At 47.9% G+C, this 72,089-nt stretch overlaps 1 pseudogene; it reads left to right on the forward strand.

Moving 5' to 3' along the window:
• Positions 1-24,333: 24,333 nt before the first annotated feature.
• LOC109744882 (cold-regulated protein 27-like) lies at positions 24,334-39,740 on the forward strand (annotated as a pseudogene).
• The last annotated feature ends 32,349 nt before the right edge of the window (positions 39,741-72,089 follow it).

The following is a 72,089-nucleotide window of genomic DNA, read 5'->3' on the forward strand; positions in this document are numbered from 1 at the left end:
AGATGACGCAACCGAGCTCAAGTGGGAGTTCGATGAGGAACGTCGTCGTTACTATGTTTCTTTTCCTGATGATCAGTAGTGGAGCCCAGTTGGGACGATTGGGGATCTCGCATTTGGGGTTATCTTATTTTCATTTGGATTTTGACCGTAGTCGGTCTATGTGTGGATTTTGGATGATGTATGATTTATATTTATGTATTGTGTGAAGTGGCGATTGTAAGCCAGCTCTCGTTATCTCATTCTTGTTCATTACATGGGATTGTGTGAAGATGACCCTTCTTGCGACAAAACCACAATGCGGTTATGCCTCTAAGTCATGCCTCGACACGTGGGAGATATAGCCGCATCGTGGGCGTTACAAGTTGGTAATCAGAGCCATCCCCGACTTAGGAGCCCCCTGCTTGATCGAATCGCTGGCGTTGTTGAGTCTAGATCAAAAATGTTTTGAGTCTTAGGATTATATATATCGGAGAGTAGGATTCTTTTTACTCCTCAGTCCCTTCGTCGCTCTGGTGAGGCCTCCTGACGTAGAAGTTTTGACTCTTCTCTCCTCAAATTTCACTAAAAAAAATTAGGATCACGCGGGTATCTTAGAATCGTTCCGATGGTTTTGTGACGAGAACATTGTTCTTGGTGCCTCCTGACATTTAGGGGTTGTGGCAGTGTCCCGGGGAGTTGAGCTCCGAGGTGTTGTCGTCACAATTTTATCGTTGCAGTTCTGGAATACCTGAGTTTCGCCGACATCGAAATCTCTTTTATGCAGTTGTTGGTGAGATCACCTCGACGCCACCCAGTACTGGGGCGGGAGTTCGGGAGTATTGCCATAACTCGTATAACGGATGCTTTTTGAAGGTTGAGGTACATGATTTCCGAAGGTTTCTTGGTTATGTGTTGACGGATGGATACAGCTGGATCTAGGGATTGCGATTTTGGGTGATATATTTTCTGTCCCCTGTATCCCCAACACCAGATTGCATAACCAGAAAGTTTCGGGAGTTTATAAGTGGGAATTCAAGTAGCTCCTAGGATATCTTTCCGACAGACGCATGATATGAGATTGGGGTTCGACGTCTAGTGGTCCACCTTTCCACGGTTGGTTTTACAGTGGTCTCGTAGTGTCTTAAAGAGTCCTTGGCTATGCCGACTCGGGGACGCTTCGTATCTCATGTGCACTGCCTTGTACATGATGGTGCTGTACGATTGAGCCTGTGTGGGCCCCACCATGAAAACTTCGGACGAAATCTCTATCATATGTTTGTTCCGGCTTATTCTGCAAGTCAATACTTTGTTTTGTTTTGAATTGTGGTATTCGAGTTGCTTCGAAGTCAAATGTTGATTCCATACCTTTTTCTAAGTGGCTTCTCAACTTATGGAAGTGTGATGATTTACTATGGAATTCATTCGTTCATCCTCGTTCGAATGTTTATTGTGAAGACTATATGTTGCAATTTCTATCCGTTGATGCAATTTTCCTATATGTCTATCAAGATGCTAACGGATGTCACCCTCTTCAGGATGGCTCCGCCAACGCGTCAGAATCCGGAACCGAATGAAGGGAGTCAGGCGAACCCTCCGCCACCACCTCCGCCTCCGGAGGCATGGCAAGCTATCATGGCAGCCACCAACGCCAATGCTCAGATGATTCTGCAACTCTTGCAAGAACGCACCCAAGGGTAAGGCAATCAAGGAAATCAAGGCCAAGGCAACAATCAGTCTCACTTCGCTACCCTCAACCAGTTTCTCGCAAATCAGCCCAAGTCTTTCAGCTACTGTGCCGAGGCCACAGATGCCGATGATTGGCTCGTGGACATCAACAAGCATTTTGAATGTAGCAATGTCAGGCCTGAGGACTTTGTCAAGTTCGCTTCTTTTCAGCTCAAGGACCAAGCTGCTGATTGGTATCAACAATACAAAGATTCCAGAGGAGGTCGTGCGATCACTTGGACTGACTTCTGTCGGGACTTCAAAGCGCACCACATTCCACAAAGTGTTGTTGAGAGCAAGCGTGAGGAGTTCCGCAATCTCAAGCAAGGCACCTTGTCCGTGTATCAATACAATACTCAGTTTCAAAAACTCGCTCGCTTCGCTAAGCAAGACGTTCCTGATGAAAAGAGCATGATCTATCAATTCAGAGGTGGCCTCAGAGAAGATCTGCAATTACCTCTCGTGCTTTTTGAGCCGACCAAGTATGATGATTTCTACAATATGGCACTGAAGCAAGAGGCTGCTCAGCTCAAGTGTGAGGCTTCTAAGAAGAGAGTCAGGGACGTAGTTCAGTCTTCTTCTTCCTCACTAGTGGCTGCTAAGCAACAGAAGTTCTGGTTGCCTCCTCCTCCTCCGTTTCGTCAGCCTTACCAGCAGAAGAACAAAGGTGGCCATGGATCTTCCCACTCTTCCAACCCTGGCTATCAGAACAAGTCTCAGAATCAAGCTCCAAAGTCGAATGCTCCTTATCATCGTCCACTCTCAGAGGTGACTTGCAACAAGTGTCAGCAGAAAGGTCACTATGCTAACAAATGCTTCAATCAAAGGCGTCTTCCGCCTCCTCCTCCTGTGAGATCTTCCAGCAATGCAGTGGTCAAGCATAATCCCAAGTCTGCTAAGGTGAACATGATGAATGCAGCTCAAGCGGAGGAATCTACTGATGTGATAATGGGTAATCTTCCTGTTAGTGATTTTCCTGCAAAAGTCTTATTTGATACTGGTGCATCGCGTTGTTTCATGTCAAGATCGTTCTTTGCAAAGAATGATTTTACTTGGTCTTACCTGGATAAACCATTGGGTGTTGTTTCTCCGGGGAAGTCAATGAGAGCCAACTAAATAGTTCCTGATGTCTCTATCAAGATGGGCAACTATAAATTTCTGTCTTCTCCAATGGTTCTTGGTGACTCGGATATTGATCTTATTCTCGGGATGGACTGGCTTTCTAAACACAAGGCTCAACTTGATTGTGCTGCCAGGGAAATTCAATTGACACACTCTTCTGAGGATGTTATCATCTATGCTGCTCGTGATGAAACCATTCGGTTATTTTCTCTCAATGAGAAGGGCGAATTGAATGCCATCTCTCAAATTCCAATCGTTTGTGAGTACCAAGATGTCTTTCCAGAAGAGCTTCCGGGTATGCCTCCTCACCGGCCAGTTGAGTTCGTTATCGATCTTGAGCTGGGCACTGAACCCGTTTGCAAGCGTTCTTACAAGCTTGGACCCAAGGAGCTGAAGGAATTGAAGAAACAGCTCGATGAACAAGAGCGTCTGGGTTTGATCAGACCGAGTTCATCTCCATGGGGTTGTGGTGTTCTTTTTGTGCAGAAGAAGGATGTGAAGGAAATATGCCCTAGAGGCAATAATAGAGTATTATATATTTCCTTATATCATGATAAATGTTTATTATTCATGCTAGAATTGTATTAACCGGAAACATAATACATGTGTGAATACATAGACAAACAGAGTGTCACTAGTATGCCTCTACTTGACTAGCTCGTTAATCAAAGATGGTTATGTTTCCTAGCCATAGACATGAGTTGTCATTTGATTAACGAGATCACCTCATTAGGAGAATGACGTGATTGACTTGACCCATTCCGTTAGCTTAGCACTCGATCGTTTAGTATGTTGCTATTGCTTTCTTCATAACTTATACATGTTCCTATGACTATGAGATTATGCAACTCCCGTTTACCGGAGGAACACTTTGTGTGCTACCAAACGTCACAACGTAAATGGGTGATTATAAAGGTGCTCTACAGGTGTCTCCAAAGGTACTTGTTGGGTTGGCGTAGTTCGAGATTAGGATTTGTCACTCCAATTGTCGGAGAGGTATCTCTGGGCCCACTCGGTAATGCACATCACTATAAGCCTTGCAAGCATTGTGACTAATGAGTTAGTTGCAGGATGATGTGTTACGGAACGAGTAAAGAGACTTGCCGGTAACGAGATTGAACTAGGTATCGAGATACCGACGATCAAATCTCGGGCATGTAACATACCGGTGACAAAGGGAACAACGTATGTTGTTATGCGGTCTGACCGATAAAGATCTTCGTAGAATATGTGGGAGCCAATATGGGCATGCAGGTCCCGCTATTGGTTATTGACCGGAGACGTGTCTCGGTCATGTCTACATAGTTCTCGAACCCGTATGGTCCGCACGCTTAACGTTACGATGACAGTTTTATTGAGTTTTGATGTACCGAAGGAGTTCGGAGTCCCGGATGAGATCGGGGATATGACGTGGAGTCTCGAAATGGTCGAGACGTAAAAATCGATATATTGGACGACTATATTCGGACTTCAAAAGGTTCCGAGTGATTCCGGTATTTTTCGGAGTACCGGAGAGTTACGGGAATTCGTATTGGGCCCTAATGGGCCATATGGGAAAGGAGAGAAAGGCCTCAAAAGGTGGCCGCACCCCTCCCCATGGTCTGGTCCGAATTGGACTAGGGAAGGGGGGAGCACCCTTCCTTCTTCCTCCTTCCCCCTTCCCTTCTCCTACTCCCACAAGGAAAGGAGGAGTCCTACTCCCGGTGGGAGTAGGACGCCCCCTATGGCGCGCCTCTCCCCTTGGCCGGCTGCCTCCCCCTTGCTCCTTTATATACGGGGGCAGGGGGGCACCCCAGAGACACAACAATTGATCCTTGAGATCTCTTAGCCGTGTGCGGTGCCCCCCTCCACCATATTACACCTCGATAATACCGTTGCGGAGCTTAGGCGAAGCCCTGCGTCGGTGGAACATCATCATCTTCACCACGCCGTCGTGCTGACGAAACTCTCCCTCAACACTCGGCTGGATCGGAGTTCGAGGGACGTCATCGAGCTGAATGTGTGTAGAACTCGGAGGTGCCGTACGTTCGGTACTTGATCGGTCGGATCGTGAAGACGTACGACTACATCAACCGCGTTGTGATAACGCTTCCGCTGTCGGTCTACGAGGGTACGTGGACAACACTCTCCCCTCTCGTTGCTATGCATCACCATGATCTTGCGTGTGCGTAGGAAGTTTTTTGAAATTACTACGTTCCCAACAGGATGGCACGGAACGACTTTGTGTCGACTACCGTCCATTGAACAAGAAGACAATCAAGAACAAGTATCCACTTCCCAACATCAATGAGCTATTCGAGCAACTCAAAGGTGCTAAAGTATTCTCCAAGCTTGACCTTCGAATGGGTTATCATCAGATTCGCATTCGTGAAGAAGATCTTCCCAAGACAGCATTCAGAACAAGCTTTGGTTCTTATGAATATACTGTCATGTCTTTTGGCCTTGTCAATGCTCCTCCAACCTTCTCTCCGATGATGAATTTCATCTTCAACCCCTATACCAATGAATTCGTCCTGGTGTATCTCGATGATATTTTGGTCTTCTCCAAGAATAAGAAGGATCATGCCAAATATTTGCGATTGGTGCTCGACAAGCTCAGAGAGTATCAATTTTATGCGAAGTTTTCAAAATGTGAGTTTTGGCTTGATGAAGTTTTTTACCTTGGTCATATCATCTCTGCCAAGGGCATCGCTGTTAATCCCGAGAAGGTGTCCGCAATTGTGAATTGGGAACCTCCTGAGAATGTCAAGCAGCTCCGCAGTTTTCTTGGTCTTGCAAGCTATTGCCGAAGATTCGTTGAAAATTTCTCTAAGATTGCAAAGCCTCTTTCCAACCTCCTCCAGAAGCATGTGAAGTATGTCTGGTCTCCTGAGTGTGACGTTGCTTTCAACACTCTCAAAGAGAAACTCGTCACAGCTCCTGTCTTGACTCCTCCTGACGAATCCAAGCCATTCGAAGTTTTCTGTGATGCTTCTCTTCAAGGTCTCGGTGTTGTGTTAATGCAAGAGAAGAAAGTTGTGGCCTATACCTCTCGTCAGTTGAAGCCCAACGAAAAGAACTACCCTACTCACGATCTTGAGTTGGCGGCAGTTGTCCATGCATTAATAATGTGAGACATCTCTGGTTGGGAAGAAAAGTGGACATATTCACCGATCACAAGAGTCTCAAGTACATCTTCACTCAGCCCTACCTCAACCTCAGGCAAACTCGATGGGTCGAAATGATTCAAGAGTACAATCTGAGTATTGAATATACTCCAGGCAAAGCCAATCACTACTGGAATCAGCTAATTTGCCATCTGCCAGCTCTTTGCCGTCTGCTAGCTGACGGCAAAGAAGCTCTTTGCCATCAGCTACCCAAAAGCAGACGGCAAAGAAAGGGCAGACGGCAAAGAAGCTCTTTGCCATCTGCCAGCTCTTTGCCGTCCGCTGGCGGACGGCAAAGAGTGAGGTGGCCCCCACCCCCCGCCCGTTTGGGAAAAACTTAACGGGCCACCTCTTTGCCGTCCGCTAGCAGACGGCAAAGAGGCAAAAAAGCGGACGGCAAAGAGGGGCGGACGGCAAAGAGCTCACTACCTAACGGCCCATACCCCCCGCCCGTTACTCACTTCTTCTCTCCCTCGCTGTTTCTCTCCTCCCACCCCGCCGCCGCCGCCGCCGCGCGCCGCGCGCCGCCGCCGCCCCGTCGTCCCCACCGCCCCGTCGCCCCCCCGCCCCGGCCCCCCGCCGCCCCGTCGTCCCCACCGTCCCGTCGCCCCCCCCGCCCCGGCCCCCCGCCGCCCCGCGCCCCACCGCCCGGGCCCGGCCCCCCGCCGCCCCGTCGCCCCGGCTCGCCGCCGCCCCGGGGCCCCGTCGCCACCACCGCCCCGTCGCCCCCCCCCGCCCCGGCCCCCCGCCGCCCCGTCGCCTCGGCTCGCCGCCGCCCCGGGGCCCCGTCGCCACCACCGCCCCGTCGCCCCCCCCCCGCCCCGGCCCCCCGCCGCCCCGGCCCCCCGCCGCCCCGCGCCCCACCGCCAGGGCCCGGCCCCCCGCCGCCCCAGGCCGCCTCCTCCACCGCCCCGCCCCCCTCCTTCACCGGCCTCCTCCACCCCCCAGGTGAGCCCCCCTTTTTTCTGTTTTTTTCTGTTTTTTTTCTGTTTTTTTCCTTTTTAGTTTTAGTTTTAGTTTAGATTTAGTTTTAGTTGTAGTTTTAGGTTTAGTTTTAGTTTTAGGTTTAGTTTTAGGTTTAGTTTAGTTTGAGGAAAGAAGAAGAAGAAGAAAAAAGAGGAGAGGAGGAGAAGAAGAAGTGGAAAAAGGAAAGGAAGAAGAAGAAGAGGAGGAGGAGAAGGAAAAAGAAGAAGAGGAAGAAGAAGAAGAAAAAAGAGGAGAGGAGGAGAAGAAGAAGAGGAAAAAGGAAAGGAAGAAGAAGAAGAGGAGGAGGAGAAGAAAAAAGAAAAGAGGAAGAAAAGGAAGAATAGGAAGAAGAAGAAAAGGAAAAAAGAGGAAAAAACCCCGACCCGACACGACACCCCGACCCCGACCCGGCACCCCGACACGACACCCCGACCCCTAGACCCCGACCCCGACACCCCGACCCCAACCCGGACCCCGACACCCCAACCCCGACCCGGCCCCTAACTCATTTCTGTTTTTAAAATTTATTTTCATTCTATTTTGCTAATATTATTTAGCTGTCCTCTTTTTTTCTTTTTTATTTTCTATCCTAATTTTCAAACTTTTTTTGCAAACATAATAGTATTAATTCGAAAATTCAATTTGCAAACAATAATTTAAAACCACGCAAACTCACTCGATATTTCATCATAGTTTTCATAAATATTTTACATAATACTAGAAATTAAACTTGACTAAACTAAACAACATTAGGAAAATAATTAAACATTACTAAACGTTATTTCGAAAATAACCTAAACTAAACTACTCGTCCTCGACGCCGCCAAAGTCCATCTCGTCGTAGAGCCCGTCGCTGTCGTCGCCGTTGTCGCTGCTGCTATCGTCCAGGTCCACCACCGGCGCAGCCATCGAGTCGGCCACAGCGGCGTGGTAGCCGGGGAAGTCCGGCGGGTCCTCTAGGTGGACGGCGACCGGGGTGAGCTGCATGTACTCCTGCACGAGGGGTGGCGGCATCGGCGCGTTTTCCGACTCCCGGATCGCCGTCAGGTAGCCCGGCATGTCCTCCGGGTCGCCGGCCTCCGCCGCCAGCCGCCTGTACTCGGCCAGCAACGGCGGCTCAGGTTGCGGCGCCGGCTCTGGCGGAGGGGCGCAGCTGGACGACCCGGCGCCGTCCCGCGCGCGTGTGCGACGGTCGCCGCTGCCGAGGCGGTCAGCGCCGCGGTCACCGTCGAGGGGCCAGCGCGGCGCCGGCGGCCGCCTGCACGCGGTACGGTGCGACGCCGGCGGAGCGGGCACGGCGCCGGCGGCCGCCTGCACGCGGTACGGCGCGACGACCTCCTCGAAGGTGCGCCCGTCCCAGAGCTGATGCCGCCGCGCGCGGTTGTGTTTCGTCGGCGGGCGCGGGCCGGCGTACACGTGGAGGCGGCGCAGGTGGTCGTCGGCGAGGCGGTCCGCCCAGCCGGGGTTGTTGGGGGCGTACTGGGGGTCGGCGAGTTCCTCCGGCGACAGGCGTGCCCTGTACAGGCCGACGGCGTGGGCGAAGAGGTGGGTGCCGACCTCGGGCACCGGCGCCACCGGCACGCCGTCGACGCTCAGGCGCCACCTCGCCGGGAAGCGCACGTCGGTAGCAGCGGGGATGACGAAGTGGGCGAGCTCCTCCGCCTCCTCGAGGGTCAAGGTGGAGCGGGGCCATCGCCGGCGAGAGGGAGAGGTAGGGCGCAAGAGGGGCGATGCCGGCGGCTGGGGGAGAAGGAGAGCCAAGGCGAGGGGCGGTGTGAGAGCCACGGCGGGGCGAGGCGCTTTTTATAGGCGTGGTGGGCGGGGTGGGTGCCGGTGATCAATGCCGGGCCAGCCGGCGCAGAAGGCCAGGTGGCGGCGTGTGAATCGGCGCCGGCGATTAATGCCGGGCCAGCCGAGCGGTCAAGGGCGCAGAAGGCCAGGCGGCGGCATGCGAATCGGCGCCGGCGATTAATGCCGAGCTGTCAAGGGCGCAGGAGGCCAGGCGTCGGCGTGCGCGGGCGGACCGCCGCCGCCGACGGGACGTCTCACTGCGCCGGCGCCGATTCACACGCCACCGCCCGACGCCCGCCTGCGCACGCCACCGCTTGACCGCCCGCGGGCGCTGACGCATTGCTGACGTCAACAGGCGGACGACAAAGAGGCGCTCAAATTTGCCGTCCGCTGGCGGACGGCAAAGGCCGCCGTTAGCCGCCTAACGGACTAACGCTGGCGGACGTCCAGTATTTTTGCCGTCCCTCCTCTTTGCCGTCCGCCGCTGTAGGCAAAGGACTCTTTGCCGTCCGCCATAAAAAGCAGACGGCAAAGGACCTGTTTACCGTAGCCTACTTTGCCGGAGCCTTTTGCCGTCCGCGGCTGACGGCAAAGGCCTTTGCCGTCCGCCGTTCGAGCCTTTGCCGTCCCCCGTGGCAGACGGCAAAATAGTTGTTTCCTGTAGTGAATGTCATTGCAGATGCTTTGAGCAGGAAGGCTTATTGCAACAGCTTAATTCTCAAGCCATTCCAACCGGATCTTTGTGAAGCTTTCCGCAAGCTGAATCTCCAAGTTGTTCCTCAAGGCTTTCTTGCCAACCTCATAGTCTCTCCTACTTTGGAAGATCAAATTCGGGAGGCACAACTTCGCGATGCCATGGTGAAGAAGGTGAAACATGGTATCGACAAGGGTCTTTCCAAATACAAGTGCTATCGCATTGATGACAGAGACACTTTATTCTTCGAGGACCGGATTGTGGTTCCTAAAGGTGATCTAAGGAAAGTCATAATGAACGAGGCGCACAATTCTCTTCTTCCCATTCATCCTGGAAGTATGAAGATGTACCATGACCTCAAGCAGTCGTATTGGTGGACTCGAATGAAGCGAGAAATCGCTCAATTCGTGAATGAATGTGATGTCTGTCGAAGAGTGAAAGCAGAACACCAACGACCAGCTGGTCTCCTCCAACCTCTTGCTATCCCAGAGTGGAAGTTTGATCATATCAAAATGGACTTCGTGACTAGATTTCCAAAGTCCAAGCGCGGAAATGATGCTATCTTCGTTGTCATCGACAAGCTTTCTAAAGTGGCTCATTTCCTTCCAATCAAAGAATCCATCACAGCAGCTCAGTTGGCAGAGCTATACACCTCTAGAATTGTCTCCTTGCACGGCATTCCATAATTGATTTCTTCAGATCGTGGAAGCATCTTAGCATCTAAGTTCTGGGACTCCTTCCAGAAGGCCATGGGTACCAACATTCGCTTCAGCACAGCTTTCCATCCTCAAACTAGTGGCCAAGTCGAGCGAGTAAATCAAATTCTTGAAGATATGCTCAGGTCTTGTCTCATTTCCTTTGGCATGAAATGGGAAGATTGTCTTCCATATGCCGAATTCTCCTACAACAACAGCTTCCAAGCGAGCTCGGGCAAGGCCCCATTCGAGATTCTATATGGCAGAAAGTGTCGTACTCCTCTCAATTGGTCAGAGACTGGTGAACGCAAACTTCTTGGCAATGACTTAATCACAGAGGATGAAGAAATGTGTAAAGTCATCCGTGAAAATCTCAAAGCCGCGCAATCGCGCCAGAAGAGTTACTATGATAGTAAGCACCGTGATCTGGCTTGCGAGATCGGAGACCATGTCTACCTCCGCGTCTCTCCAATGAAAGGCACTCGTCGCTTCGGTATCAAAGGGAAGCTTTCCCCTAGATACGTGGGTCCTTTGAAGATCATTGGCAAAAGAGGCGACCTCGCCTATCAGCTTGAGCTTCCTTCCAACTTCGCGAACGTGCACGATGTGTTCCACGTGTCACAGCTTCGCAAGTGCTTCAAGACGCCTGAGCGCACCATCAACTTCGAAGAGATTGACCTCCAAGAAGATCTGTCTTATCATGAGCACCCCGTTGCTATTCTTGAAGAAACTGAGCGCAAGACTCGCAACAAGTCAATCAAATTCCTGAAAGTGAAGTGGTCGCACCATTCCGACCGAGAAGCCACCTGGGAACGCGGGGACCACCTCCGTTCCGAATATCCGGAGTTCTTTCAGTCCTAGATCTCGGGACGAGATCCTCTCGTAGTGGTGGAGTGTTGTAACACCCCGGATGTAACTTTCCATTTTTGTAACTCCAACTCTTGCCATTTTCGGCTATGTGCTATGATATTCCCTTCGTGGTCGGGTTTTGTTTTCAGTTTTGCATTTTGTTCATGTCATGCATTTCATATCATGTCATCATGTGCATCTTATTTTGCATACGTGTTCGTCCCATGCATCCGAGCATTTTCCCCGTTGTCAGTTTTGCAATCCGGCACTCCCACCTCCTCCGGCGCACCCTTCTTGTTTCTTTTCGTGAGCGGGTGTTGAACGTTCTCGGAATGGACCGAGGCTTGCCAAGTGGCCTTGGTATACCACCGGTAGACCACCTGTCAAGTTTCGTGCCATTTGGAGGTCGTTTGGTACTCCAACGATTAACCGGATAACCGCAAAGTCCTTTTGTGTGTTGCAGCAAACCCCCTCCAAACAGCCCAAAACCCCTCTAAGTCACTTCCATGCTCTAGGTCGTTCGATCACGATCGTGTGGGCGAAAACCGCACTCCATTTGGAGTCACCTAGCTCCCTCTACCTATATATACACCTCCCCCTCCGAAATATTCGCGGTGCAAAAACCCTAGCAAATCTCCCTCCGCGCGCCGGACGTGTCTGCCCGAGCCGGACGAACTACGCCGCCGCCCCCGCCCACTCACGGCGTGCCACGTGGCGCCCGTACGCCGCGCCGCCGCCGAGCCCGCGAAGCCCGCGTTCGGCCCCCGCCGGGCCCGTGCCTCCTCGCCTCCATCGCCGCGCGCCGCCGCCCGCTCCCGCGGAGCCGCCGTCCCTGCCGCCCTTCACCGCCCTCGCCGGCCGTCGCGCCCGAGCCGGCGAGCTCCGCCGACGCCGCCGCCGTCCGCCGCCGCGGCCCGCTCCTCCTCGCCGCGTTCCCCGCCGCCGGCGCCTCCTCCCTGCACCTCCTCGCCGCCCTCCTCTTCCCCTCCGTCTCCGGCGACGAGCTCAGCCTGAGCCCGAGTCCGGCGAGCTCGGCCCGATCCAGATCCGTCGGAGGTTGACTTCTTCCCTTCCCCGATTTCTTCCAAGTCCCGTAATTTTTTACAATATATGCTCATGTTCATTGCATCATAACTCTATGCATATAGATCCATTTCGTGCGTGTAATATATCGAAATGTTCGTTACGAGATGCTCTTCATTTTGTTCCAATGCACCATATTCATTTGAGTCCATATTGATGCCCAAATCTCTGGTGCAAGAGTGCTATTTGCTGTTGTCTGCTTGGACTTATCAGAACTTGAGGATTTGTTATTTTTGTTGCATTTATTCTGTGCATCTTATGGGCTTGAGATCTACATGTGTTTTGATGTATGCAATGCCATATTTACAGAGGTGTATGCCATGTATTTTTGTGATCTCTGTGGTGACTAGCACGAGCATGCAAACTAGGCTTCGTAATGTTTCTGATTTCAGGGACTTATTCAGTAAGGATGTTTTGTAGATATTGTTGTAATTGGTTTATCCATGCCCTTGTTTGCAATTATGGAGTGCCATAGCATGACTCAATCTTGCTCTACTTTTGCTATAAAATATTTCTGGCAGATTGTTAACATGATATTCAACTTTGCCAAGGTTGTTGTAGTTGTTTCATACATGCTATGTATTTTCTCTTGCCATGTATAGCTTCATAAACATGCCATCTTGCTGTAGGTATGCTTGTTTTGTCATGTATTGCTTTGTGGTGAGTGAATCAAGCTCAACAAGATGCCTTCATAATGTCTGTTTCTGCCATGCTCTGTTTTCTGCTAAGTCTGAAACCTCTTAACGAAACTTGCTATGTTTACATGTTTGCCATCATATCTTCTGGTCCTTTTTGGCTTATGGTCAGTAAGGGACTTTTGGCATATGCATTTAGTAGGATACTACCATGCCTTGTTTTGCTATGTTAAGTTCCTGTAGCATGTGTTTAGCCTGCTCTGAACATTGCTACCTGATGCTGTTTCAGGCATGTCCAGTAATTTTCACCGTCTGTGAACCTGTTATCTTTTGCACTTTTGCCATGCTTGTTTGAACCTACTGTGTTGTGATCTAGCCGTAGATCAGTGTTCATATTTTATCAAGCATCTCCTGTAGATTACTGCCATATGCTTTGTTGCTATGTTTGGGTGCTGTAGCATTGTTACTTGTTGCATTTTAAGTGCTATCATGTTGTTAATCACAGAATCTGTCATTCTTGTTTTGCTTGCCATTTGCGAACCGTGCATCCGTTTTCGGTGATCTATATATCGATTTCGACCGAAATCATCTCATCTTTCCAGTGGCAAGCTTGGGTTGCCAAGTTACTGCCTTGTTCATCATTTTTCTTCCGGAGCACGCATATGCATCGCATATCATATCTTGCATATCATTCATGTTTTGCATCATGTTGCTTGTGCATTTCCCGTGTTTGATTGTGGTTCCGTTGCTTGTGTTCTTGTTGTGGGTAGAGCCGGGAGACGAGTTCGTGAACGAGGAACCTGTTGAGTACGTTTACGAGGATCAAGCTTTCGACAACTCTGAGAACCTTGCAGGCAAGATGACCATGCCCTCGAAATCACTTCTATCTTTACTTTGCTAGTTGTTCGCTCTATTGCCATGCAGCGCTACCTACCACTTGCTATATCATGCCTCCCATATTGCCATGTCAGCCCCTAACCATCCTTTCCTAGCAAACCGTTGTTGGGCTAAGTTACCGCTTTTGCTCAGCCCTTCTTATAGCGTTGCTAGTTGCAGATGAAGTTGAAGTTGGTTCCATGTTGGAACATGGATATGTTGGGATATCACAATATCTCTTATTTAATTAATGCATCTATATATTTGCTAAAGGGTGGAAGGCTCGGCCTTATGCCTGGTGTTTTGTTCCACTCTTGCCGCCCTAGTTTTCGTCATACCGGTATTATGTTCCTTGAGTTTGCGTTCCTTATGCGGTTGGGTGATTTATGGGACCCCCTTGACAGTTCGCCTTGAATAAAACTCCTCCAACAAGGCCCAACCTTGGTTTTACCATTTGCCACCTAAGCCTTTTCCCTTGGGTTTTCGCGAGCCCGAGGGTCATCTTTATTTAAACCCCCAGGCCAGTGTTCCTCTGAGTGCTGGTCCAAACTAGAGCACCGTGCGGGACCGTCCCTTGGCAACTTGGGTTACGTTGGTACCTGTACACTTCGCTTATGCGGTGTGCCCTGAGAACGAGATATGTGCAGCTCCTATCGGGATTTATCGGCACAGCGGGTGGTCTTGCTGGTCTTGTTTTACCATTGTCGAAATGTCTTGTAAACCGGGATTCCGAGACTGATCGGGTCTTTCCGGGAGAAGGTTTATCCTTCGTTGACCGTGAGAGCTTATGATGGGCTAAGTTGGGACACCCCTGCAGGGTATTATCTTTCAAAAGCCGTGCCCGCGGTTATGAGGCAGATGGGAATTTGTTAATGTCCGGTTGTAGAGAACTTGTCACTTGACTTAATTAAAATACATCAACTGTGCGTGTAGCCGTGATGGTCTCTTCTCGGCGGAGTCCGGGAAGTGAACACGGTTTGAGTTATGCATGAACGTAAGTAGTTATAGGATCACTTCTTGATCATTTCTAGCTTCGCGACCGTTGCGTTGCTTCTCTTCTCGCTCTCATTTGCGTATGTTAGCCACCATATATGCTTACTGTCTGCTGCAGCTCCACCTCTTTACACCATCCTTTCCTATAAGCTTAAATAGTCTTGATCTCGCGGGTGTGAGATTGCTGAGTCCTCGTGACTCACAGATTCTACCAAAACAGTTGCAGGTGCCGACGATGCCAGTGCAGATGACGCAACCGAGCTCAAGTGGGAGTTCGATGAGGAACGTCGTCGTTACTATGTTTCTTTTCCTGATGATCAGTAGTGGAGCCCAGTTGGGACGATCGGGGATCTCGCATTTGGGGTTATCTTATTTTCATTTGGATTTTGACCGTAGTCGGTCTATGTGTGGATTTTGGATGATGTATGACTTATATTTATGTATTGTGTGAAGTGGGGATTGTAAGCCAACTCTCGTTATCCCATTCTTGTTCATTACATGGGATTGTGTGAAGATGACCCTTCTTGCGACAAAACCACAATGCGGTTATGCCTCTAAGTCGTGCCTCGACACGTGGGAGATATAGCCGCATCGTGGGCGTTACAGCGACGGCGTTTGGGGCCACGTCGGGAATGGGCTAGGGTGCACGAGAGGGCGAGAGGAAGGGCTCGTCGGGCTCCTGGGAACACCAGGAGCACGACGGAGGGCTCGGACGGGGGCCATGGCAGCGGTGGCCACGGCGGTGACGCAGCAGGGCAGCGGAAGGGTGAGGACGACGGGGGAGCGAGCTATGGGATGCGGTGAGCTAGGAGGGGAGGAGGAGGAGGTGGAGCTCACTGTGAGAGCGTAGGGTCTTGGCAGCGGGCACGGGAAGGACCGGTGGAGCAGGTCGACAGCGAGGTCGCGCGGTGGCCGTAGATGAGGAAGAGGAAGAATGCGACGGCGGTGGCGCTCCCGGTCCCGATCCAGTGTCGAGGAAGAAGAGGCGGACCACGATGGAGCTCCCGGACTTGTCGGAGCGGCAAACGATGGTCGGTGGCCGCGGGAACGACGGCGGCAAGTCGGCGACCGCGCTCGGGCGGTGGGGAAGGAGGCGGCAGCGTGGATCTCGGGGGAGAGGGAGAGGCGCAGAGGCCGAGAGGGTGAGCGGGGGCGAGTGGGAGAGGGGCCCGAGGAGGCGGGGGCGCTGGCGTCCTTATCCTCGACGCCGGCGAGGGGGGTCCGGCGGGGACACGCCTGTTGCGACCCCGGTCGGGGGAATAGGGGGGAAGGCGACCCGGGGAGGGGCTGAGCCGGCGGTTGGCTAGCTGGGCCAGGTGGGCCGGTCTGGCCTGCGAGCAAGGGCCGCCTGGTCTAGTGAGGGAGGGGGATCCTTTTCTTTTCTTTATTTTTCTTTTTTGTTTTATTTCACTTTAAAATACTTAGGCACTTTCCAAAAAATGTTTTCTCCACAATAATTACCAGTGCAATATTTGGCACCCACCGAACATTTTTGTTTTGACTTTTGAAAACTTTGGGTGTTTGTCACTAATTCATTTTTTTGAATTTGAAATGTTTTGAACTAACAGTTGATTAGCAACAGTAACAGAGATGACATGGCATCATCAGGAGAGTTTTACTGTAGCCTAATTATCCGGGCATTACAAATCTCCTCCACTACAAGAAATCTCGTCCCGAGATTTAGGAGGTAGAAGGAAACAGTGCGGGGTATTCATCACGCAGGCGATCCTCGCGTTCCCAAGTGGCTTCATCTTCAGAATGGTGCGACCACTGGACTTTGAGGAACTTGATCGCCTTCTGACGTGTGCGGCGTTCAGCTTCGTCGAGAATGCGGACCGGATGCTCTTTATAGGAGAGGTCCTGCTGCAATTCGAGCACTTCATGATCCATTGCTCGGATTGGGTCCTTGAAGCAATGGCGGAGCTGTGACACATGGAACACATCGTGAACCTGAGAAAGGTTCGGCGGAAGCTCCAGTTGGTATGCCACTTTTCCACGCCTTTCAAGAATAGTGAATGGGCCAATATAGCGAGGAGCTAGTTTGCCCTTGATCCCGAAGCGGTGAGCACCCTTCATTGGTGTGACTCGAAGATAAGCCTTTTCGCCAGGTTGATAGACCATGTCTTTATGATGACGGTCATACTGACTCTTCTGACGTGACTGAGCAGTCTTGAGATTCTCACGAATAATGCGGACTTGTTCTTCGGCATGTTGGATAATATCCGGACCAAAGAGTGGACGTTCGCCAGTTTCTGACCAGTTCAGAGGGGTTCGTCACTTTCGTCCATATAACACTTCGAAGGGGGCCATCTTCAGAATAGCTTGATAGCTATTATTATAAGAGAACTCAGCATACAGGAGAGATTCCTCCCATTTCTTGCCGAAGGAAATAACACAAGCTCGAAGCATGTCTTCGAGAACTTGGTTGACGCGTTCAACTTGCCCTTGCGACTGAGGATGAAAGGCAGTGCTGAAAGACAGATGAGTTCCCATAGCTTCTTGGAAACTTGCCCAGAATCTTGAAGTGAATAAGCTGCCACGGTCTGAGCTGATAACCAATGGAATACCGTGGAGTGAAACAATCCTGGACATATAGAGCGTTGCCAGATGACTAGCAGTGATCGTTTCTTTGACCGCCAGAAAATGTGCAACTTTAGAAAGCCGGTCAATGACGACAAGAATAGCATCATTACCTTTCTGTGATTTGGGAAATCCAGTGACGAAGTCCATCTCAACATGGTCCCATTTCCATTCAGGAATAGAGATAGGTTGCAGAGTTCCAGCAGGTCTTTGATGTTCTGCTTTGATACGACGGCAAACGTCACACTCAGCAACATAACGAGCAATGTCTTGCTTCATATTAGACCACCAGAATCTCTGACGTATGTCTTGGTACATCTTTGTACTACCAGGATGGATACATAGAGGCGTATCATGAGGTCCATCCATCCATCTCTGCTGACGGAGGTTCGGGTCTGGCTGAGTAAACAAATACTTCAGACTTTGGTGGTCAGTGAAGATCTTGCAACGATTACCGAGAAGGTAATGTCACCACTGCTTCAGCGCATGAATGACAGCATCAAGTTCGAGGTCGTGAACTGGGTAGTTCTCTTCGTGAGGGCGCAATTGCCGAGAGGCATAAGCAATCACTTTGCGGTCTTGCATAAGGACACAGCCTAATCCTTGACGGGAAGCGTCGCAGTAAATGACGAAGTCCTTCTTAGTATCAGGTGGAGCTAGAACTGGGGCAGAAGTCAACTTGTCTTTGAGTGCCTGGAAACTTTCCTGACATTTGTCTGTCCATTGGAACTTGACGCCCTTATGCAACAGGCTAGTCAGAGGCCTGGCGATCTTGGAGAAGTTCTCAACGAATCGACGGCAATAGCTGGCGAGACCGAGAAAACTTCTGACTTGCTTAACGTTCTTGGGAGGAGTCCAATCAAGGATAGCCTGGACTCGTTCAGGGTTGACGGCAATACCATCCTTAGAGATGACATGCCCAACATAGGTTACTTCGGGTAGCCAGAATTCACATTTGGAGAACTTGGCATATAGTTGATGCTCTCGTAGCTTTTCCAGCACAAGACGAAGATGTTCAGCATGTTCTTCTTCGTTCTTGGAAAATACCAGGATATCATCCATATAAACCACGACGAACTTGTCGAGGTAATCCATGAATATATAGTTCATCAGACGAGAGAAGGTGGCTGGAGCATTGGTCAAACCGAAAGACATGACGGTGTACTCGTATGAACCATATCGAGTCACGAAGGCGGTCTTTGGGATATCCTCTTCGCGAACACGGATCTGGTGGTAACCCAACCTCAAGTCGAGTGTAGAGAACACTGATGAACCCGCCAGTTGATCATATAGATCATTGATCCGAGGAAGAGGGTATTTATTCTGAATGGTAGCTTGGTTTATAGGACGGTAGTCTTGAACTAATCGGTTTGTCCCATCCTTCTTCTTGACAAAGAGAGAAGGTGCTCCCCAAGGAGAGCAACTTCGGCGAATGAATCCTTTGCGAAGAGATTTGTCGATTTCCTCCTTAAGCTCAAGGAGTTCATGCGGCGGCATCTTGTAGGGTCGTTTGGCTATAGGAGTGGTGGCTGGTTTTAAGTCGATGATGAATTCAACAGCTCTAGTAGGGGGAATCCCTGGAAGTTCTTCAGGAAAGACGTCGAGGAATTCACGCACGACGGGAATGTTTTCAATGCCCTCGAGTGGTGCAGCGTTCAATGCATTCAATGCATAGAGCCTTGCCTCGGCATTTTGCACCAGAAGAGCTTGGTAAGTAACTATTTCGTCTGAAGGGTGTAGCAGATGGACGGTCTTAGTGGCGCAAACGATTGAAGCAGTATACGCTTTTAACCAATTCATTCCCAGAATGAGATCAATGCTACAGGACTTCAGTACGATGGGAGAGACAAGAAATTCCAGTCCTTCAATTTCAACAGGAACGTCGTGACTAACCATAGAGGTTTGACATTGGCCCGCAGGGGTGTGTACCACTAGCGGAGTTTTCATCTCTTCATATTTAATGCCATGCAGGAATGCAAATTCTGATGATATGAATGAATGGGATGCTCCTGTATGAAATAAAATGGATGCTGGTACTGAATTTACGAGGAGTGTACCCATCACAGTAGCAGGCTGGTCTTGAGCTTCATTGAGATCAACGTGGTTGGCATGAACACGACCATAAGACTTGGCCTTGTTGCTGCGGGGCTGGTTGCTTCCATGGCCAGTTGCTGGAAGGGCCAGTTGATTCTGGTTCTGGTTGCATTCTCTAGCACGGTGTCCTGGTTGACCACACCTGAAGCACAAACCATTATTGGGAGTGGGAACAGGAGCTTGGGGTGGTGGAGCTGGAAGTCTTGACTGCCTAGATGGTGGTGGAGGCAGACGAGGTGCAGCATAGATCTGCCTTGGGGAAGATGCATTTGGACGGTACATGCTGTTCGGGATCCATATCTTACGCTTCTGTGAGGGCGGGCCCGAAGATGAGCCCGTGTCACGGTTGCATCTGTGAGAGCTCTGGTATTGCTGCAGACCAGTTTCGACATTGATGGCCTTGTTCACCAAGGTGGCGAAATCAGCAAAGTCATGCACTAGAAGTGCAAGCTTGATGTCAGCTTGAAGGCCGTCACGGAACTTCTCCTGTCTACGGGCATCAGTTGCAATGTCCTCTTCAGCATAGCGGGACAAGTCCAGAAACTCCCGCTGATAAGCTTCAACAGTTTTGTTGCCTTGGGTGAGGTTGCGGAACTCACGCTTCTTCCGGTCCATGACCCCCTGAGGAATGAAGCGGGCACGGAAAGCAGCTTGGAAGTCAGCCCAGGTGATGATTGTTCCAGCTGGCAGAGTACGCCTGTGGCTGTCCCACCAATGAGCTGCGGGTCCCTTCAGGAAGAAGGAAGCAAAGGTGACATAGCTGGCAGAGGCTACATCGGCAGACTCCATCTCATAGGTGATGTCACGGAGCCAGTCATCAGCATCCAGAGGCTGAGTTGAGCTGCGGTACACAGTTGGGTTGAGGCGCATGAAATCCTGCAGAGTTACTGGGGTTGGCTGCTGGTCCATATTGGGGCGAGGAAACTGAGCCTTCATATTTTCCATGAATTGGCGGTTCAGTTCGAACTGTTGGATCATACCAGCCATGTACTCAGGTGGTGGTGGGGCATTGCCACCACTACCACGACCACCTGGTCTAACCATCCTGCTAATATATAACAGGGGTAGTTCAGCATTGAGAAATTTGCAAAGACAAGAATCATTCATGATGAACCATGCATAATGAAAGGAGCACGATAGCTACTACATAGTAGTCGGCATAACTTACAAAAGGGGTCATGCATAGAGTTCAGTACACAGAGTTCAGTACATAGACTAAAACAACATAGGCGGCACACAGGCTCGCGGTGAATGCATCTAACACTAACAAGCAAGCCTAGATCAGTCCCAAGAGGTACTGTGGAGGTAGGTGTAGCCTGAAAGCTGGTAGTGTCGCATCGGGAACTCCACGTCAGCAACCTGGGGTCCGTGAATACTCTGGTGCAGAACCTGACGCTCAGGTGGCAGAAGAGGTCCAAGTGCGGGAGAGTGGCCTCCCACATCTGGCCAGCCGACACCCTGGGGCATCACAGTCCTGGCTGGGTAGATCGCAGAACGGGGCAGCTCCCTAGATCGGACAAAGGGGTGCAACAGCGTCAGAGCACGGTAAAGGTGCTGACGGGTGGTGTACAACTCGTGGCGAAGAGCTCGGTTAGCTCGATCCAGCCCATCAGCATGCAGAACCAGGTTCTGATGGTAGAAGGGCTCTCGGGTGACAGTGGAGTAGGCAGCAGTATAGTATCCCTCCGCACCAACATCAGATGCGATAGCAATGTGCCTGAAAGGGGAGGTGTCCAACTCCCGATACTCTCCACGAAGACGTGTCAGAGCAGCATAAGCAGCATCGTGGACAGCCATATCGATGGTCACTCCAACACCATGAGCGGTGTGCAGCACAGTAGTGGAGTCATACTCCCGCGAGTAGAGGTGGACGATGGCACGGTACTGCTCCTGGTTAAAGTCCTGGTACTCCTCGTAGATGGTGTACTCAGGGTGCCAGCGATAACCCAGATAGGTCATCATCTCAGCTAGCACAGCAGGTGATCCCGAGGCACCAATGGCCGTCGTGTGGCGCACGACCTGCCTCGTGGGTTCCATCTGAAATCAAAGATGTTTCAAAGGAGTCAAATGACAGTGTGTGAATTGTTCAAAATACTATTCTAAGAAATAACTATGGCTTATCCAACTTTGGGGTGAATTGGGTCACGGGATCCTAGTGTTAGAGTTAGTAAATTCGTTTAACCCGAGTAGAAGAGAGTTCAGAGTCCCAGAGTAAAGGTCGAGGAGTAAAATATCCTAGTACCACCCAATGGCGACGTGGGCCCGTAAGACACACAGCCATGTTAGTAAAAGTTTTGTAATGTCTAGACTCGACTTCGGCCAAGGAGTGTGGAAAGGGGGATTCCTACAGGCAGTCGGCTCTGATACCAACTTGTGACGCCCCCGATTTGACCGTACACTAATCATGCACGCAAATGTGTATGATCAAGATCAGGGACTCACGGGAAGATATCACAACACAAATCTACAACATAAATAAGTCATACAAGCATCATAATACAAGCCAGGGGCCTCGAGGGCTCGAATACAAGTGCTCGATCATAGACGAGTCAGCGGAACCAACAATATCTGAGTACAGACATAAGTTAAACAAGTTTGCCTTAAGATGGCTAGCACAAACTGGGATACAGATCGAAAGAGGCGCAGGCCTCCTGCCTGGGATCCTCCTAACTACTCCTGGTCGTCGTCAGCGGGCTGCACGTAGTAGTAGGCACCTCCAGTGTAGTAGGAGTCATCGTCGACGGTGGCGTCTGGCTCCTGGGCTCCAGCATCTGGTTGCGACAACCAGGTAGAAAGGAAAGGGGGGAAAGGGGAAGGAAAGCAACCGTGAGTACTCATCCAAAGTACTCGCAAGCAAGGAGCTACACTACATATGCATGGGTATATGTGTAAAGGGCCATCTCAGTGGACTGAACTGCAGAATGCCAGAATAAGAGGGGGATAGCTAATCCTGTCGAAGACTACGCTTCTGGCAGCCTCCATCTTGCAGCATGTAGAAGAGAGTAGATTGAAGTCCTCCAAGTAGCATCGCATAGCATAATCCTACCCGGCGATCCCCTCCTCCTTGCCCTGTTAGAGAGCGATCACCGGGTTGTATCTGGCACTTGGAAGGGTGTGTTTTATTAAGTATCCAGTTCTAGTTGTCATAAGGTCAAGGTACAACTCCGGGTCGTCCTTTTACCGAGGGACACGGCTATTCGAATAGATAAACTTCCCTGCAGGGATGCACCACATAACCCAACACGCTCGATCCCATTTGGCCGGACACACTTTTCTGGGTCATGCCCGGCCGCGGAAGATCAACACGTCGCAGCCCCACCTAGGCACAACAGAGAGGTCAGCACGCCGGTCTAAATCCTATGGCGCAGGGGTCTGGGCCCATCGCCCATTGCACACCTGCACGTTGCGAACGCGTTCAAAAGCAGACCTAGCCTAGTAGGCGTTCCAGTCCAATCTGGCGCGCGCCACTCAGTCGCTGACGTCACGAAGGCTTCGGCTGATACCACGACGTCGAGTGCCCATAACTATTCCCGCATAGTTGGTTAGTGTGTATAGACCAAATGGCCAGACTCGGATCAAATACCAAGATCTCGTTAAGCGTGTTAAGTATCCGCGAACGCCGACCAGGGCCAGGCCCACCTCTCATCTAGGCGGTCTCAACCTGCCCTGTCGCTCCGCCACAAAGATCCACTCGCGGATAGTCCTACGAGCCGACCCGACTTTAGGCACCACAGGTATCATGTATAGAGTATATAAGTATATACCCGTGATCACCGCCCAAGTGATCACGACCCGATAGTATAGCACCGCAGACGGACAAGAATGTAGGGCCACTGATGGAAAACTAGCATCCTATACTAAGCATGTAGGATTGCAGGTAAAGGTAACAACAGTAGTAGCAAGGACAGGCTATGCATCAGGATAGGATTAACGGAAAGCAGTAACATGCTACACTACTCTAATGCAAGCAGTATAGAGAAGAATAGGCGATATCTGGTGATCAAGGGGGGGCTTGCATGATTGCTCTGGCAAGAAGGAGGGGTCATCAACAGCGTAGTCGGTCGGGGCACCAGCAGCGGCGTCGGTCTCGTAGTCTACCGGAAAGAATAGGGGGAAGAAACAATGAATACAATGCAAACAGATGCATGACGATGCATGACATGACAAAGCGTGATGCTAGGTGTGCCCTAACGCGGTAGTAGGTGATACCGGCGAAGGGGGGGGACATCCGGGAAAGTATTCCCGATGTTTCGCGTTTTCGGACAGATGGACCGGAGGTGAAATGTTGCAGGTTCACTATGCTAGGGACGTGTGGTGAACGAATGGGCTGCATATTCGGATTCGTCTCGTCGTTCTGAGCAACTTTCATGTAGAAAGTATTTTCATCCGAGTTACGGATTATTTTATATGATTTTTCAAAGATTAAACCATTTTCTGGAATTATTTTTATTAACAGAAATCTATTAATGCGTCAGCAATGCATCAGCATGACGTTAGCAGTCAGCTGACCCGTTTGACTAGTCAAACTGACCAATGGGTCCCACCTGTCATAGAAAGTGCCCTTAACAGAGTTTAATTTCAATTAATCTAACAAATTAGATAACATGGGCCCACTGTCAGTGAGTAATCAATTTAAATTTAATTAAATTAAGTAATTTAATTAGTGTTAGGGGCGGGGCCCACCAGTCAGTGGCACTAGGCTGCCTGGTCAGCAGTTGACTGGGTCAACCCAGTCAACTGGGACCCACGGGGCCCATTGGCAGTGGCTGTGGGGTGGCCCCAGGCCAGCCACGTCGGCGGCCGGCGGCGGAGTTGGCTCCGGTGAGCCAAAACGCGGCGGAGGCGCTCGGGACCTCGCCGGAGTCGTGCTAGGGGCGGCCGTTTCGCGTGCGGTTGGCACCGTTCGAACACGCGCACGGCGCCGTGTCGGGTGGTGGTGGTGGCTCGCCCGGGGACGGCCGGAATACCCATCGGCGGCGAGCATGGGCAGCGACGGCGTTCGGGGCCACGTCGGGAATGGGCTAGGGGGCATGAGAGGGCGAGAGGAAGGGCTCGCCGGGCTCCTGGGAACACCAGGAACACGACGGAGGGCTCGGACGGGGGCCATGGCAGCGGTGGCCACGGCGGTGATGCAGCAGGGCGGCGGAAGGGTGAGCGCGACGGGGGAGCGAGCTACGGGATGCGGTGAGCTAGGAGGGGAGGAGGAGGAGGTGGAGCTCACTGTGAGAGCGTAGGGTCTTGGCAGCGGGCGCGGGGAGGACCGGTGGAGCAGGTCGACGGCGAGGTCGCGCGGTGGCCGTAGATGAGGAAGAGGAAGAATGCGACGGCGGTGGCGCTCCCGGTCCCGATCCAGTGTCGAGGAAGAAGAGGCGGACCACGACGGAGCTCCCGGACTTGTCGGAGCGGCGAACGATGGTCGGTGGCCGCGGGAACGACGGCGGCACGTCGGCGACCGCGCTCGGGCGGTGGGGAAGGAGGGGGCGGCGTGGATCTGGGGGGAGAGGGAGAGGCGCAGAGGCCGAGAGGGTGAGCGGGGGCGAGTGGGAGAGGGGCCCGAGAAGGCGGGGGCGCTGGCGTCCTTATCCTCGACGCCGGCGAGGGGGGTCCGGCGGGGACGCGCCTGTTGCGACCCTAGTCGGGGGAACAGGGGGAAGGCGACCCGGGGAGGGGCTGGGCCGGCGGTTGCCCAGCTGGGCCAGGTGGGCCGGTCTAGCCTGCGAGCAAGGCCCGCCTGGTCCAGTGAGGGAGGGGGATCTTTTTCTTTTCTTTTCTTTATTTTTCTTTTCTGTTTGATTTCACTTTAAAATACTTAGGCACTTTCTAAAAAAATGTTTTCTCCAGAATAATTACGAGTGCAATATTTGGCATCCACCGAACATTTTTGTTTTGACTTTTGAATACTTTGGGTGTTTGTCACTAATTCATTTTTTTGAATTTGAAATGTTTTGAACTAACAGTTGATTAGCAACAGTAATAGAGATGACATGGCATCATCAGGAGAGTTTTACTGTAGCCTAATTATCCGGGCGTTACAACAGTTCCTGCAGCCACGCTGCAGCACGCCGGTTGCCGGAGCCATCACCACCGTAGCCACGGCCGCCAAGCCTCACCACCAGGGAGCAGCTCCGTCGCGCCCCGACCCACAGGCCCACCCAAGCCCAGATGGGACCCGAAAGGGCCCAGATCTGGGGCGAGCGGGCACCGCCGGCCAGCCGCCCACCGCGCCGCCCCGCAGCCTACGGCCACGCCGCCGCATCGAGAGCACCCGAGGCCCGCAGAGCTCCGCCGCTGGGCCCCACCGCCGCCAGCCGAGCAGCACCGCCGCCGGGCAGGAGGGAGCCCCGACTCCCCCTTCAGGCGCGCGGGGAAGGAACATCCGCCGTCGCCGGCGCCACCCGGGCACGCCGGAGGCCGCTGCCGGCGGCGACGAAGGGTAGAAGGAGAGGAGGGGGTCGAGACGGGGAGGAGGCCAGGGGCGCTCCGCCGCCTCGGGGGGCGACGGGAGCGCAGGGGGAGGGGGAGGAGGAGGGGGAGAGGGAGGTAGGCTGGGGAATGCGCGCTCCGGTGGCCGGCGCCGGCGGAAGGAGCGAGGGAGGCCGCCGGCGGCAGGGAGGAACCCTAGCGCGGGGAGCTCGGGGACCAGCAATAGCCTTTCAAGTTTCAACCAGACGTCCTGGTTGAGGGGTGCGCCGGACCGGTGGGTGCCCCATACCCGGCAGACGTCCTGATTGGGACCTCAGGTCTAAGATGTTAGGTTTGGCTGCGAGGTCTGTTTGGTATTAGGCCCAGATTATCAGCATCCTTATATCAACTGGATAGGAGTAGCGACAGATGTTGCCTAGACGGTGGTTTTAGTCTTACTGTTCTATGACTTTGTAAGGTCTTGTGTAAATAATTAATAAAGTGGCTGTATGCATCATCCAGATGTAGAGGCCGGGGGTCCTCCTTCTTTTCTTAAAAATATTTCTATCCCACTCCCGACCGAATCCCAGATCCTTCTCTTCAGACACAAGGGTCAAGTATACCAGGATCCACCGGTCAAGGCAGCCGTCGGCATTGTCGAGGTAACAACTAACCCGCCACCTTCTCTTGTTACCCATTTTATTTTGTGTAGCTAGTTCTGTGTTTCCATTTTTTTATGTTTCACAGCTCCGTGCGATGTTTGATTGTTCTTTATTTCACAGGGTAACCAGATTACAGACTTGATGTCGGCCGGCTGGACGAATGAGGGGCACGTGATGTATGTAAGGTCCCTGGAAGCTTCTTCCGTCTGTGATCAACTCTACAAACACTTGGCTTCATCGATCAATGCAATGGAGCCGGGGCCTTCAAGCCCTTCTGCTCTGAAAAATGATGAACTCTGCAACCACGATCTTGTTGCCAACCAGAAAGATTCAGGTGGTACCGGTGGGTTCAAGGTTCTCCAAGGTGGAGTGTGGACGAAACACAAATTTGAGAGCAGGACCAATGCTTCTGCTCAAGTCCTACCCAAATGACGCCTGCCTGAAAGCCCCTGGATTCAACATTTTATACCGCATGGCTACAGCAACAGTGCAGGAGGTGATGGGGCTGAAACTTCGGTAGTTGACCGAGAATCGGGTATCCGTGGTTTTGGTTACCGCTCGAAATTTCGAGGTTTACCATGCACTGGTAGAAAAAAGCCCTTTAGTTCCGGTTCGCAACAGCCTTTAGTCCCGGCTGTGCAACCGGGACTAAATATGCGCGACTAAAGACCCCCCCTAGTCGCGCCTCTTACGGACCGCGACTAAAGGCTTTAGTCCCGGTTCTTGTGGCTGACCGGGACTAAAGGCCCGTCCACATGGGCGCCAGTGGTCCGTCAGGGCGGAGGACCTTTAGTCCCGGTTCTCGTGGCCAACCGGGACTAAAGGCCTCCTCCGCAGGTTTAGGGTTTTAGCCCCCCTAAACCTGGTTTCTTTTTAGTTTGGAGTGTTTTATTTCTTTTATATTTTATTTTGTGTTTTATTTTAATTTTGATGAAGTTTCAGTACACATATTCTACGCTACTATATACATGCATATGAAATTTCAAACAAGAAGAATTCAAGAGGAATATATAATATATATTCAATCTCGGGTGACCATATACAACTACGAACAAGTTTCCATACACAATTAGGATGGATGACCATATACAACTTCGAACAAGTTTCAATCTCGGGTATGCATATAAATTTTTTCGTCCTCGGTATAGTGTTCTCCTTTAGGATTGATGACTTCCCTCATGAAAAATCCTGCTAATTCTTCTTGAATTGGTCGGAAGCGAGCTTCTGGACTAAGCCTCCTCCGCAAGTTATCCGTCTCGTTCCGCACGCTATCCGATGCCTTCCGCTCAGAGGTGTGTCTCCGGATGTTCTCACAAACATAGTATCCACATAGATTGGTCCCCGGTGGCTGCTTATCCACATTAACTAACCTTCTGAATCTAGCTCATGTTTGAATTCACCGACAATTTCTTCTGAGAACCGTCTCCAAACCCTACAGGGCAAAGAAAATTAAATGAACAAGGGAGTTATTAGTTACTTGATATTAGAAAATGAACGAAAGAGACCGATCGATATAGAGCTCAAATGATTGAAAATAATTACTTTTGCAGCATTTTTCTCATGTCGGCCCAACGCTTTGGATCCGAATCCATAGAGTCCATGATTAGAACTTTGGAGGTGTGAAGTTCAATATTTAGCAGAATCCAGTGAAACCTGCGGACACGTTACATGCACAGTCATGCATAAGTCATCGATTAGACATACCATGCATGGAGTAAACAAAAGAGAATGGGCACAAGAGAGAAACACTCACCCAAAATGGTAAGGAAATAGAATATGACTTTTGAGTTGATGCTTTTTAAGAAACTTGTACAAGTCTTTCTCCACGTCTTCGGGGTGATGTGTAACACATGTCCATTAACGATATGTGGGTCAATGAACCCAACATCATGGATGTTTCTTATTTTGCATTCCCAAATCTTCAATCTGCATAATAGCGTACGCAACAATATAGTTAGGACAATATATATATATATATATATATATATATATATATATATATATAGTGCAGGCAATGAAGAACGAGATGAGGTAGAAATAAATCACTTACAGAACGTAGCAACTCAGCATAGATTTGTCGAGGTCGCGCAGATTGAACAGCTGGAACAATTCACTCATATGAACTTGTACAGAGTACCGTTGGTGTGATGCTCATCTGTAACATCCGCATAAACATATTCTTTGTCGGCCCATGTTATGAATTGCTTGTACCAACGTAGCAGATTTCGCATTTGTGGTGGTAGACTCTTTTCCCGCGCAGGCTCGACGAGAGGCCCATTCCGCACATATTGTAATGCTATCTCACATACTGGCGCATCCTCAAGGCCTAAGAAGGCACGAAGAGTCAAACCCATCTCGGACGCTTGTTTCATGGCACTCGCTACAGTCAATCCAAGTGCTGCCGCAGCTGCTATGATCTCGGGGTCCTCTTCCGGACCGGCTTTCACTATGAGCGGGGGGATCGATTGTTTCTTCTGCATCCCGAGCTGGTCAACTTGTTTCCCACTTTTTTTACTTTTTTCTTTCTCCTCCTTCAATATTTTTGCTTGCCTACGAAGTTCATGTCCATAGTCGCCAGGCATATTCAGCTCGGCTTGGGACGGTGTCGTCAAAAAATCCTTAGCCCACTTCTTTTGCTTCTCAGTGAATACTTGCTTGGGCTCAGGCTCTTTTATCGCCTTCATATCCGCCTTCCATTTCTCATAATCAGCAGACGCGGCCAATTTGGTTTCAGCTTCACTAAGTTCCCCAGGCCTTGGGAGGAGAGGCTTCAGTGATGGCTTCGGTACCCTTGTGGTCTTAGGTACATAAGGGTCCGGGTTAATAGTCCAGGAGCGGGTTTCCTTGTTGTCCGCCTGCTTCTGCTTCTTCGCCGGAGGTGGATTGGGGGGCGTCGTACCCGCCGGAGGAGGATTGGGGGGCGTCGTACCCGCCAGAGGTTGTGGATCGGGGGACGGCGTCGAATGGCGTGAAGGAGGTGTAGGTGAACCACCACGACCACCACCACCACCACCACCACCACCATCGGAGGGGGGTGGACTTGCTAGCCTTGGCGCCTCGCCTGGAAACACTATGTACTTCTTTTTCCATAGAATGATCTGGCGCTTGACATCTCCAAGTCTTCTCTCCCCTTCGGGTGTAGGTTTGTCAATCTCCAGGTCCTCAAACCCTTGGACTATGTCTTCCACCGTGACACGAGCATAGCCATATGCAATGGGGTTGTTGTGGTGGAGTGCTCCAGGTGTACAGGGTAAAGCACTGCCGCTAGCTACCTTCGTGGAAACGTTCCCCACGGGATAATGCAGATCACATTCTTTCATCTCCTTTACATCATCCACGGGGTAGTGAGGCTCCGGTGCACGAATCTCGATCATCGGTGCACTAGCACCAGGCGGGGCATCCGTGGAAGCCACGCTGCTTCTCCGCTGCTGGCTTCCGCGATCCGCTTCATGATCTTCATGCGGCCCTGCAGCCGATTTTTCTTTTACTAGTTCATGCACGGTCTGCTTCAACTCATGGAGTTCCGATGCAAACTTCGTCATAAGATCTGCATCCCGGTCCGTCTTTCTCTTACGGCTTCTATAACAGTACGGGTCATTGTCCTGGGAAAACCCTACTTTCCACGGAACCTTGCCTTTGCCTCGTACACGTCCTCCGTGTTCATCATTCCCGAGGGCTGTTGTCAGTGCGTCTTTCTCTCTGTTGAACTTGATCAAGCCCTCTTGAGCTTGGGTCATTGCGTCAATAAGGGCTTGGGTGGGAGCAAACTGTCTCTGCCGGTGAACACACACCCCTGTCTCCGGGTCTAGCGATCCCCCATGCCCGTACCACCAGCTTTTGGCCCTTGGGTCCCATCCCTCTGTACCTAGAGGGATTCCTCGCACCCTCAGGTCCTCCTCCATCTTCTGCCACCTAGGCTCCGAAAGGCGGTATCCTCCTGGCCCCATAATATGATGGAACTTTTTCTTACTCGCATTATCCTTATTTTTTTTTATATTTCCTTGAAATGCTCCGATTGCTTTTGCCTCACAAATTCTGGCCAATCATCTTTCAGTTTCATCGCCTGGGAGAACCCTACCACCAACGCCACCTTGTCCTGGGAAAACCCTACCACCACCGCCACCACCGCCACCACCACCACCATCGGAGGGGGGTGGACTTGCTAGCCTTGGCGCCTCGCCTGGAAACACTATGTACTTCTTTTTCCATAGAATGATCTGGCGCTTGACATATCCAAGTCTTCTCTCCCCTTCGGGTGTAGGTTTGTCAATCTCCAGGTCCTCAAACCCTTGGACTATGTCTTCCACCGTGACACGAGCATAGCCATATGCAATGGGGTTGTTGTGGTGGAGTGCTCCAGGTGTACAGGGTAAAGCACTGCCGCTAGCTACCTTCGTGGAAACGTTCCCCACGGGATAATGCAGATCACATTCTTTCATCTCCTTTACATCATCCACGGGGTAGTGAGGCTCCGGTGCACGAATCTCGATCATCGGTGCACTAGCACCAGGCGGGGCATCCGTGGAAGCCACGCTGCTTCTCCGCTGCTGGCTTCCGCGATCCGCTTCATGATCTTCATGCGGCCCTGCAGCCGATTTTTCTTTTACTAGTTCATGCACGGTCTGCTTCAACTCATGGAGTTCCGATGCAAACTTCGTCATAAGATCTGCATCCCGGTCCGTCTTTCTCTTACGGCTTCTGTAACAGTACGGGTCATTGTCCTGGGAAAACCCTACTTTCCACGAAACTTTGCCTTTGCCTCGTACACGTCCTCCGTGTTCATCATTCCCGAGGGCTGTTGTCAGTGCGTCTTTCTCTCTGTTGAACTTGATCAAGCCCTCTTGAGCTTGGGTCATTGCGTCAATAAGGGCTTGGGTGGGAGCAAACTGTCTCTGCCGGTGAACACACACCCCTGTCTCCGGGTCTAGCGATCCCCCATGCCCGTACCACCAGCTTTTGGCCCTTGGGTCCCATCCCTCTGTACCTAGAGGGATTCCTCGTACCCTCAGGTCCTCCTCCATCTTCTGCCACCTAGGCTCCGAAAGGCGGTATCCTCCTGGCCCCATAATATGATGGAACTTTTTCTTACTCGCATTATCCTTATTTTTTTTCGATATTTCCTTGAAATGCTCCGATTGCTTTTGCCTCACAAATTCTGGCCAATCATCTTTCAGTTTCTCATGTTGTCCCTTGAAATCCGGAGTCTTGCCCTTGTTGACATAGTCACGGGTTAAATTTTTCTTGAAGTTCCGGAATGCTTCGCCCATCTTCTGAAGAGCGAACTCTTTAACTAGCCTCCTCCTCTGACGTCCACCCGGAACCTCGTTACCGAATTCATCGACTTTGTTGTATTCCGGAGGTAGAATGAAATGTTCCATAAGCTTTCTCCAGCAATCCTTTTTCGTTCTCTTGTCGACAAAACTGAAACCAAGACGTGCCTTCTTTGGCTCCTTCCATTCCTGGACGGTGATCGGGACGTTGTCTCTAACAACGACTCCGCATTGGTTGATAAACTTTGAGGTGTGCTGTAGGGGCTTGCCGGTTTCACTGACAAACTCAATGGCATATGTTTCTCCTGTTTTCATCGCCTTGGATTTGCCACGCTTTGTCGTACTCGATCCGAAGGGCTAAAAAAAGAAAGAGAGTCGCGCACGTTAATACATATGTATTCACATTTCAGTAAGTTTGTATCACGAGAGGCTCAATGTATATATATACCTCGCCGGAGGTGGTTGCTACATGCAATTCGAGATCGTCATTTGTTGACGGTTGACCTCCGTCGACAATGTCCGTTCCTTCACCTTCTTGATCATCGACAATCTCTGTTCCACCGTCAAGGTTCAGAAAAGAAGAGACTACATCCTCTTCTTGCTCATATTCTGAGCCCGGCACATAAGGAATCTCGTTGTTGATGATGCCCATTAAATAACGTTCAGCTTCCGGATCCCTAAGCGGCTCGGCTCTATCGTCCGCCATATGTCACTCCTGCATGTAGTAAAAATTCTTTAAGTATAAAGGAATTAAAAAATAAGATTAAGGGGACATAGAGGAGGAGGAATTAAAAAATAAGATTATTGAGCACTGCCAAGTATTTTGTTTTGTTTTCTTTGTTTTTCTTTTTGGTTTTCATTTGGTTTCTTTCTTCTTCCTTTTTTCTTCTTTTTTTCTTCTTCTTCCTTTCTTCTTCCTCTTTCTTCTTTCTTTCTTCTACTTCCTTTTTCTTTCTTCTTTCTTTCTTCTTCTTCCTTTCTTCTTCTTTTTTTCTTCTTCCTTTTTTTCTTCTTCCTTTTGTCTTCTTCCTTTTTTTCTTCTTACTTTTTTTTTCTTCTTTCTTTTGGTTTTCATTTGGTTTTCTTTCTTCTTTCTTTTTTGTTTTCATTTGGTTTCTTTTGTTTTCTTTTCTTTTTTTTTCTTCTTCCTTTTTCTTTCTTCTTCCTTTTTTCTTCTTCCTTTTTCTTTCTTCTTTCTTTCTTCTTTCTTTTCTTCTTTTTTCATTTGGTTTCTTTCTTCTTTCTTTCTTCTTCTTCCTTTTTCTTTCTTCTTTCTTTCTTCTTCTTCCTTTCTTCTTCCTTTCTTCTTCTTTTTTTCTTCTTCCTTTTTCTTTCTTCTTTCTTTTGGTTTTCATTTTTTTCTTCTTCCTTTTTCTTTCTTCTTTTTTTCTTCTTCCTTTTTCTTCTTCCTTTTTTCTTCTTCCTTTTTTTTCTTCTTCCTTTTTTTTCTTCTTTCTTTTGGTTTTGTTTTGTTTTCATTTTTTTCTTCTTCCTTTTTCTTTCTTCTTTTTTTCTTCTTCCTTTTTCTTTCTTCTTTCTTTCTTCTTTCTTTTTTTCTTCTTCCTTTTTTTCTTCTTCCTTTTTTCTTCTTCCTTTTTTTTTCTTCTTTCTTTTAGTTTTGTTTTGTTTTCATTTTTTTCTTCTTCCTTTTTCTTTCTTCTTTCTTTCTTCTTTCTTTTTTTCTTCTTTCTTTTTTTCTTCTTCCTTTTTTCTTCTTCCTTTTTTTTCTTCTTTCTTTTGGTTTTGTTTTCTTTTCTTTTTTTCTTCTTCCTTTTTCTTTCTTCTTCCTTTTTTCTTCTTCCTTTTTCTTTCTTCTTTCTTTCTTCTTTCTTTTTGGTTTCTTTTGGCAGGGCAGCGGGCGACGGGCGGCGGGCAGGGGCAGCGGGCGGGCGGCGGCGGGCGGCAGGGCACGGACGGCGGCGGCGCTCACTGGGGACGAGGGCGGCGGCGCGCAGGGCGTCGGGCGGAGGGCGGCGGGCGGCGGGCAAGGGCAGGGGCTGCGGCGGGCAAGGGCAGGGGCACGCTGCGGCGGCGGCGGAGCGCTAAGGGCAGGGCACGGGCGGCGGCGTCGCTCACTAGGGACGGGGGCGGCGGCGCGCAGGGCGTCGGCGTCGGCGTCGAGGCAGGGCTTCGGCGTCGGCGTCGGCATTGGGGCAGGGCTTCGGCGTCGATCGGCGTCGGGGCAGGGCTTCGGCGTCGAGAGAGGAGAATGGGAAGTGGCGGAAACTGCTAAGTGCAGTATATATACACATACCTTTAGTCCCGGTTGGGGAGGCGGACCGCGACTAAAGGTACCCTTTAGTCGCGGTTGGCCCTTTAGTCGCGGTCCGCCTCCCCAACCGGGACTAAAGGGTTTTGGCGCCGCTTTCGTTCCCGCGCAGAAAGAGCCTTTAGTCGCGGTTGGGGACAACAACCGCGACTAAAGGGTACCCTTTAGTCCCGGTCCGCCTCCCCAACCGGGACTAAAGGCATTGTGCTGCTACGCCCGCGTCGAAAGTTTAGTCCCACCTCGCTAGTTGAGAGGGGCGCGCAGTGGTTTATAAGCCCCACTGCCGCTCCCCTCTTGAGCTCCTCTCCATTGCAGGCTTACGGGCCTAATTGTCACTGCTATGCCTGATGGGCCTACTAGGCCTTCTCCGGGCCTGAATCCTGGCCCGTCGATGGGTTTCTAGTCGTATTCAGGCCGTGGTCGCCCAGTAGGTGGCATATTTTTTATTTTTTGCCTGTTTTTTTTTCTTTTTTGCTTTATTTATTTTGTTTTGTTTCTACTTACAACAAAAAACTTATTTATTTTATTTTTTTGTTTCTAATTACTTATTTATTTTACTTTATGATAATTATTTTTGCTATTAAAGTTTCTAACAAAAAAGTTCTTTATGAAAATTCTTTTAGCTTTCAATGATTTTGAACAGAAAATACTTCGATAATTTTAGTTGAATCAATTTTATATAATTTTAGTTTCAAAAATACTAGAGGTTGCTTATAATGTTTTGAACAGAAAATACTTTCATAATTTTAGTTTCATAAATTTTATTTATGTTATTAAAATTTATTTTATTTTGTTTGTACTTATATATTTTATTAAAGTTTATATTATTATTTTTCTAATTCATTTTAAAATCTTAAAAATACAATTATATATCAAAAAAATCAGAAAATAAAACTAATTCATTTTAAAATCTTAAAAATACAAATAATATATCAAAAAATCAGAAAAATAAAACTAATTCATTTTAAAATCTTAAAAATACAATTATATATCAAAAAATCAGAAAAATAAAACTAATTCATTTTAAAATCCCTTGAAGGTTTGACAAAAGGTTTGATACATCATTCAGTTCATCGACCAAATACAAAGTTTGGTACAATAAATTATTACACATCAATTCTTCCCTTGTGTCCCTGCTTGCTTACGATTGTGCCGTATCCATGGAGCATCCTCATCATTTAACTTAATGCTTGGGTCAGTGTTCACTTTGAAGGGCGGAATTTCACCAAACATATTATAATCTTCTGACATGTCTGTCTTGTCCTCCACTCCCACGATGTTTCTTTTCCCTGAAAGAACAATGTGGCGCTTTGGATCATCGCATGATGTACTGATCGTTTTCTTATCTTTCCGTTTCCTCGGTTTGCTACTCATGTCCTTCAAATAAAAAACCTGAGCGACATCTTTGGCAAGGACGAATGGTTCGTCAAGGTAACCAAGATTGTTGAAATCCACCATTGTCATTCCGTATTGCTCGTCCACCTTTACCCCACCTCCTGTTAGCTTGAACCATTTGCACCGGAACAAAGGGACCTTAAAGGAGGGTCCATAGTCAAGTTCCCATATCTCCTCTATGTAACCATAATATGTGACCTTTCGCCCATTCTCGGTTGCTGCATCAAAGCGGACACCACTGTTTTGGTTGGTGCTCCTTTTATCTTGGGCGATGGTGTAAAATGTATTCCCATTTATCTCGTACCCTTCGAAAATCGTTATAGTCGAAGATGGTTTCTTGGCCAACATGTACAGCTGATCTCCAACATCATTGTCATTCATTAAATGTTTTCGCAACCAACTGCCGAAAGTCTCCATGTGGGCCTTTCTAATCCAGGATTCAGGCTTCCCCGGGTTGTCCGAGCGTAAAATATTCTTGTGTTGCTCGAAGTACGGAGCCACAAAGCTGGAATTTTGCAGAACTGTGTGGTGTGCTTCAGTCTTAGAATGACCGTCCATACATATCGTGGATTTCCTTCCGATCTTGCCTTTTCCACTTAGTCTCCCCTCGTGCCGCGATTCAGGAATACCAATCGGCTTAAGGTCAGGAACATAGTCAATACAGAACTCAATTACCTCCTCATTTCCATAGCCCTTGACGATGCTTCCTTCTGGCCTAGCATGGTTATGAACATATTTCTTTAATACTCCCATGAACCTCTCAAAGGGGAACATATTGTGTAGAAATACAGGACCGAGAATGGAAATCTCTTCGACTAGGTGGAGCAGGAGGTGCGTCATAATATCGAAGAAGGATGGTGGGAACACCAACTCGAAACTGACAAGGCATTGGACCACATCGTTCTGTAACCGTGGTAGATCTTCTGGATTGATTACCTTCTGAGAGATTGCATTGAGGAATGCACATAGCTTCACAATGGCTACTCGAACATTTTCCGGTAGGAGCCCCCTCAAAGCAATCGGAAGCAATTGCGTCATAATCACGTGGCAGTCATGAGACTTCAGGTTTTGGAACTTTTTCTCCGCCATGTTTATTATTCCCTTTATATTCGACGAGAAGCCAGACGGGACCTTCATACTGCTCAGGCATTCAAAAAAATGACCTTCTCTTCTTTGGTAAGAGCGTAGCTGGCACGACCTTGAAACCATTCCGGATGCCGGTCATCTGGGTCTTTCAAAAGTTGCTGGTCCTGCCGTGCTTCCTTTGTATCATTTGTCTTCCCATACACGCCCAAGAAGCTTAGCAGGTTCACGCAAATATTCTTCGTAACATGCATCACGTCGATTGCAGAGCGGACATCAAGGACTTTCCAATATTCTAGCTCCCAAAATATAGATTTCTTCTTCCACATGGGTGCGTGCCCGTCAACTCCCCGCGGAACTGATTGTCCGCCAGGACCCTTTCCAAAGATGACTTTCAAATCCTTGACCATATCAAATATCTCAGCACCAGTACGTTCCGCAGGCTTCGGCCGGTGATCTGCCTTGCCGTTGAAATGCTTGCCTTTCTTTCTTACGTTATGATTTCGGGGAAGAAATCGACGATGACCCAGGTACACGTTCTTCTTACAATTAACCAAACATACACTTTCAGTCTCATGTAAGCAGTGCGTGCATGCATTGTATCCCTTATTTGTCTGTCCTGAAAGGTTACTGAGAGCAGGCCAATCGTTGATGGTTACAAAAAGCAACGCTCGTAGGTCAAATTCCTCTCCTTTGTGCTCATCCCAGACACGTACACCAGGTCTGGCCCACAACTGTAAAAGTTCATCAACTAATGGCCTTAGGTACACATCGATGTCGTTCCCGGGTTGCTTTGGACCTTGGATGAGCACTGGCATCATAATGAACTTCCGCTTCATGCACAACCAAGGAGGAAGGTTGTAGATGCATAGAGTCACGGGCCAGGTGCTATGGCTGGAGCTCTGCTCGCCAAAAGGATTCATGCCATCAGTACTTAGACCAAATCTTATGTTCCTTGCGTCAGCTGCAAAATCTTTGAACACTCTGTCGATCTTTCTCCATTGCGTTCCATCAGCGGGGTGTCTCAACTCCCCGTCGGACTTACGGTCCTCTTTGTGCCATCGCAACGACTTGGCATGCTTTTTGTTCATGAACAGACGTTTCAACCGTGGTATTATAGGAGCATACCACATCACCTTGGCGGGAACCCTCTTCCTGGGTTTCTCGCCCTCAACATCGTCACCAGGGTCATCGCCTCTGATCTTATAACGCAATGCAGTGCATACAGGGCATTCATTCAAATTCTCTTATTCACCGCGGTAGAGGATGAAGTCGTTAATGCATGCATGTATCTTCAGAACCTCTAAACCTAGAGGGCAGACAACCTTCTTTGCTTCGTACGTACTGGCGGGCAACTCGTTATTCTTCAGAAACATATTCTTCAACATTTTCAGCAAATTTTCAAATGATGAGTCACCTACACCTTCCTGTGCCTTCCATTTTAGCAAATCCAGTGTGCAGCCCAGCTTTTTCAGACTATTATCACATCCTGGATACAACGACTTTTTGTGATCCTCTAACATGCGATCCAAATTCTCCCTATCCTTGTCAGTTTCGCAGCGTCTCCGTGCATCAGCAATGGTCCGACCAAGATCATCAGCGGGCTCATCATGTGCCTCTTCTTCACCTTCACCTAACCCTTCCCCACCTTCAGCATCATCCTCCATGAAAGTATCACCGAAATGATCATAATAGTTGTCATCGATATCATCCCCTTCTTCATCTTCTTCCATTCTAACCCCTCTTTCTCCATGCTTGGTCCAACAATTATAGCTTGGCATGAAACCGTGCCGAAGCAGGTGCATGTGAACGTCTCTTGAGGAGGAGTAACCCTTCTGATTCTTGCAGACAGCACATGGATAGATAATAAAACCTTGCTGCTTGTTCGCATTTGCCACTACGAGGAAATCTTTCAAACCCGTAGTGAACTCGCCGGAGAGTCGGGGACCGTACATCCATTGCCGATTCATCTGCATTATTATTATATAAAGTATATAATTAACCATCATGCATTTGTTAAACTAACTAGCTAGAAATAATACAAATTAAACAATGAACTACACACATGCGTGTTTTATCAATGACACATGAAAGGTTCAAGTTGCTAACCACGATCGCGGAGGAAAAATAAATGAGAAAGCTCAAGTGTGGCTCGGACACTTCATATCATGTTTGTTTCAGGCTCTCGGGCATTTCATCGAACACCTTGTGTGCATAGGAGGAACCAAAAGCAAACCCACCACCCCCTTCTGAAAATTGTGAAGTGAGCTGAGTGAAGTGAAGTGAGCTGAGTCCTATATATAGGGATGGGCCTTTAGTCCCAGTTGGCCTGGCCAACCGCGACTAAAGGCCTTCGGGGACCTTTAGTCCCGGTTGGCCAGGCCAACCGGGACTAAAGCCCCTCCCGTCCGCCAGCTGGATGGGCCTTTAGTCCCGGTTGGCCTGGCCAACCGCGACTAAAGGCCTTCGGGGACCTTTAGTCCCGGTTGGCCAGGCCAACCGGGACTAAAGCCCCTCCCGTCCGCCAGCTGTCGACCGAGCGCGCTGGGCCCAGATAGTTGGTCGCGGGTCTCCTCCCGAACCGCGACTAAAGGCCCCTTTTGTCGCGGTTCGATTGTTTTGGGGACTAATGGGGGCGTATGGAAGCCTCTTTTTCTACTAGTGATGGTTACCGCATATTTCGGTCCCCCTCGGTAAATGGGCATTTCGACCAAAAAAATTTGAAATTTTGAAATTTCTGATTTTAAACGCTCAATGTATAGTAAAGTATGGCAACACTTGACAGCACACATGTAGACAACGTTCCACTGAGCTAGTAGCTCTTTTATGATAAATATAAGTTCAAGTGCTATCTATATCTATTTTGAAAGAATTTGAATCCAAAATTTAATCTATACCATGGTAACCACGTTTACCGGTCCCCCTGGGTAAAAATACACCATTCGGTAACCAAAACCTTGATCCGAACTATCCCTGGGAGGACCCCGTTGTCCCATGAAAGGGAACTGGGAGCTCACAAGGGAGAAAACCACCTCGATAAAAATGCAGGTAATTAGCTCAATTACCTCATGTAGCGTTTTGTGCATCATCATACACACTGGCGCACATATGTTTTTGTAGCATTAGCTGATTTTATGGAAGAAGCATCAACGTAGAAAAGTCGGTTGTGCTTAAGCTCCAAGATATTGTATGGTTCTTTTCTGACTAAATTAAATTTACCTATGTTATCCGTAAGTTAATACAAGATGGTTATGAACGATGTTGAATTCTGGTAGTAACCATGCTCTCAAGCAGCATCCTCTGGCGAACTAAATTTCCGATGACATGTTTCTCTCTGTAGAGGTCTGTGAGCAGAACTTTGCTGATGACGAGGCACAAGTCGAGTAAAATCAAGAAAAGCATGCAAGAAGAGGAGATTAAGCACTTATTGACGAGTAAATAGCATAAAACTACTAGTTTACAGGTTAGGGTTTCAAAAAACTACCACTTCTTAATTTTTCTTAGAAACTACCAAACGAGCGGTCGGCTGTTTCAAAAAACCCAAACCCGCAGTGACTAGCGATTTCACCATTTTCCTGACGTGCTGGGCCCACCTGTCAGCCCACCTGGCCATGCGCGCTCACGACGCAGCCGTTGACGGTCGTTAGTCCGACCGGTCCAGTCGGAACCAAAGTAGGCGGTCGGGCCGCACTCTCTCTCAGTCTCCCCCTCCTCTCCCCCGCAGGGACCTAGGTGGACGATGGCAGCGGCGGCGCAGCCAAATGCCGTCGGCGGCGAGCTATTGAGCCAAGGCGTCACCGGCCAGGAGGGCGGTGGACATTCAGAGGTGGACAAATGGCTAGGCAGCTCGAGCTTCCCGGCGCAGCGGTCGCTGATACGTCTCCAACGTATCTATAATTTTTGATTGTTCCATGCTATATTATATTCTGTTTTGGATGTTTATTGGGATTTATTATACAGTTTTATATTATTTTTGGGACTAACCTATTAACCGGAGGCCCAGCCTAAATTGCTGTTTTTTGCCTGTTTCAGTGTTTCGAAGGAAAAGGGTATCAAACGGAGTCCAAACAGAATGAAACCTTCGGGAACGTGATTTTCAGAACAAACGTGATCCAACGGACTTGGAGTCTACGTAAAGTAATCAACGAGGAGAGCACGAGGCAGGGGGGCGCGCCCACCTCCCCCAGGCGCGCCCTCCACCCTCGTGGGCCCCTCGTTGCTCCATCGACGTACTTCTTCCTCCTATATATACCCATATACCCTGGAATGGGAGAAGTGCTTAGCTTTGGGTTCAATCTTGCGGTGTCCTTTCCTAGTGACAGCAGGGGCAGCAAGGCACGTATTGTATTGTTGCCATCGAGGATAAAAAGATGGGGTTTATATCATATTAAATGAGTTTATCCCTCTACATCATGTCATCTTGCTTAAAGCATTACTCTGTTCTTATGAACTTAATACTCTAGATGCATGCTGGATAGCGGTCGATGTGTGGAGTAATAGTAGCAGATGCAGAATCGTTTTGGTCTACTTGTCACGAACGTGATGCCTATATACATGATCATACCTAGATATTTTCATAATTATGCTCAATTCTATCAATTGCTCGATAGTAATTCATTTACCCACCGTAATACTTATGCTCTTGAGAGAAGCCACTAGTGAAACCTATGGGCCCCGGGTCTATTTTCCATCATATTAATCTCCCGTCAATAAGCTATTTCTGGCGCCGTTTATTTTGCTTTCTTTACTTTTAGTCTTTATCATAAAAATACCAAAAATATTATCTTATCATCTCTATCAGATCTCACTCTCGTAAGTGACCGTGAAGGGATTGACAACCCATTTATCGCGTTGGTTGCGAGGTTCTTATTTGTTTGTGTAGGTGCGTGGGACTCGAGCATGGTCTCCTACTGGATTGATACCTTGGTTCTCAAAAACTGAGGGAAATACTTACGCTACTTTACTGCATCACCCTTTCCTCTTCAAGGGAATACCAACGCAGTGCTCAAGAGGTAGCAAGAAGGATTTCTGGCGCCGTTGTTGGGGAGTCTACGCACAAGTCAAGACATACCAAGTACCCATCACAAACTCTTATCCCTCGCATTACATTATTTGCCATTTGCCTCTCGTTTTCCTCTCCCCCACTTCACCCTTGCCATTTTATTCACCCTTCTTCTGTTCGTCTTTTCGTTTGCTTTGATGTCTTACTTGGCTCGTTTGCTCGTTTGGTTGGAATAGTTGCTTATTTATTGCTAAACAGAGAACCTAAGATTTATGGATCCTCATCCGCTTGCTAATCTTTTTAAGAGATCCAATTATGATGAACCAATTCCTAGTGATTTGGGTGCATTAGATTATCTTTATAAGGTTTTGCTTGAAATCCGTGAATCTAAAAATCATGATGAAGTGCTTTATGAAGTGATTCACGATAGATCTTTGAATAAAAAGCATGATTGCAATGATGTTATTATAAATTCTATTAATGTCAATTGTGTTAATGATATGCAAAATCCTAAGCTTTGGGATGCTAAGTTTGCTATGTCTACTACTTGTTGCAATGATCATGATTGGGGTGATTCTTCTCATGATCTAAAAAAATTATTTAAGCCCCATGATGAATATGAGATTGATAATAATGTTTGCAATAGTATTGAAAGTGGGTTTGGAAGAGTGTCAACTTTAGATCCCACATATTTGGATAATGTTCAATCTTATGAAGTTTTTGATAAAAGTGGGTTTGGAGAGGTCATGACTTTAGTTTATGTTAATCTCACTATTTTGGAAGAGTGTCAACTTTGCATGCATGTGGATCGTGTTAAGATTATGTTATGTGATAGCTATTTTGTTGAATTTGCCTATGATCCTACATGTAATTATTATGAGATAGGAAAATATGGTTGTAGAAATTTTTATCTTACTGAATTACCTCTCGTCATGTAGAGATTGCTTTTGTTTCTTTCTTCTTCCTTGCATATGCTAGATCTTGCTCGCCTTGATAACTTATTTGCTTATAAAATACCTATGCATAGGAAGTATGTTAGACTTAAGTGTGTTTTTCATATGTTTTATGATGCTCTCTTTGTGCTTCAATTCTTGTCTTTCATGTGAGCATCATTAAAATTATCAATGCCTAGTTAGGGGCGTTAAACGATAGCGCTTGTTGGGAGGCAACCCAATTTTATTTTAGTTTTTTGCTTTTTATTTCTGCCTAGTAATAAATCTTTGATCTAGCCTCTGGTTAGATGTGTTTTTATGTTTTAATTAGTGTTTGTGCCAAGTGAAACTTATAGGATCTTCTTGGATGATAGTTATTTGATCTTGCTGAAAATTCCAAAAACTTTCTGTTCATGAAAATAATTGTTAAAAATCACCAGAACGTGATAAAATACTGATTTCAATTGCAGTAGATCAATTAACAAATTTTCCAGGTCGTACTATTTTGGTAGAATTTTTGGAGTTCCAGAAGTTTGCGTTAGTTACAGATTACTACAGACTATTCTGTTTTTGACAGATTCTCTTTTTCGTGTGTTGTTTGCTTATTTTGATGAATCTATGGCTAGTAAAATAGTTTATAAACCATAGAGAAGTTGGAATACAGTAAGTTTAACACCAATATAAATAAAGAATGAGTTCAATACAGTACCTTGAAGTGGTGTTTTGTTTTCTTTCGCTAACGGAGCTCACGAGATTTTCTATTGAGTTTTGTGTTGTGAAGTTTTCAAGTTTTGGGTAAAGATTTGATGGATTATGGAACAAGGAGTGGCAAGAGCCTAAGCTTGGGGATGCCCATGGCACGCCAAGATAATCTAAGGACACCAAAAATCCAAAGCTTGGGGATGCCCCGGAAGGCATCCCCTCTTTCGTCTTCGTCCATCGGTAACTTTACTTGGAGCTATATTTTTATTCACCACATGATATGTGTTTTGCTTGGAGCGTCTTGTATGATTTGAGTCTTTGATTTTTAGTTTACCACAACCATCCTTGCTGTACACACCTTTTTGAGAGATACACACATGATTCAGCATTTATTAGAATACTCTATGTGCTTCACTTATATCTTTTGAACTATATAGTTTTTGCTCTAGTGCTTCACTTATATCTTTTAGAGCACGGAGGTGGTTTTGTTTTATAGAAATTATTTTTCTCTCATGCTTCACTTATATTATTTTGAGAGTCCTACAAAACAGCATGGTAATTTGCTTTAATTGTGAAATTAGTCCTAATATGCAAGGTATTCAAGATTAGTAAAAAAACTTTCTTATGAGTGTGTTGAATACTAAGAGAAGTTTGATGCTTGATGATTGTTTTGAGATATGGAGGTAGTGATATTAAAGTTGTGCTAGTTGAGTAGTTGTGAATTTGAGAAATACTTGTGTTGAAGTTTGCAAATCCCGTAGCATGCACGTATGGTAAACATTGTGTAACAAATTTGAAACATGAGGTGTTCTTTGATTGTCCTCCTTATGAGTGGCGGTCGGGGACGAGCGATGGTCTTTTCCTACCAATCCATCCCCCTAGGAGCATGCGTGTAGTGCTTGATTTTTGATGGCTTGTAGATTTTTGCAATAAGTATGTGAGTTCTTTATGACTAATGTTGAGTCCATGGTTTATACACACTCTTACCTTTCCATCATTGCTAGCCTCTTCGGTACCATGCATTGCCCATTCTCACCTTGAGAGTTGGTGCAAACTTCCCCGGTGCATCCAAACCCCGTGATACGATACGCTCTATCACACATAAACCTCCTTATATCTTCCTCAAAACAGCCACCATACCTACCTATTATGGCATTTCCATAGCCATTCCGAGATATATTGCCATGCAATTTTCCACCGTTCCGTTTATCATGACACGTTCATCATTGTCATATTGCCTTGCAGGATCATGTAGTTGACATCGTATTTGTGGCAAAGCCACCATGCATATTATTTCATACATGTCACTCTTGATTCATTTCCCAGTACACCGCCGGAGGCATTCATATAGAGTCATACCTTGTTCTAGTATCGAGTTGTAATCATTGAGTTGTAAATAAATAGAAGTGTGATGATCATCATTCATAGAGCATTGTCCCAAAAAAAGAGAAAGGCCAAAAGAAAAAAAAGAAAGGCCCAAAAAAGGGGCAATGCTACTATCTTTTTCCATACTTGTGCTTCAAAGTAGCACCATGATCCTTGTGATAGATAGTCTCTTGTTTTGTCACTTTCATATACTAGTGGGAATTTTTCGTTATAGAACTTGGCTTGTATATTCCAACAATGGGCTTCCTCAAATGCCCTAGGTCTTCGTGAGCAAGCAAGTTGGATGCACACCCACTTAGTTTCTTTTGTTGAGCTTCCATACATTTATAGCTCTAGTGCATCCGTTGCATGGCAATCCCTACTCCTCACATTAACATCAATTGATGGGCATCTCCATAGCCCGTTGATTAGCCGCGTTGATGTGAGACTTTCTTCTTTTTTGTCTTCTCCACATAACCCCCATCATTATATTCTATTCCACCCATAGTGCTATATCCATGGCTCACGCTCATGTATTGCGTGAAAGTTGAAAAAAGTTTGAGATTACTAAAGTATGAAACAATTGCTTGGCTTGTCATCGGGGTTGTGCATGATGAGAGCATTCTTGTGTAACGAAAATGGAGCATGACCAAACTATATGATTTTGTAGGGATGAACTTTCTTTGGCCATGTTATTTTGAGAAGACATAATTGCTTAGTTAGTATGCTTGAAGTATTATTACTTTTATGTCAATATTAAAATTTTATCTTGAATCTTTCGGATCTGAATATTCATACCAAAATTAAGAGGGTTACATTGAATATTATGCTAAGTAGCATTCCACATCAAAAATTCTGTTTTTATCATTTACCTACTCGAGGACGAGCAGGAATTAAGCTTGGGGATGCTTGATACGTCTTCAACGTATCTATAATTTTTTATTGTTCCACGCTATATTATATTCTGTTTTGGATGTTTATTGGGATTTATTATACACTTTTATATTATTTTTGGGACTAACCTATTAACCGGAGGCCCAGCCCAAATTGCTGTTTTTTGCCTGTTTCAGTGTTTCGAAGGAAAAGGATATCAAACGGAGTCCAAACAGAATGAAACCTTCGGGAACGTGATTTTCGGAACAAACGTGATCCAGAGGACTTGGAGTCTACGTAAAGTAATCAACAAGGAGAGCATGAGGCAGGGGGCGCGCCCACCTCCCCCAGGCGCGCCCTCCACCCTCATGGACCCCTCGTTGCTCCACCGACGTACTTCTTCCTCCTATATATACCCATATACCCTGGAAACATCATATACGGAGCCAAACCCCTATTTCCACCACCGCAACCTTGTGTACCCGTGAGATCCCATCTTGGGGCCCTTTCCGGCGCTCCGCCGGAGGGGGCATTGATCACGGAGGGCTTCTACATCAACACCATAGCCTCTCCGATGATGTGTGAGTAGTTTACCTCAGACCTTCGGGTCCATAGTTATTAGTTGGATGGCTTCTTCTCTCTCTTTGGATCTCAATACAAAGTTCTCCTCGATCTTCTTGCAGATCTATTCGATGTAATTTTATTTTGCGGTGTGTTTGTCGAGATCCGATGAATTGTGGGTTTATGATCAAGTTTATCTATGAACAATATTTGAATCTCCTCCGAATTCTTTTATGTATGATTGGTTACCTTTGCAAGTCTCTTCTAATTATCAGTTTGGTTTGGCCTACTAGATTGATCTTTCTTGCAATGGGAGAAGTGCTTAGCTTTGGGTTCAATCTTGCGGTGTCCTTTCCCAGTGACAGCAGGGGCAACAAGGCACGTATTGTATTGTTGCCATCGAGGATAAAAAGATGGGGTTTGTATCATATTGCATGAGTTTATCCCTCTACATCATGTCATCTTGCTTAAAGCATTACTCTGTTCTTATGAACTTAATAATCTAGATGCATGCTGGATAGCGGTCGATGTGTGGAGTAATAGTAGTAGATGCAGAATCGTTTCGGTCTACTTGTCACGGACGTGATGCCTATATACATGATCATACCTAGATATTCTCATAACTATGCTCAATTCTATCAATTGCTGGACAGTAATTCGTTTACCCACCGTAATACTTATGCTCTTGAGAGAAGCCACTAGTGAAACCTATGGCCCCCGGGTCTGTTTTCCATCATATTAATCTCCCGTCAACAAGCTATTTCTGGCGCCGTTTATTTTGCTTTCTTTACTTTTAGTCTTTATCATAAAAATACCAAAAATATTGTCTTATCATCTCTATCAGATCTCACTCTCGTAAGTGACTGTGAAGGGATTGACAACCCCTTTATCGTGTTGGTTGCGAGGTTCTTATTTGTTTGTGTAGGTGCGTGGGACTCGAGCGTGGTCTCCTACTAGATTGATACCTTGGTTCTCAAAAACTGAGGGAAATACTTACGCTACTTTACTGCATCACCCTTTCCTCTTCAAGGGAAAACCAACGCAGTGGTCAAGAGGTAGCAGTCGCAGCAGCCATCACCGCCCGCGGCTCAGGTAGATCCGGCAAGCTCAGGTCAGGCAGTCCGCGCGGCTAGGGCAGTGGCGAAGTGCATCCACGTGGATCTAGATGGCGGCCACAGTTGGGCGTCGTCCTTTGGTGGAGTGAGGTAAGAAATTTCTGGGCCCTTCATATGTTTAGTTCAAATTACAACTAGGGTTAGTACTTGTTTGTTCTTGGCAGGGTACTGTATTTTATTGGTTATGTCACTGTAGAAGATAGTGCATTTGGTTAGTTCATTTGGTCAGTGCATTCACTGTAATTAGAACAAAGTTCAGTAATCTTCAGTGTTTTAAGTTTAAGTGATTTAAAATAATTGTTTGTCAATTTAATCCTACAGCTTAGATGATGAGATTTGGGACATGAGGCTACATTTTCAAGGAACAGATAATATGGAGAGAAAGTATTCAGTTTCTTCAGATATCAGTTATTTGAGCATATTAGCATTGGTTGAGTTGGAGGGCTATGTAATGGATGCTTTTCTGGCTTATGTAAAGGAAGAAGAAAAGGGGCTGGAGGGGTGTCGGTGTCAAAACCAGCGGATCTCAGGTAGGGGGTCCCGAACTGTGCGTCTAGGATCGATGGTAACAGGAGACGGGGGACACAATGTTTACCCAGGTTCGGGCCCTCTCTATGGAGGTAATACCCTACTTCCTGCTTGATTGATCTTGATGAATATGAGTGTTACAAGAGTTGATCTACCACGAGATCGTAATGGCTAAACCCTAGAAGTCTAGCCTATGTGAATATGGTAATGAATCTGTCCCATCCGGACTATGCTCTCCGGTTTATATAGACACCGGAGAGATCTAGGGTTACATGAGGTCGGTTACATAGGAGGAATCTTCATAATAGGTCGCCTAGCTTGCCTTCCATGCCAAGTAGAGTCCAATCCGGACACGGGTGCAGTCTTCGGTCTTCATGTTTTCACAGCCCATCAGTCTGGCCCAGTAGATAACAGGCCGGACGCCTGAGGACCCCTTAGTCCAGGACTCCCTCAGTAGCCCCCGAACCAGGCTTCAATGACGAGGTGTTCGGCGTGTAGATAGTCTTCGGCGTTGCAAGGCGGGTTCCCTCTCCAAGTAATATATTCGGCCGTTGATCCAATGTCGCCTCCTTGGCTTCTGTACGTTAAATAATCTCTACCCTCCACGTGTCGAGCGAATGTGGAAAGTCAGGGTATTTTGCGAATAACACCTCGTCCATGCGGGGAAGTGCACCTATTTAAAGAGATTGGATCCTAGATCCATTCAGCACCGCGCAGAAGAAATCCCCAGAGACTGCTTAGGAGAAACCATTCCAGCATGGCTAGTGTTCCCAGCTCCTCCGCTCATCCCTGCCTAGAGAAAGGCGAGTGGGAGAGGTGTTCTGTGTCTCATAGCCAATTGATAAAGTTCTAAACGCAGGGATTCCTAGTCCCTGTTCGAACGGGGCTAGCTTCCTTCAATGAGGGGACTCAGGCAGAGGACTTCCCCAATCCGTCTGGGGGGAGAGCGAGTGTGTTTTGTCCCCTTCCTGCTAAGAGGCGTTGGATTTCCAATCCATCCGTTCCTCCGAGGGCTTCTGGAGTATTACGGCCTCCAGCTGCACAACTTCACTCCGGCCTCTATTCTGCACATTGCGGGTTACGTTGCTTTATGCAAATTATTTTTGGGCATCGAGGCTCATTTCGAGTTGTGGAGGAAGTTGTTCTGTCTCGTCCCGCGCAATCACGAAGGGTCGATATTTGAAGTAGGCGGAACCGAAGTATGGCGTGTCGCCAATACCGGATATCTATCCGGCACTCCAAGGAAGGCGCCTGATGAATGGCCCTCTGAATGGTTCTATATTGAGGACGTCGCGCTTCTTGACCCGGTTCGAAAGGGTCTTCCTGAATTTGCGTGCGTCCCGCTGAAGAAACGCCACAGTTGGCGTCCCCGTAGCTTTGAAGAGGAGGACGGCGCGGAGGTTCGTCAGCTGATGAGCAAGATAAAAGAGCTCGCTCAGTCCAGGCTCACAGTTATTGAGGTTATGCTGATCTCCATAGCGCGAGGGGTCCAACCGCTCCAATACAGAGGGCTTCCAATGTGGCACTACAATGGGGAGGATGACGCCTCTCGCTGCGGCCGGAAAGGTCCGGACACCCCTGCCGCTTTGGCTAAGATATTAGCCGAACTGTTCAAAGGGGAGGAAAAGGAATTTCTTCGCATCAAACTCAGAGACGGGTACTCTATGTATAATCCTCCCAGTTGGGTAAGGCCCAACCCCTCCGTTTTTTCTCCTTCCATCTCCGAATTGTCTTCGATAAATTTCTAGCTTGTTTGCTTATGACAGCACTGGCGAAAGGTCACCGAGGGATTTCATAGTCCCGCCCCACAGCCGGAGGATCACAACCGGGAGCTTGATCACGGGTTTGAAGAGGATCCGGATATATTTGTGGTGCTCGCGGAGGGGTGTTTTACCAGACGAGATATGATGGCACAGAAGTGGCCATCATCGCCAACTACCCTGGTCTTCTTCCTGCTTCACAAGTAAGTAATCAAGAAACACCTTTTCTGAAAGGGTGCTCTTACACTGCCTCACCCACCACATTGTCGCGCGTTCTACAGGGGAGGCGTTCGGTGATACCGAGGAAATCGGTTCCTTCGCCGAAAAAATCTTTGAAGAGGAGGGCCATTGAAGGCGCCGCCCGGCCTTCATCGAGGAGGTACGGATAAATATATTTTTCAGTGGCCGTATCCAGCTGTGACCTATGCGCCTGTTTGATTACAGGAAAAAAGGTTCGTCGAACTATGTCTGGGGGTCCGGCCAACCGCGTTCCCAACAACCAAGATTTAGATCCGGTCGGGGAGACGGGGGCCGATATAGGAACAAAGCCGGTCTGCCCTTCGGCCGAGGGTTCAGACAATATGTCTGTTACCAACTCGTTAGTAGAGAGCGCCATGAATCATCGGCGCTGCAGGGCTGTTTTACGAGACCCGAAGTTCTCGGACGAGGCATTTAATGCCTTTAGCTCAGGTGACGCATACATCCGAGCTGCTCGAGACGGGCTTAGAAAAGCCACGGGGCAATATCTAACAGATGTGCAGGTAAGTTTACTTTGTCAAAAAAGGATAGCCTATGCCAGTAGCCCCCGGGACTGAAAGCAGTTGGTACAACTGATTTAAGGACCGTTGTATGACCATGTTCTTACAGAGAAGAACAACCTGCTATCCCAAGAGCTGGAACAATGTCGGACGCAGCTAAATGCTGCTACCGCCGAACTAAAAGAGTTCAAGAAGGCGTCACCTGGTAATATTCCCCTCCAACAAGAAAATACACTTATATGCCCAGAATACTAACAGTCTTGCTTATACCATGACATAATGTTCAAGAAGGCGTTGGAAGTCGCGCAAGCGAATGAGCAAGAAGCCAAAAGGCTACAAGCTACAGGCAATCGTGTGCTGAAGCAGGCCATTATTGAGAAAAACCAGCTCCAGGATTGCAAGACCCAGCTAGGCAAAGAGCTGAAAGATGTGCGGGCCCAGCTAGCCGATTCCGTGAAGGAGAACAAGAAGCTGCGGGGCGGCATATTCAGTACGTATCTGAACTATTTTGAAAGTAGTTCGGAAGTGGATGAAACTGAGATAGTTGTGATCGAAGGTATATTGACGGGCCGTCCTGAAGAGGAGGTGTCCGGATCATCGAGTGATCTGCTGCAAGGGTTATCGCGAGTGCACGAACAGGCTCGGCTGGCGATGCGGAGTGTTGCCAAGGCTCTATGGCCATCCGCCTCCCCTCCAGGAAGTATGGAGGAGCTTGTAGAGCTGTTTAAAGGAGCGCGGCGACGTATCCGGCTATGGAAGATATCAGCCTGCCGAGAGGGTGCGCGAGAGGCTTGGGCCATGGTGAAAACTCGGTACACCATGCTTGATCCTAATCACATGGCGCGGGTCGGACCGGTAGGGTCGAATGGGGAAGAAATTCCCGTTAGTTTAGTATATGACCAAGTAGAGGTGGCCGCCAAATATTCCCAACAGGATTGTAAATTAGACTGCCTGTTAGATGGTATAGAGGCGGAAGTGTTTGAGTCCAAATGACTATGTACTTTCCTCACCATGTGGAATTTCTAGCCGAATTGTATATCATTTGTCATGGCAGACCTTTTCGCTTCGACCTCCGGACCCGAAGGTGCGGAGTGTTTCCGAATACCGTCACGGCCGAATAGGCGGGGTATGCATGGAAAACTAAGCGTAGGGGTCATAGTTGCTTGAACAGACAAGTTGTATCCGGCTAGTTATGTTATATTACATTGAGATTGTAAGAAAGATCTTCCAGGGAGAATAGTTCCGTTAAGGGTTCCTTTCCCTGGGTGTGCATGCATTAGTAGACATGTCCGAATTGTGATGTGAAAATCACAGTGTGTATGACTTCTGGGGATTCACAATAGAGTGAGTGCAAAAAATAGTTTTCATCGACCGACCGAATATTCCCTTAAGAACGCTCGCTTTTGGCTTCACCCAGTCTGAGGTAACCATCCGGATGACCCCGCAGTAACAATCGCAGAGGTGCTCCCTTTACCACCTAGCCGAACAATCGGGAACGTAGGGGTAAGCACAGGAGCCAGGCAACCCAGCTTGGCCAAAACTTAAGTCATATCGATGCATATAATGGTGAAGAAAAGACATACGGGAAAGACGCGTATGTGTGATGAGCTTAATGCTCTGCAAGTAATATTAACAAGCTTCTGTTAAAAGAAGCCCCCACGTATAATGGGCGTACGTTTGTGAAAATGTGTACGTCAGCAGTATTCGGTCAAGCCGAATGAGAGCTTTAAAGCGAAAAAAATTGTGTAAAAAAAAGGGGGAAAGAGTTATGGAAATTGTAGGGGAGAAGGAGACTAACAAAGGGTTCGGTGCTAGGCATAGAACCTTCGGAGTCTGGCCGCATTCCAGGGGTTCGGCTCTAGGTGATTGTCTGGTGCGTCACGAAGACGGTACGCTCCTCCGGTAAGAACTTCATCAATTATGAAGGGACCCTCCCATTTGGGCTTGAGTTTGTCCTTTTTCTTCTCCGGCAAGCGTAGAATGAGTTCGCCAACGTTGTAGGTCTTTACCCGTACTTCTCTGCTTTGATATCTTTGAGCCTGCAATTGATAAAATGTTGAACGGGCTTTGGCGACGTCGCGCTCCTCCTCCAGGGCATCTAGGCTGTCCTGCTGATCCAACTCGGCCTCTTTCTCTTCGTACATACGCACTCGGGGCGAGTCGTGTATAATATCGCAGGGCAATACAGCCTCTGCACCGTACACCATGAAGAAAGGTGTGTATCCGGTAGTACAGTTGGGCGTGGTCCGCAGCCCCCAGAGTACGGAGTCGAGCTCCTCGACCCAGTGTTTGTCTGATTCTTTCAAAGACCGCACTAGTCTGGGTTTGATGCCCCTCATAATAAGACCATTAGCTCGCTCGACTTGACCGTTTGTTTGCGGGTGGTAGACAGAGGCGTAATCGAGCTTAATGCCCAGATTAGCACACCAGGTTTTCACCTCCTCAGCTGTGAAATTCGAACCATTATCGGTGATGATGTTGTGCGGTACACCGTAACGGTGTACCACATCGGATATAAATGCAATCACCGGTCCGGACTCGGCCGTTTTAACTGGTCTAGCCTCTATCCACTTGGTGAATTTGTCCACCATGACCAACAGATATTTTTTCTTATGGCTTCACCCCTTTAAGGGGTCCGACCATGTCCAAGCCCCAGACCGCAAAGGGCCATGTAATGGGGATTGTGTGTAGAGCGGTTGGGGGCATATGGCTTTGGGTTGGCGAAGAGTTGGCATCCGACATAGCACTGGACGAGGTCCTGTGCGTCTGCCCGGGCTGTAGGCCAGTAAAATCCTGTACGGAAGGCCTTGCTGACAAGTGCCCGGGCTGCGACGTGGTGCCCACCGAGACCGGCGTGAATTTCTGCCAATAGTTGCCTCCCCTCCTCCTCGGAGATACACCTTTGAAGGACTCCGGTAGTGCTTTTCTTGTAGAGCTCTCCTTCGTGAACTTTATAGGCCTTCGAACGCCGGACTATGCGGCGAGCCTCGTTCTGATCTTCTGGGAGCCCTTCCTATTAAAGTAGGCCAAGAATGGTTTGGTCCACGGGGCAATTACGGCCATGCATGATGAGGTGGGCCGATGGTGTTACTTCGGTGGTTGAGCCTCCGATGATATCGGCGTGTTCGTTATCTGTGTTTGTGTTCGGAACGGGACTGTCGTTGCTATCTCCCCCTTGCCATACCACGGATGGCTTAAAGAGCCTTTCGAGGAAGATGTTAGGTGGGACGGGGTCATGCTTAGCGCCGATGCGAGCAAGGACGTCTGCCGCCTGGTTACTTTCGCGGGCGATGTGATGAAATTCGAGTCCCTCAAACCGAGCCGACATTTTCAAAACGGCATTGCGATAAGATGCCATCTTTGGATCCTTGGCATCAAAGTCTCCATTAATTTGGGATATTGTGAGGTTTGAGTCCCCGCGCACCTCCAGGCGTTGTATGCCCATTGATACGGCCATCCGGAGGCCATGTAGCAAGGCCTCGTATTTGGCTGCGTTGTTGGAGTCTGTGTATAATATTTGGAGTACGTACTGGACGGTATCTCCTATGGGGGACATTAATACGACGCCCGCCCCTAGCCCTGCCAACATCTTGGAGTCGTCAAAATGCATCACCCAGTTGGAATACGCGCCATACTCTTTAGGGAGTTTGGCTTCTGTCCATTCGGCAACGAAGTCAGCTAGTACCTGGGATTTGATGGCTTGACGTGGTTTGTACGTGATGTCGAATGGCAGGAGCTCAATGGCCCATTTGGCAATCCGGCCTGTTGCATCCCGGTTGTTAATTATATCATTGAGGGGCACTTCGAAGGCCACCGTGATAGAGCACTCCTGAAAGTAGTGTTGCAATTTTCGAGATGCCATGAAGACTGCATATGCTATTTTTTGATAATGGGGGTACCGGGATTTGCATGGTGTGAGGACGGTGGATACGTAGTATACCGGCTTCTAGAGCGGAAGTTTGTGTCCATCCTGTTCTCGCTCGACGACGAGTACGGCGCTCACCACCTCGTGTGTTGCCGATATGTATAAGAGCATTGGTTCGCCAACGTTTGGTGCGGCCAGGATTGGGTTGCTTGCCAGAAGGTCTTTTATTTCTTCCAGTCCGGCCGTCGCCGCATTTGTCCACTCGAAGTTATCGGTGCGCCGTAGCAGGCGATAGAGCGGCAGCGCCTTTTCTCCCAACCTGGAGATAAAGCGGCTTAAAGCTGCCACACACCTAGCGAGTTTTTGGACCTGCTTGAGTTCGGTTGGCGTAGCCAGTTGTGACAGAGCTCGGATTTTGGCTGGATTTGCTTCAATTCCTCTATTGGAAACGATGAAGCCTAATAGTTTACCGGCGGGGACGCCGAAGATGCACTTTTCCGGGTTAAGCTTGATGTCGTATGTGCGGAGGTTATCGAATGTGAGACGCAAGTCATCTATTAGTGTTTCGACGTGTCTAGTTTTGATGACGACGTCGTCCACATAGGCCTCCACTGTTTGCCGATCTGTTTCTCGAGGCATGTTTGGATCATGTGCTGGTACGTGGCGCCGGCGTTCTTGAGCCCGAAAGGCATGGTGTTGAAGCAAAACGGCCCGTATGGTGTAATGAATGTTGTCGCGGCTTGATCGGACTCCTTCATTTTGATTTGATGGTATCCGGAATATGCATCAAGGAAGCACATCTAATCGTGACCTGCGGTAGCGTCAATGATTTGATCAATGCGGGGAAGAGGGAAGGGATCCTTAGGGCAAGCCTTGTTAAGGTCTTTGAAATCGACGCATAGGCCCCAGGATTTATCCTTCTGTGGTACCATTACCAAGTTTGCCAGCCAGTCCGGATGTTTAATGTCTTTGATGAATCCGGCCACGATGAGTTTGGCTAGCTCCTCCCCAATAGCTTGTCGTTTGGGTTCGGAAAAGCACCGCAGAGTTTGCTTGACCGGCTTATATCCCTTTAGTATGTTGAGGCTATGTTCGGCCAACTCGCGCGGGATTCCTGGCATATCGGAAGGATGCCAGGCGAATATATCCCACTTTTCGTGCAGGAAGTCTCGTAGTGTGGCGTCGACTGCAGGGCTGAGTTGCACTCCGATAGACGCTGTCTTCTTCGGGTCTGTTGGATGGACCTGAAATTTGACTATTTCTTCTGCTGGCTTGAAGGAAGTGGATTTGGGTCGTTTGTCCAGGATCACACCGTCCTTATCCATGGTAGAGCATAGTGCGGTTAGTTCTTTGGCTGCAAGGGCCTCAGACAATGCCTCGAGGGCCAAGGATGCGGTTTTATTCTTGGCGCGGAGTGCTATGTCCGGATCGCTGACGAGGGTGATTATTCCATTAGGCTCGGGCATTTTTAGTTTCATATACCCATAATGAGGTATGGCTTGAAAGCGCATGAAGGCCTCTCGCCCTAACAGGGCGTGGTACCCACTGTTGAAAGGGGCCACCTGGAAAGTTATTTCTTCGGACCGATAATTCTCCGGCGTGCCGAACACCACATCGAGTGTAATTTTTCCTACACACCGAGCTTCTCGGCTGGGAATGATACCTCGAAAGGTTGTGCCGCTTTTCTCGATGCGGCTCCTGTCTATTTCCATCTTGTGGAGCGTGTCCTCGTAAATGAGGTTTAGTCCGCCGCCGCCGTCCATGAGGAATTTTGTAAGTCGAAAGCCGTCCACGATGAGACTAAGGACTAGGGCAGCTGGCGCTCGGACTGTTCTGTATTTAGGTTCGTCGCTGGCGTTGAAGGTTATGGCCATGTCGTTCCAGGGGTCAATTGCAGTGACCTGGCAGACTTCGGCGAGATAGGGCAGGGCCCTTTTACGCTTGTTGTTTGAAGCGAATGTCTCAAAGACTGCCAATACTCTATTGTCGTCGTTTGCTGGAGGGTGTTGTTCTGGGGTGTCAGTGATAAGGATGTCCTCGCCGCTCTTAGCTACCTGCCGAAGTATCCAACATGCTCTAAGGCTATGGGTTGCCACGGTATCCGGTGTCGTGTGTATTTTGCATGGGCCATTGAGCCATCCCTCCAAAACGGTGCCGTGCAACGTAATGGGTTTATGTTTTTGACTGTTCGGCTGGGCGTGCCATGGGGGCGCATCCTTTTCGCCTGTAAGGGGAGCCGGGATGGTTCCCAGCAAGCTGCCTGAGTTTTCCGGGCGCTTTCCATCGCGCTATACTTTTGTATGATAGTTTCTAGGTCCGCGAACTTTGGTATGCGGCGGCGATTGATGGCGTTAAGGATACCTTCGTCCGCGCAGTTGTTGCAGAATGCTGCTATCGCGTCTTCGTCGCGGCAGTCTTTTACCTTGTTTTTAACAAGGAGGAATCTGGCCCAGAAGTGGTGGACCGTTTCCTGAGACTGTCGTTTGATGCTCCTAAGAGCATCTAAGTCCGGGTGGGTGGGTGGAATTGAATCCGAACCCTGGCCCGATTTTGGATCCGGAGTTTGGAGGTCTACCGGGCCGGACAGTTCGGGCTCCGGGTTATCGACTGATTTTTTAGGCTCGTCATCCGACTCTATGTTCGGAGGAAGAGGCATGCTTTTTCTGCCGGAAAATATCCGGCTCTTCAAGCTCGGCGATCTGAACATATTTCGTCTTCAATATAGTGGAAGAGTTGCTCCGCTCCTCGACTACCGCTATCTGATGAGTGATCGGTGGAGTTTTGATTTCTCTCTGGTCGGGTTTAAGCCCGACCCGATCGTAGTCTGTAGCGACCCCCAAGGCGGCCATGCGATCCAGGAGTTCGTTCAACGACGATAACTCCACTGTATCCATGCGGGCGGAGTATTCGGGATCCACGCGGAGGCGATTTTCGATGACTTGAGAGGTCATCGTCGGCTTAAGGGCCGAGCCGGCGGTCATGACGAAGCCGCCGAGTCGGAGGGTCTGGCCTGGGGCCAGGGCTCCTCCGGAGATGATATTCTCCTTGACAACAAGGCGAGCCATCAACCCTCTTGGCGACGGCACAGTGGAACTCTCAATGAAAGCACCAATGTCGGTGTCAAAACCGGCGGATCTCGGGTAGGGGGTCCCGAACTGTGCGTCCAGGATCGATGGTAACAGGAGACGGGGGACACAATGTTTACCCAGGTTCGGGCCCTCTCTATGTAGGTAATACCCTACTTCCTGCTTGATTGATCTTGATGAATATGAGTGTTACAAGAGTTGATCTACCACGAGATCGTAATGGCTAAACCCTAGAAGTCTAGACTATGTGAATATGGTAATGAATCTGTCCCATCTGGACTATGCTCTCCGGTTTATATAGACACCGGAGAGATCTAGGGTTACATGAGGTCGGTTACATAGGAGGAAATCTTCATAATAGGTCGCCTAGCTTTCCTTCCACGCCAAGTAGAGTCCAATCCGGACACGGGCGCAGTCTTCGGTCTTCATGTCTTCACAGCCCATCAGTCCGGCCCAGTAGATAACAGGTCGAACGCCCGAGGACCCCTTAGTCCAGGACTCCCTCAAGGGGGTGGAGGCCCTGGATAGTGAGGAGTGAAAGTGCGTTATATCGACTAGAGGGGGTGAATAGGCGATTTTTATGAATTCTTCACTGAGGAATTTGCCAGTGAGGAAATTCCTTAGCGAAGAACTACTTGCAGCGGAATAAGTACTCAAAAGTATGCATAGCAGAACACAAGCATGGTCATCATGATGAAATGAAGACAAGCACAGATTACAGAAAGCGTAAACACAGGATAACACAGGATGAAGACAAACAGACTGAAGAAATTGAACTGAGGAAATTGAGAAAGTCTTCTGTCAAAGTCTTCAAACACAGACATGAATAAGTGCACAACACAGTTATGAGGAAATGAAAGAGTTGAGGAAATAGAACCAGTAGGCTTGGTGAAGACAATGATTTGGTAGACCAGTTCCAACTGCTGTCTCAGTTGTACATCTGGTTGGAGCGGCTAGGTATTTAAACCTGAGGACACACAGTCCTCACCCTATTCTCCTTGAGCTAAGGTCACACAGACCTCGCCCAATCACTCATGGTAAGTCTTCAGGTGACTTCCGAACCTTCACAAACTCGGTCACTCGGCGATCCACAATTCCTCTTGGATGCTCTAGACCATGACGCCTAACCGTCTGGAAGAAGCACAGTCTTCAAAGGTAACAAGCGTCGGATCCACGCAGGATCAATCTCTTTAGTGATGGTCAATCACTTTGGGTTTGTAGGTGTTTGGGTTTGGGTTTTCCTCACTTGATGATTTTCGCTCAAAGTCCTCAGAGGATGGGATGCTCTCAAATGACAAGTGTCAGTTTCTCTCGGAGCAGCCAACCAGCTAGTGGTTGTAGGGGGCGGCTATTTATAGCCTAGAGAGCAGCCCGACATGATAAGACATAAATGCCCTTCAATGATATGACCGTTAGGTGGGTAGATATTTTGGGACAGCTGGCGTATAGCACTGCAACGGTCGGAAATTTGAGTATCAAATTCCTCAGGGCTATCATGTTCCTCACTGTGTAGGCAATCCACACTGGCGAATTCCTAACTCCTCAGTCAAAACAAATTCCTCAGAGACCAGAAGAACTTCGTCTCTGTCACTGAAGAATATGACTAAACTGTATGAGATTTCCAATGGCTTCACTCGAAGGGATTGGTAGGTGTAAGATTTTGAGTTGAGCATCACATGGAAATTTTTCCTTAGTATTTCCTCGACCCCCTTTAACAGTACGGTGTTTCCTATGACTCAAGAAAGGGAAAATGAAACTACGAACACAAAAGTCTTCACGCTTCATGTTCCTCAAATGAATACCAAGTCTTCATGGTCACACCAATTTCTTCACTTTCAAAGTCTTCAGAAATCCAAAGTCTTCAGTCGAAGAACTTCATTTTTAGGGGTCGACTTTCTCTGTAAATATCAAACTCCTCATAGACTTATAGACCTGTGTACACTCATAAACACATTAGTCCCTTAACCTATAAGTCTTCAATACACCAAAATCACTAAGGGGCACTAGATGCACTTACAATCTCCCCCTTTTTGGTGATTGATGACAATATAGGTTAAGTTTTCAACGGGGATAGACATATGAAGTGTAAATACTGATATTGAGGAATTTGATTGCAAGATATAGAAGAACTCCCCTGAAGATGTGCATAGTGAGGAATTTGCTTTTGAAGCAATGCACACTTGAAGAGTAAAATCATGGAGATCTCCCCCTATATCTTGTAATTCATACACGCATTTGACATAATATATGAAGAATTTGAAATGCATGATGAAATATGGTGACTGATGTAATTCAGCATGCGTGCAATAACATAAACGAGGAATAAGCATGCAGAAGAAAGAGCAAAAGTATCAGGACACCATAGAGTTTAAGTTTACAACTGGATCCAACAAAGTCATCAGAAGAACGAGAGTTGTAACTTAGAAAAAAACGCCCATATAGATAGACCCGCTTGAAGACTAACTCAAATTTCTCCCCCTTTGTCATCGAATGACCAAAAGGTTCGAAAATGAGGACTAACGCCCCTGAAGAATATCAAGTTGATGAAGGAGCGCCAGCGTTGTTGGGGTCGTTTGTTGATGTAGGGCCTGCCGCAGTGTCGTCCAAGTCTTCATGCTCGTCGGTGTCACGCGATGAAGAATAGGAGCTGGCCACCAAGGACGGAACCTTGACCTTCTTGTATTTCTTCGGTGGAGGTGCAGACCAGTCAAAGTCCTCCTTGACACCCATTTTCTTCAGATCTCCTGCGCTATAAATGTGCGACAGAATAGCCCAGGTGCGGTTGAGGGTTTCATGAAGGTAGTAATGGTTTTTCTTCACTGCATTGTGGGTAGCAGTCATGTTGTGAAGAATTGAACCAAACTGACGCTTGACCCATTTGTGATTGCGATCAACCTTCTGGTGAAAAATGAGGAGAAGCTCACGGTCAGTCATCACCGTGGGAGCTGTGCCTTGAGGATTTGGCTTGGTTGCGTTGGCGGCAGAGTCATGGGTGGCAGAGTCATCATTGGTGGAGTAGGATGCAGCCTTGCGAAATTGACCATCCAATGGACAAATGCCTTCATCAATAACATCAGTAGCCTTGCCCTTTTCATCAGCTGAGGAAAATGTCCGTTTGAGGACTTCAATCGGGGGCAAGTAGTTGCAATGGTTCAGTGTATCAGCTTTGTAGTTGAGTGAAGACCTTGTTCTGATGAATCTCATAATCCACGGAGCATAAGGCTTCAATCAAATGGTGACATTGCGACATTGGCCAGAGTCCTCATGAAGAAATCATGGAAGTTGACGGGAACGCCATGAATGATATTGAAAAGCAGATTCTTCATGATGCCAACGACTTCTTCTTCATTCGAGTCCTGGCCCTTGATAGGACTCAATGTCTTCGTCAGAATGCGATAGACAGTCCGAGGCACATATAACAATTCCTTCACAAGGAATTTAGTTCTTGGGGCCTGACCTGGCTTCAATGGCTACATCAGCACTTGCATATAGTGATCTGTAAGCTCAGGTTCACTGTAGACGCAACAAGCGGCTTCAAGGGGAGGACTGAGAGGCAAAGCACGAAGCAATTCAGTAGCTGGTGCCTTGTAGTGAGTATTTTCAGACATCCAGTCCAGCACCCATGATTTCACATCTTCAGAGTCTCCGGTGATGTGCAGAGTTGCATAAAATTGAAGAATGAGCTCTTCATTCCAATCACATATATCAGTGCAGAAATTTAACAGTCCAGCGTCGTAAAGAACACTGAGGACTGGCACGAAGCACGGCAGAGATTCCATATCCACGTGAGGAATGTGCTCATGACCGAAGACTTTGTCTTTGTTGAACAGCACTGAGGAATAAAAATTTGCCTGGCTGGCAGTCCAGAAACGCCTCTTCCTAATGCGAGCAGAGTCATAGGGGTTGTAATCAGTGAAGAATACGTGCTCGCCGAAGAAATCATTAGCCTTGAATTTTTGCTTCCTTGAGAATGGATCCTTTGGCTTGGGCAGAGGAGTGTCAGTCAGTTGCATTACAACCTCAGGAATCGCAATCTCAGGTTCTTCAGGCTGAGGAATTTCTGGTTCCTCTTCAGTGGCAGCCTGGGTCTTCAATTCTTCATTTTCATTTTCTTCAGCACTAGTGGCTGGAATTTCTTCATGAACTTCATCAGATCCCATTTGAACTGTAGTTGCTGGGGACTGAGGAATTTGTCGCAATGGTGTGAAGAGTGGAGAGTTGGGGTGCTGACTTTCCCAAAAGTCATCATTCCTCACTGGTGTGGTACAGCCAATGTCCACGTCTTCATCTTCTATTTCTTCAACGCCGGCCTCTTCAGCAGTAAACTGAGGCATAGGCGAGGAAACTGTGGGGGTTGAAGGGATTTTATCCACTTCAATTTCTTCATCCAGGATTTTCTTCATCAGATCCGCTACGGATCACATATTCTTCATCAAAAGGGACGATTTCCTTTGATGGCATGGAGGAAACAGGAACAGCATCAATTGGATTAGCAAATGAGCTTGTCAATTTCTTCATCTTCTTCGGTGCTGAAGAATCTGAAGGAGCTGATGCTTTCCTTTTCTTCACTGTTGCATGCTCTGCAGCCTTGGTCTTCTTCACATCTGATGCAGATGGAAGAATTGGAGTTGGGGTAGGCGCAGGAGGAGCAGAGGAATGTGGTTGATTTTCTTCAGGCACAACTGATGCAGTTGCCCTGACCTCTTCATTTTCTTCAGGTGCACCACTAGTGGATGCCCTGGCAATTTCATCAGCGGCTGGAATGCAGTCATCAGCCCTGGAACTCACATTTTCTTTAGCGGTGCTGGCATGTTCTTCAGTTGGCTGAGCAGATGCTTCATCTCGAGGAATTTCTTGTTGCAATGAGGCTGCAACATTGGAGGTGAACTTCTCAGTCAGTTTAACAAACCTGACCTTGGCTCCTTTCCAATCAGCATAGTAAGCATTGAAATCATCGTTGTGGACTTCGATTTCAGACTGGATCTTCACAAGTTCATCAGTTGTCATAGAGACAACGTTGTTCTTCAGGAATTTATCCTTCCTGTACTGTGCTTTCTTGAGCTGCCTGGCCTTCTCAAATTTCCATTTCTCTTCTTGGATGAAGGCAGTCAGCATATGACTTTGGCCAGGAGTCAGCTTGAAGTCAGGCATAGGAGTGTTTGGGTCCTTGTGCCAGAGATCAATGTAATCGAGGATCAACTTTGGATCCAAAAGTAGAGGCGCATTTGTGCCCTTGGCTCTAGCGGCCCTGACTTGCCTATCTCTGATGATTTCAGCAAGTTCTTCATCATCAGCTTCGTCTTCTTCAGACGGCACTTGGAAGGCGACCTGCTTCTTGTGAGGACTTGGGCGAGAGCCTCGTCCAGCAGTGGTCTTTGTCTTCAGCAGAGAGGGTCATGTTGAAGAATTGGGTGCAGCTGAGGAACTAGCTGAAGCTCCTGAGGCAATAGAGATGCCTGTAGTCCTTTGGCACGTGGCAAGATGCACAGGTGCTGAGGATTTGGTCGGAGCAGCTGAGGACTTTGGAGGAGCAGGAGCAGCATGAGGAATTGGTCGTGAGGACATTGAAGGTGAAGCACTTGGCTTACGCGCAGGCTTCTTTGCCATGGATTTCTTCGGCTTGACAGAGACCTCAGCGGCAGCAGCAGCAGCAGAGTCTTCATTGAATTTCCTCACTGCTTCTCTAGCTTGTTTAGCCAGCTTGGCCTGGCGCTTGGCCCATTCATCAGGATAATCTTCACCACGCTTGAGGCTGGTGAGATCAGCTTCTTGGCCAGGTGCCAACGGAGGTCTTGAGCATGGAGGATTGAGTGCGAATTTCTTCATGTACTTGGGAGTCACGTATCTGTACTCCCTCCACTCTCTTGCCCATCTCCTCTCTATCTTTTGAATGCGCACCTTGCGCTGATTTTTATCTTCCTCAGGGGGTGTGCAGTACCCAGCATAGATGTCCTCAGGGATTTCAAATGCAGTGTTGATCTCAGGCCTCTTTCCTCCTTTCTGTGGCTTCTTTCCATCAGCCATTTTCTTCAGATGAGGAATTTGAACAATTGAATTCTCTGAAGAAGTATGCAACCTTTCTTCGAGGAACGCTTCAAATGAGTTAATTTGATGAGAACCTAGTGATTCAGCAGCGGACATGAGTACCTGTGAACAGAGTATAGTTGCGAGGAAGTTGAAGAGGTCATATGCGCTCTCAAAAGATTTTTCAAAAAGAACAAGTTTGAGGAATTTGACCAGATGAGTCTTGAACAATTTCACTAAGCGTTCTTTGTCTTAGGTTCCAGAGTTGTATAGATCGAAGATCCACACAATTGAGGAATCTTGAAGAAAAATTATTGCTTAGAGAAACGAATCAAGAACAGATGACATGTGAGGTGTTTAGTGTGTGAAGAATTTGAAGAATAAACACCTTTGAAGATTTTGTAGAAATCATTTGAATCAAGGAGGGAAGTAAAAGTAACTTTTAATTACCCTGAACGAAGAACACGACGAACTGTGAGGTAGAGATGAGAAGTTCGTCTGTGCAGATCTTCCACGCCCTAACTCGGCGGACGAAGATGGCTACGGCGGCGGCGGAGTGAAGATTTCCGCGGCCGGCGCGAGTATGGCGGTGACGAGGTCGAGGCAGTGAAGCTCTTCCTCACCGGCGACGATGAAGTAGCAGCGGCGCTAGGGTTTGAGAAGCTCGAGCTGGAGAGAGGTCGAGCGGAGTAAAGGAAGTGAGGAAGGGGAGAGGGGGTATTTATAGCCACGGTGAAAAACTGTTCGCCCGAAGAAATTGGACGAATGGGCCCTTGACCCTTCTCATTCGCTTGACATGTGTCACCCACGTACTGAGAAGTGGAGATCATGTTAGATCGTGGGTGAATAGATAAGTATTTCGTGGGATGCGGAACGGTTTGAGCGGCAAAGCCGAAAATTTGGATAAGATAAGTTAAAAGTTCCGTTCGCAAATTCTTCAGCTGACAAGGACACAGTGAAGATTTTGAACGAGTTTCAAATAGAACGCACATGAAGAATTTGTGAATAGATTGGGTATATATATATATATAGTATATATATGAGTTTATGTCCTCTACAACATTCACTTATTGCTATTTCATTGGCTATATATATATATAGCCAATGAAGAAAAATGACGGAGAAGGTGAAGACAATGCAAAGTTGAAGAACATGAACAACTGAGGAATTTCAAAAAAAAAACTCAAATTGAAGATTTTCAACTTTTGTGGTGGCGTGACCCACCGTATAAGAATGATGATTTCAGACACCGCGTACAATTGTCGTAGGGCTCTGAGAATCAAATTCTTCATTAATTTCTTCACACTTAGAGTGTTATTCTTCATTGATTGAAGAAAAATGTTTCTTCATGTGTTGCACATCTAAGTCATCAATTTTGCATAAGTGTTAGGATGAGTGTCCTTTTCAAAGAACATTCGAAGATTCTAGGATATTTAGCTCACACCGCAACTTGCTAAATCTCTTCTCATCCAAGGGCTTTGTGAAGATATCGGCTAGCTGTTCTTCAGTCTTCACATGCTCAATAGAAATGTCGCCCTTCAACACATGATCGCGAAGAAAATGATGACGAATCTGAATGTGCTTTGTCTTCGAGTGCTGAACTGGGTTGTGAGCAATCTTGATGGCACTCTCATTGTCACAGAAGAGAAGCACATTCTTCACGTTGACGCCGTAGTCCTTGAGAGTTTGCTTGATCCACAGCAATTGAGCACACCAAGAACCAGCAGCAATGTACTCAGCTTCAGCAGTAGACAATGATACGCAGTTCTGTTTCTTCGAGGACCAACAGACCAAAGATCATCTGAGGAAATGACATGTACCAGATGTTGACTTGCGGTCCACACGATCACCGGCATAGTCAGAGTCAGAATATCCAATGAGATCAAAAGCCGAGCCCTTGGGGTACCATAATCCAAGTGTTGGTGTGTGAGCTAGATATCGAAGAATATGTTTCACAGCCTTATGGTGTGATTCCTTCGGTGTAGCTTGAAATCGGGCACACATGCAAACACTAAGCATAATATCTGGCCTAGATGCACATAAATACAATAAAGAACCAATCATGGAGCGGTATACCTTTTGATCGAAGTCAATACCATTTTCATCAGTGCACAGATGACCATTTGTGGGCATTAGAATTTTGACGCCTTTGTAATCTTGCATGCCGAATTTCCTCAGTACATCCTTGAGGTATTTCTCCTGAGATATGAATATGCCATTGTGTTGTTGACGAATTTGAAGACCTAAGAAGAATTTTAACTCTCCCATCATAGACATTTGATATTCTTCACTCATCATATAGGCAAATTCATCACTATAACGTTGGTCAGTACAGCCAAAGATAATATCAGCAACATATATTTGGCACACAAACAATTCACCATCATAAGATTTAGTGAAAAGAGTAGGGTCGAGTGAACCGGGTTTGAAGCCTTTCTTCATGAGGAATTCCTTCAAGGTATCATACCATGCCCGAGGGGCCTGCTTGAGGCCATAGAGGGCCTTAATGAGTCTGAAGACTTTGTTAGGATGCTTTGGATCTTCAAAACCTGGGGGTTGAGCAACATATACTTCTTCCTCAAGCTTACCATTGAGGAATTCACTTTTCACATCCATTTGATATAAAGTGATATCATGATGGTTAGCATAAGCAAGTAATATGCGAATAGCTTCAAGTCTAGCAACAGGTGCAAAAGTTTCATCGAAATCAATTCCTTCAACCTGTGTGTAGCCTTGAGCTACAAGCCGTGCCTTATTCCTCACCACAAGGCCATTTTCATCTTGCTTGTTGCGGTAGATCCACTTTGTGCCAATGATATTGTGCTTCCGAGGATCTGGACGTTTAACCAGTTCCCAGACGTTGTTGAGTTTGAATTGATGTAATTCTTCTTGCATTGCCTGAATCCACTCAGGCTCCAGAAATGCTTCATCTACCTTAGTGGGCTCTGTGATAGAGACAAAAGCATAGTGCCCACAAAAATTAGATAAATGTGAAGCTTTTGAGCGTGTGAGAGGACCTGGTGCTTCAATGTCATCGATGATCTTTTCAACTTGCACTTCTTTTGCAACGCGAGGATGAGCAGGTTGTCGTCGAGGAATTTGATCAGCATTTTCTTCAGCACCATCTTCTTCAGCATTTTCTTCAGGTGCATTAGCTCGACGTTCTTCACGTTCTGGATTGAATTCTTCAGCAGATTCTTCGGTAGGAATGACATCCTCAGTAGCCTTGAACTTGATAGTTTCCTCAGGTGCTGGTTCATCTATCACAGAGGGTAGGTGCTCTCTTTGCGAGCCATTAGTTTCATCGAACCGCACATATACAGTTTCAACAACCTTGTGAAGAATGTTGTTGAAGACTCTGTAGGTGTGCGAGTCCTTTCCGTAACCAAGCATAAAACCTTCATGTGCTTTCGGTGCAAATTTAGCATTGTGATGAGGATCTCTAATCCAACATTTAGCACCGAAGACTTTGAAATAACTCACATTAGGTTTCTTGTCAGTGAGGAGTTCATAGGCAGTCTTCTTGGAGAATTTGTGAAGATATACCCTGTTGATGACGTGGCACGCAGTATAAATTGCCTCGATCCAGAAGTGACGAGGCGTCTTGTACTCATCAAGCATAGTGCGAGCCATCTCAACAAGAGTTCTGTTCTTGCGCTCCACGACGCCATTCTGCTGAGGAGTGTAAGGAGCAGATAACTCATGAGTAATACCAAGTTCATCAAGATAGTCATCAAGACCAGAATTCTTGAACTCAGTTCCATTGTCACTTCTGATGTGCTTGATCTTCACACCAAAGTTGGTTGAAGCCCTCGAGGAAAATCGTTTGAAGACTTCCTGCACTTCATGTTTGTAAGTAACAATGTGTACCCATGTGTATCGAGAGTAATCATCAACAATAACAAAGCCATAGAGAGATGCGTCATTTGTGACTGCTGAGTAATGGTTAGGACCGAAGAGATCCATATGAAGCAATTCAAATGGTCGAGTAGTGGTCATGATAGTCTTCGCTGGATGCTTAGCCTTGGTCATCTTTCCAGCTTCACAAGCTCCACACAAGTGATCCTTTAGGAATTTGACATTCTCAATGCCAATGACATGCTTCTTCTTCCCAAGCGTGTGCAAATTCCTCATGCCTGCATGACCAAGTCATCGATGCCAGAGCCAGCCTTCTGAAGCTTTTGCAAGTAGGCACACTGCTGGTTGCGGTCCTGTAGAGAAATCAACAATATACAAGTCTCATCTCCTAAAGCCTTCGAAGACTTTGGAATTGTCAGCTTCCATAACCACAACACAACGATACTTTCCAAAGACAACAACCATATCAAGATCACAAAGCATTGAGACAGACATGAGGTTGTATCCTAAGGACTCGACAAGCATGACTTTGTCCATGTGTCGATCCTTTGTGATCGCAACCTTACCTAGACACAATACCTGACTTTTGCCTTTGTCAGTGAAGATGATATGCTTTAGATGTGATGGTGATAAGGGAGCATCCATCAATAGATTCTTGTCACCAGTCATGTGATTTGTACATCCACTATCGAGGACCCACTCAGTGGCTTTGGGTTGATCATCCTGCAGATGAATTAGTGCAGCTTACGAACTTCATATACTTCATCAGTGAAGAATATGACATCACAATTCATCAGACCAATTTCATCAAGCAATGCAACACTTAAAAACAGTATGAGGACGTGAGAAATGAAAGTTCATTTCTTCATGATTAGCCTGCGTCCTTTCAGGCAGTTTTTAGGTCTCCAGCAAATTCTTCAGACGTTAAAGTACATCTGGAGACCTGACCCTGCATAAAAGATTAGTTCTTTTTCTTCACCACCCACATCTGAAGGGGTGGCAAAGAGTTCATCACTCTGCAAGCTCCATACGAGAAAGGTGGCATAGAATCCAATCCATTTCGTTTCACATAAGAGGAGTTAGGGTAAGCATATGAATAAGCAGAGAAATTCTTCGAGGACTTATGAACATAATGATTAGAAGAATAATGCTCATATTCATAGCCCTTAGCTCTTCCCTGCGAAACAGAGTTGTTAGCACGATGATGTTCATATGAGGACTTTGATCCTTTTGAGGAATATGATCCACATGAGGAATTCGATCCGTATGAGGACTTGGATCCATATGAAGAATTTCGTCCATATGAAGAATTTGATCTGGGGTTCCTATTCTTCACAGGTGATGTCATGAGGACATTCACCTGAAGACTTTCAAGGCACCTTTTGGGAACCCAGATTTTCTTCATAGGAGAACCGTTCCTGCAGTTAGTGCCAACATATCTAGCAAATACTTCACCATTCTGATTTTTAAACAGTTTATAGTTGGAGTCAAATGACTCATCAGAAGAATGAGAAGATTCACATGTAAAGCCAGATAAATTAGATGGATCAACTAGAGGTCCCTTTGCAGCAACCCATGAGGTTTTGGGGTACTGCTCAGGCTTCCAATATGTACCATCAGCATTGAGTTTCCTCTCAAAGGCAATACCCTCTTTCCTAGGGTTCCTGTTGAGGATCTGCTTTTTAAGCACATCACAAAGAGTCTGATGCCCTTTGAGGCTTTTGTACATGCCTGTCATGTACAATTCCTTCAGCCCTGCATCGTTAGTGATACTAGCAATGTCCTCAGATGAGGAATTAGTGATAGCAAAGACAGTTGAAGAATTTGTAGCATTAGAAGCATTTGAGCATTCAGGTGAAGAATTAGCATATTCACGTTCAATGCATTTCAAACATGGAGGAACAAATTCTTCCTGAGCAGCGCTGATTTGTTGAGCAAGTAATGAATCGCGCTCCTTCTGAAGATCTTCATAACTCACTCTTAGCTTCTCAAGATCTTGCTTTCTTTGACGAAATTCATAAGAAAGCTTCTCATGATCAGATAAGAGAGTGTTATGATGACCTTGAAGGTTGTCAAACCTAGTCTGAAGTCTCTGTAGATTTTCAGTCAAGGTTTTAGTGTGATCCATTTCTTCACCCAACATATCATCACTTATGTCTAGCATGTTATGAACCTTTTCAAAAGCCCTTTGTTGTTTCACAGCAATCTTAGCAAGTTTAGAGTAGCTGGGCTTGAGGTTTTCATCAGATTCATTCTCACTAGATTCAGAGGAGGTATATTTGAGTACCTTGGCACCCTTTGCCATGAAGCAATAGGTGGGAGCGTAGTCATCATTGCCTTCATCAGCCGTGTTGGTGAAGCCATTAGCGAGAGCTAGACTTGCTACTCCGGACTCGGACTCCTCAGATGCCTCCTCTTCCTCATGTTCCTCAGATTCAGCTTCAGAGTCCATTTCCTTGCCAATGAATGCCCGAGCCTTCTTGGAGCTGCTCTTCTTGTGAGATGAAGACTTTGAGGATTTTTGTCGGGTGGTAGGTGCGACATATGCCAACGGGTGGCTTATCATTGTGGGAGCCAGTAAGACATCGCCGGTGCCTGGAAACGGGATAAGGCGAAGACATGCACGCCGGCGGATCTTACCCAGGTTCGGGGCTCTCCGTGGAGATAACACCCCTAGTCCTGCTCTGCGGGGTCTCCGCATGATCACTAGATCAATACAAGTAGCTACAAGTGCTCCTTGAGCTGTTTGGCTAGAGGAAGAAGAAGGGCAATGCTAGCTCTCATTTTCTCTCTATGTGGTGTGTGAAACTCTATCCGATCAACCCTTTGCATGGGTGTCCCGGGGGCTTATATAGGCCTACCCCCCAGGGGTACAATGGTAATCTAGCTGGGCGCGGGTCCCAGCCGTCAGTGTCTGTGCTCGCCGGCTTCTCCGCCGGCCATTGGGGCCCGCCGACTGGTGGGTCCCGCCGGCTGCCGGCCTCTTGGCCGACAAGCTGACCCCACCGCTTGGGGGCCTTGTCGGCAACTGGTTACTGTTACCTCGCCTCTGATGACGAGGGCTTTGTCGAGGTAAGCGTGGCTACAGTGCCGCCGCCTTGCGGGCTCTCACTGTAGCCTCACCTCGTCTTGTCTCCTTAATGAGGCACATGTTTCGAAGGAGGGAGGTAGCCGGCTATTGGGAGCCGGCTACGCCCCTGGCCGACTAGGGGAGGCGGGGCCGCCTTCGAGCGTCTCTCTGGCTAAAGGGGCCTGCCGCCCGCGGGCCGTACTGGCGCCTGTCGTGGGTGACATCGAGGTCAACATGGCTACAGTGCCGCGCCGAACGGGTTATGGCTGATCCGTACGGTGCCCTGTGACCATGCCTGTTCCGGGATTCGGGGGTAGTGGGCTGTACTGCGGCCACGCCCCGTCTTATCACCGTTATGTGGATGTAGTCTTGGTGGGTGCAGTCTTTGCCGGCTTCTGGGAGTCGGCTTTCTTCATGGCCGGCTTCTGGGAGTCGGTCCTCTTGGGGCCGTCTTCCTGGAGTCGGCCATCTCGTAGCTTTCTTTGGGAAGGTTTGTGAGGCCGGGTCGCCTTCTGGTAGTCGGCCCTGGGGATAGCCGGCCGGGGGAAGGCGGCCCTATGCTCCGTATGCTTGAAGTCTCGAATGGCCTAATAATTTTTCGAAGAGCCAGGGGGAGTCGGTTAGGCTACCCGTGGCCATTTACTCCGACAATTTTGATGATGAAGATTTTGAGGATTTCTTCTTTTTCTTCGCATCATCAGAACTGTGATCCTTGTATTTCTTCTTCTTTGATTCCTTTTCCCACTGAGGACAATCTTGAATGTAGTGTCCAAGTTTCTTGCATTTGTGACAAAGCCTCTTCTTGTAGTCACTGGATGAGGAATCATTGCTCCTTGAGGATCTTCCAAAGTTACCACGTCTTGAGAACTTCTGAAATTTCTTCACGAGCAGTGCTAGTTCCTGGCTCAGTTCTTCAGGATCACCAAGGCTGCTGCCAGAGTCTTCATCTTCAGACTCAGAAACTGCCTTGGCCTTCAGTGCACATGATCTGCCATAGCTCGAACCATAGAGGTCTCTCTTTTCAGCAAGCTGGAACTCATGAGTATTTAGCCTTTCGAGGATATCAGCGGGATCAAGTGACTTGTAATCAGCACGTTCTTGTATCATCAATGCCAGAGTATCAAATGAGGAATCAAGCGATCTCAACAATTTCTTCACCACCTCATGGTCGGTGATGTCAGTGGCACCAAGCGCTTGAAGCTCATTTGAGATGTCAGTGAGGCGATCGAAGGTTTGTTGAACATTTTCATTGTCGAGTCTTTTGAAGCGGTTGAAGAGATTGCGAAGAACATCAACTCGAGAGTCACGCTGAGTTGAGACTCCTTCATTCACTTTGGACAGCCTATCCCAGATAAGCTTAGCAGTTTCCAAAGCACTCACTCTTCCATACTGTCCTTTGCTCAGATGGCCACATATGATATTCTTCGCTTGAGAATCGAGTTGCTTGAATCTCTTCACATCGGTAGCGTTCAGTGAGGGTGAGACAGAGGGAATACCATTTTCCACAACATACCATAGATCGTTATCAATTGCCTCAAGATGCATTCACATCTTATTCTTCCACTAGGGGTAGTCCGTCCCATCGAAGGTAGGACACCCAGCAGAGACCTTGATCATACCTGCGATCGACATAACTAAAACTCCAGGTGGTTAAACCAAAATCACACAGAACAAGGGAGTACCTTGCTCTGATACCAATTGAAAGTGCGTTATATCGACTAGAGGGGGGTGAATAGGCGATTTTTATGAATTCTTCACTGAGGAATTTGCCAATGTGGAAATTCCTTAGCAAAGAACTACTTGCAGTGGAATAAGTACTCAAAAGTATGCATAGCAGAACACAAGCATGGTCATCATGATGACATGAAGAGAAGCACAGAGTACAGAAAGCGTAAACACAGGATAACACAGGATGAAGACAAACAGACTGAATAAATTGAACTGAGGAAATTGAGAAAGTCTTCAGTCAAAGTCTTCAAACACAGATATGAATAAGTGCACAACACAGTTATGAGGAAATGAAAGAGTTGAGGAAATAGAACCAGTAGGCTTGGTGATGATTTGGTAGACCAGTTCCAACTGCTGTCTCATTTGTACATCTGGTTGGAGCGGCTAGGTATTTAAACCTGAGGACACACAGTCCTCACCGTATTCTCCTTGAGCTAAGGTCACACAGACCTCGCCCAATCACTCGTGGTAAGTCTTCAGGTGACTTCCGAACCTTCACAAACTCGGTCACTCGGCGATCCACAATTCCTCTTGGATGCTCTAGACCATGACG

The sequence above is a fragment of the Aegilops tauschii genome, chromosome 4 (genome assembly GCF_002575655.3).
Source record: "Aegilops tauschii subsp. strangulata cultivar AL8/78 chromosome 4, Aet v6.0, whole genome shotgun sequence".
In the NCBI taxonomy this organism is placed as follows: domain Eukaryota; kingdom Viridiplantae; phylum Streptophyta; class Magnoliopsida; order Poales; family Poaceae; genus Aegilops; species Aegilops tauschii.